This window comes from Rhododendron vialii, chromosome 10a, assembly GCF_030253575.1.
Source record: "Rhododendron vialii isolate Sample 1 chromosome 10a, ASM3025357v1".
NCBI lineage: Eukaryota > Viridiplantae > Streptophyta > Magnoliopsida > Ericales > Ericaceae > Rhododendron > Rhododendron vialii.
Genome location: NC_080566.1, coordinates 27192856 through 27264115, shown reverse-complemented (window position 1 = coordinate 27264115; position 71260 = coordinate 27192856). Strand labels below are relative to the sequence as shown.

Genomic DNA, 71260 nt, shown 5'->3' with positions numbered 1-71260 from the left:
TATAGGGATGCAAAAATAACCAATGTGGAGGTAAAGTTTGTTATGTTTGATTATGAACTAAATAGATAATCAAATTCTGACATGACATATTTTGGTTATTGATTTTGATTATTCCCATTGCGGATGCTCTAAGAGGCTAAGTTTGACTCCTGGATTTACGGAGGAATACTTCAAGGAGGGGGAAACGAACTGAAAAGTGAATCTAGTCTTATGACTTTACGAAAAGGCTCCGATGGGCTGTGCACATACGGTACACCGACCGGCACGCAGGGCTCGCTTCCAGATTTCGCATTGATGATCCGAGCCATTCAATAATTTTAAAATAATTTTTCAAGTGGCCTCGTAGAAAATCAGCTCAATACAATGCGTGCAGGTGTTTGATCCTGTAATCTGAATGAAAAAATGTAAGATTGATCAAGTACCTACAAGTGTTGTATTGAGCTGATTTTTAGCGGGTGCTTTTCAAAAAATTATTTTAAATTTATCGAACAACTGGGATTATCTGTGCAGGACCTGGAGTGAGCCCCGCGTGCTGATCTATGCACCGTATGTGCACAGCCCGTCTGTGTCCATAGAAGGTCATGATTTTATCTTTTCTCGTCAGCCATAATCCAAATAGGCCGTCAGGGATCCTTCAAGAGGCAGCCTATACAGAGATGCATACAACCGTTATTGTTTCGGGGTGTTTTTTTTATTTTATTTATTTTGGAGAAAGGCGAATTGTCGCATACCTTTGCCGGGTCCAGCTTTAGGTAAGTATGTTATATGAACCTCTGTTGTTGTCATGGATGCAGCAATCAGAAATTTTGATAAAGGTCATACAATTAAATATATAGTCACAATGGTAATCTGCCTTGCCATGGAGTTATGATTAATGGTGGCGCAAGATGGACCAGATGGTAACAAGATTATATGATCATTTTTGGGAAGACAAAGTCGTGGTTATGTCGCACGAATATGGAAAATAGAATTATAAATAGATCGCGGACATCAACTTATGTACAATTTCTCTGAAGTTCATTCCTCCATAATATACGCGAAAGAACCCAAACCGTGAGCTAGCGTGAAATCCAGTACAAACAACCATCACAGTTTACTCGGTATATATATAAGCTAGCCTTTTCAACATTTTATACACAGGTTTTCTCCCTCTAATTCATAGGCCTGTTAGAAGCAGCTGTAGAAGATTGAAAAGAAGATATATTATTTGCAGCAATGCTCCATGCAATAGAAGACTTATGTTACATGAACTTGGGATACAACAGAAGACCTCTGGTGAGAGAAAAAAATCGCAAGATGTGGACTTTATCGTCAGGTGACTTTAGCTTGTCGAAGCTGGTTATATTCTCTCGTAGTTGAGCCTGTCAGACTGCAAGTAAGGAAGAGAAATGTACCAACCATTATTTCTCTGAGTTATAGAGACAAAATTATCGTTCTAAACTTGCACAAGAATATCGATGAACATCTAAGATGCGTTTTAATCATGAATTTGAACAAGGAAAAGAAAATGAACGGGAAAAAGTATGCAAACACCTGCAGTTTTTTATGAGAATATGTTTTCTGTCTCCTGTTCTTTTCATTCCACATCACCTTTGTAAAACCCCATTACAAATTCAAAGTCCACAAAAAACATACTGAAAACGTTAAGCATACCTTGATAAGCATATCTGTTGGAAGCCAAGCTGGTGCAGTAGGAATCCCAACCCATGCAATCTGTGAGCAGTACAACATCGTGATCTCAATATGTATTGATGAGATGTATAGAACTGAAGCACATGTTTTTGTGCCATTACATTTGGACATGAATGGCTTTGTCTTGGTATTGAAGTTGATAGTTGAGAATCACAGGGCAAGAAACCCAGTTTTTTACACATGAGATAATAAGGGAACATCCTGAAGTGGTTTGCGGTTTCAAACTTCACCAAATCGCTAAGAGACAAAGAGGTATGAATCCATTTGAGTGCAATTCTTATGCAAACTATAGGCTGCCCAAACTTAAATTTCCTGCCCAGGTCCTGCTTACTGTTCGAGAGAGGTAATAGGTAGACAGCCTTATCCCGACCTCTCGTTCTTTCCTTCTTTTTTGTGTTTGTTTGCTTATGGAGAGGCTGATATCAGTGTACTAGGACGCAAAAATATTCACCATATACACTTTTACTGTTATGTTTTGGTACATAGAATTTCTGCTGACTAAAATACAAAGTCCGCTAATTTTACCGAGCTTACCACCAGCTAGCCACTAACACCTAGATAGATTGTTAGTTGGATTAGAAGACTGGATCTAGCTTCAGCCCAGTGACATATCTTGAAAGACTATAAGAGCAGACGAAAGCCCAACAACTCTATTACTAGAGTTAGGCAAGCTATAAATGTTGTTTGCTATTGGAATTTGTCCTACATCGGTTAATTATCACCTCAAAAACTAGTATTTGAGCCTGGGCGGCCTCTCCCCTTATTGCTAGTTGGTTTTGAGTTGGATGCTTTAACGTTTGCAATGCAACACATAAGGGGATAATTGCCAGTTGGTTTTGAGTTGGATGCTTTAACATTTGCAATGCAACATATATGGGGATAGTGAGGACAAGGGAACTTACAAGTGCATATTCTCCTGTCTCAAAGTTGCGGAGATCCAATACCTAATACCCGTGTGATGCAAGAACTGTCAGAAACTATGATACTTAACAATGTGTAATTGAACAGCATCACCTGAAGTTCTAGGTAAGAAAACTACCTCCCCACGGTCTTCATAAATGTAGTCCAGGCCTTTGTAATAAGTTGGATGTCCAACTGATAAGTACTGATATGCGAAGAAAACACGTGTTTAGTCGCAGCATTTCTCTGTATTACTGATGTCTAAGGTATGCCAGAAAGAAACTTTGAAGGCAAAGAGAAAAAACAAGAGATTATGCACGAGCTAAAGGTAAAATTTTCACTTATTGAAGAGGCCAAGTTAATGATTTCTTTGGCATACACTAAAATTAGATCAGGGTTAAGCAAGGGTGTCCCCTCTGTCCACCCTTGCTTAATTTGCTTTAAAATGTGTAAGTTTGGCTTGGTTATTATTCAAGAAACTCTCAAGCGAGCTTCAATTAAGCCAAACTTGAGTAGCTGTGTTTGGTGTTGTGTTCCTAGCATTTTTGTTTTCTCATCAAATTGCTACATACACAACAATCCAAACACAACCTCTCACATACATGTACGTGAAAGGTTGTGTTTGGTGTTGTGTTCCTAGTATTGTTTTCTTCTAATATCATACACAGCTCCGAGAATTAAAAGGCTTTAAAAGCTGTTCAAATATGGGACACTAAGCTTACTTCGGTTTTGGGTAGTTTGTTGATGCTAATTGGACATTCATGGAACTAGAAAAAAGCAAAGAAATTTACCTTGATGCTATTCAGCCTCCAGAGAAATAGAAACGTTAATAAATTTAAGAAAGATCAAAGTTGGACTCAGACTTATCCTATTCTTTGCTGGTACAAAAAATGAAAGCAGCAGTATGGTAAACGTCACCGCCAGGGAGTATTTCCCCATCACATCATACCACTAATTCCACCGCACCTACATCGGGGCCGAAACTAAAGTCTCAGCACGTGTGGGTCGTGTTAGGAATATGCTTAGCTCGAATAAGTGGCTAAGGGATTGGAAGCCTTGTCCAACCAAGTCCGAGTTTCCGCTGCTGAACCAACCCTCGTTGGTCAGACTTATGCCATGGAGACTTCACGGAAATAGAAAAGAAAATTGACTGAACATTAAAAGAGACAGGAATTTGTGAGAGAAACAAACATCACTCTAAGACTCACATTGATGCTATTGAGATACTTCTCCTTGTCTACTCTCACAATCTGGCCTTTCTTCACTGCACAAACATTACCCACAAAAATAAATAATCATTGAACAGATTTCATTTTCATTCTAAAATCAACAAATTCAACCCATTGCACAAAAAAGGACATTGTTCTTATGGAACTGAACTGGAGTAAACTGGTCTCCGCCGAATAACGGTGGGTTGAGGAGGAGGAGGTTGGGCTTTCGGGGGTTCCTCTTCAGTTTTCTTCTGTGCAGCAGCAGGCTTTTCATTATCGGCTGCTTCTGCGGATTGCATTACAGCTCTGAATAGGTGTAAACGAAGAGGTGGTTTTGTTGTTCTGTAGGTGTGCGAGAATGGTGATGAATACGGTAAGTTGGGGAAGAAGGTTTGTGAGAAAGTTGCAGAGAGAGCCATGAGAGGTGATGCTTTTTGGGGCTGGGTTGGAATTTCGCTAATATGGTGAAATCTCGGATAAGGAGGTGATCAAGTCTGCACCTCGAATATATGGCCACAATTCTCGCTCCCTCAATTCTCGTCATTCGCTCGTGCTTTAAATTTGAAATGTCTTGCGCTCGCACACTTATAGCTCTGGTGAATTTTAGTAGGTTCTGATGTGTTTCAAAGACGGCTTCAAGTTTGCGTTCACAATTCCGCTTCCGCTCACGCACGTGAATTACGTGACTTGAGGTAGGAGTAGATAGGTATGGCAACGAGGTAGGGCGCGACAAGTTTTGCCATACCCAACCCGAAAAGTACCACACGGTCCCTAACCCAACCGGTAATTCTTGGGTGCTACTGTCTCTGCTCTGGTTGGTGAACAGATTTACCCGCTCTCCGCCCACTCCCACCCGTAAGAAATGAGAAAAAAATTTAGCTTAAAAACAAAATGGAAGGAAATAATTATACACTCCTATATTGTACTATTTTGGTAGGACGGTGAAAATATAATTTTTTGGTCTAAAATTAATAATATTAGGGTAAAAATATAAAATTTCAAGTATAATGATAAATAGTATATTATGGCAGAAATATAATTGTATATATAAAAATACTTGGGAAAGGGTAACGGGTCTATCTCTATTATAAAACAGAAGGGTGTGGGGATAAATTGTTGGAACGGCTTAGATTCATTTGATCCAAAGGCTGTAGTGTATCCTCCCACTTCCCGGTTAAGTGCCCATGACTTTCACCTAAATCACACAACTGTCATCCCCTTTCAACCGGGATACGTAGTGTCGTAGGCACGAGTTAACACTAGTATAATAACAATTCGAATTACACCTAATTTGGATCGTGTTTTTGTATTTTTTTCCAAAATCGCCTTAGTAAACGAAAATTTGATCAGAACCGTCCGTCTCAATTAGGTGGAGCGGAGCGGAACAGAGGTGAGGTGGAGCGGGACGGGACGGGACGGGGTCAATTGCCAGCAGTAACTAAGGGCGAATGGAGTTGGTGAAAGTTGATAATGTCCCTAGTTAAATAAATAAATAGTCCCCCAAAATAGGTACCCAAAGAATCATCATAAATAATACTTGCCCCTTGTTATGAAATTCGTTAGAATCAATTTCAAAAGAAAAGAAACAAAAGGGGTAGAACCGTAGAAGAAAAAAAAAAGGCGAATGCCCAGATGAATCACTCTGCTCTTATCCCAACCTCAACACATCATCCCCTCCCTCCCCTCCACTCCACTGCACCCACAAGGTTCTCCCTCTCTCTCTCTCTCTCTCTCTCTCTCTCTCATTACATTCTTCGGATTTCCTATTTTACTTCGATGTTTTCTTTAGCTATGTGTTGTTCTACATGTGCAGGAATACTGCTTTTACTGAGAAATTTTCAATTGAAGGTCGCAATTTGAGTTACTCAATCCCCACGGTACAGGGGAGACATGTGCCCATTCTTAGGGACTGTTCGTTGCGCATTCCTTCGGGACAGTTTTGGATGCTTCTTGGGCCTAATGGTTGTGGAAAATCTACCCTTTTGAAAGTACATCATCTTCGTTCCTTTCCGCATACTTCGTTCTTATGTAGGAGTATTATTACTATTTTTGCATATATTTCTGGTTCAATTTGCTCAATCAATTTATTTGGCTGCATAAATATGATCCTTCTTTAAAATTGTAATGCAGATCTTGGCTGGTCTACTGAAACCGACTGGTGGATTTGTTTATGTGAAGAAACCCAAGAGCTTTGTTTTCCAAAACCCGGATCATCAGGTCATCTTCGGTTGTGTTTCATTGTTGCAATGATATTATTTTCCGAATTTATGGTCTCAAATTGTGTGTGTGTGTGTGTGTGATACGAGAATCTGATATGTGCTCTTGTCAAGATCTCCAACTTTGTTTAGTTAGAGAAATATACTAGTATTGTGTAATGAACTTAATTTTTTATTTTGATTAGTTATTAATCAAAGCAGTTATTTTAGTTTTACTGAGAATTATCATAGGCAATGCTGTGTTATATTATTCATTTTTTATATTATGCATGTGTATCTTTTGTTCTCATAGTAGATGATTTGGTAAGTAGAGTTAGGCTAACACTCAAAGAGTAGGTCACTAATTTATGTAGAGTATATAGATAGTATTGGACACACGATCGGTAGGACTAGCCATCTAGCACACTTTTTTAGTAGTTCTGTCTTGACTATGGAAAACGTTATAGTGTTTAACTCATTAAGCTATTGCACTCTGTGCGAATTCAAAAGGATTGGTTAGGAGTAGTTGTTTATCTGCTGACCACATGAGATGCTTTTTACCCCATAATATAATGAGTGCTTATGCTCTAAATCTGAAATTCGTTACTTGATGCATGCATTTAGCTCTGGTCAATTTGATTCGTGAAAGTGTAAGATCGTTTTATGGCTCAAGCTCGATGAATGGGGTGATCACATTATGTGTATATGATAATAATAATCTATGTTCTGGAATAGGACTGCTGATACACCTTAAGAAAGCTTAGAAGTTTTGATTACGTCAGACCCAACAAGTAGATTTTGTATCCCATGTACCAAATTGGTGAAAGGTCTTAGAACAATAGAAGGATGTTGATTGTATATAATTGTCAATAATGTATTTATGAGATGGGTATTCGTAATCTTAATTTGGGGAGACAAATTAGGATGGAAGGGCAATTATAAATGTCTAGTGGCATAAATTTTGACTTATGTGTCAAGAATTATAACTCAGGTTGAATTAAATTTTCTAATCTCGTGAGGTGTCCAATTCTTATCTACTTCTAATGGTCCTTACAGTGGTCTTTAAATATGCGCCATCGCTGCTCTCTCTACAATCACTTGAAAGAAAAGAGAGAGCAAATGCAGTTCACGTTTTTTAGCCCACGCTCTATTCAGGATCAGGTATTGGGGGAATACGGTAGAAGATTCAAGATTGTAAGGTGAACTCGAGTATTATCCATTTGTGCTGTTTGTGACCGTTTGTGTTCACTCAATCAGATGTATTGTTCAGAGTACTTGTGCTTTATTGTTAGTTATTAGTCAGGATCAAGCCAGAGAGATCTCGAAGTTATGACTGTAAGTCCGTCTTGTAGGGTTTGATAGATCAGGAAGAAATATCACAGCGTGTATTGTACACGATTCAGTTTGTTGGAATTCATTCCAGCAGTTAAGTACGAGAATGATGAGAGCTTTGGCTAAGAGAAATTTAGTTGATAAATACATATTCAATGCAGCATAATATGCTTGTTCTGCGGATACTGAACTCAACAGGAGTTTTTTCCTAATTACTTGGGTGAGCTTCATGGATCCGAATTCTCGCGAAGAAAATGGAATGAGATGTCCTTTTACATTTTGATTAGAATCTTACAGCTATGAAATATGATCATAAGCTCCCTTCCGCATAAAGCAAGGTTGGTTATATTGTAGTTGGAACTAGGCGCTTTTCATGCATCATAAGAACCGTCTGGTTCTCTCTGTGTCCAAAGGATTTAAAGCCACTTTTATATTTCCATCATGGTACTCTATGAGATTATAATCAGGCTGTGTATACGGAATAAGTGAATAGTCTGGTTTTATGTAAATTTCGTTTGTATACCTCTTTGTTAGAATAAAAATCTTCTGACAGTTATATAGGGTTTTCCAGATCAACAGAAAGATACAGTGGGATTCCATATGACGAAAAACAGTGACCATATATTTCTTCATAATCCTCATTTGCAAGCTTATAATTAGATTTTCTATTCTTGCATCAGTCCTAAAACAGGACACACTCGTTGTCAGGTGTAAATTAGTTTTTCAGTGACTTTTGAGTTTGTTGTTTAAATTTGGGAAACATTTTGCGCATCAGTTACAAAGGTAGAACCTATTCTACTTTGCAGGTGGTGATGCCCACAGTAGAAGCTGATGTGGCATTTGGCCTCGGTAAATTCAACCTAACTCAAGATGAAATTAAGTCCAGAGTAGCAACAGCTTTGGATGTTGTGGGCATGTTGGAGAACTTGCAAGTATGTTGTTAACAATATTTGAAGAATATCTTAAAAGCTGTTCCAATTCCATTGATATTCATCTTTCTGTGCACTTCTCAGAGACCTGTTCAAACTCTGAGCGGTGGTCAAAAACAACGGGTGGCCATTGCCGGTGCTTTGGTAGAAGCGTGCAAAGTACTTTTACTGGATGAGCTCACAACATTTCTGGATGAAAGTGATCAGGTATTATACTTCAAGGTGAATAGCCAAGTTTTATTCATCTACAAAAGCTTAACATGAGCTAATTTATGTATGCCAAACTACGAAATCGTGATTGACCATGTTAAGAGCAATTTTACATTGGTTTCACATTTTAACAGGATGTTAATCCGTCGGTAGAATTGAAATGTAACCGAAATTGAAGAAGAAAGTATGTTAGTGATTGAGAAAAAAGTCAGTGACGGAAAAACTGCTCCTTATTTCATAGGTTATACCCATAATGGGCTCCCTTCCTTTCCTCCACTTCAATCGTGACACCATTGAGAGGATCCTCACCAATTGTCTCACACCTCTGACACTTTAGATGCAAAAAGACAGAAATTTCCATCTTTCTCGTTCTCCTCTTTTTCTTATTCACGCGTATCAGTCATTCTGTCATCCCAAGTGGTGACTGACTGTCATTAATTTATTATTTGTAAACTTGTTCAGACACTTTTGAGCCATGTTTCAGATTCCTTTGCATTCAAAGCGTTGAATGTGCTGAGATTGTGACCTCACCCATTCTTGTCAGTTCGCTTTTGGGCATAAAACCTAGGTTTATCCTTATCCTTAGGACCTTGATCACCCTTGGAGAATGACCTCGCTTGGTTTTTGGAACGTTATCTTAATATTTTTGCTAACATGGCCATCTCCTCAAGGTCCAGACCCTCAAGTTTCAAGCTTGTGCAACATTGTTGGGGCTTGCAAAGACAATGCTCATCTGTTTTTGAGCTTTTGTTGGGATGACAATGCTTAGAAGTCAGAACTCTTGAAAGTCTCAGGCATAGGCTTTTAGTCTAGCCTTCGCAAACCCAACTACTTTGTTAATATTATGTAGATTGCGAAGGTGCACAGCAGCCATGCAGTCAGTTAAGAACACTGACAAGCAATCATCAGGACTTCAACTGCTTTATCCATCCAGAGAGCGAGCAAGTGCCATCAACTAGCAGGAATCGTGACGCATTGCACATATAGCAGCATATACTTTTGCAGCGAAGTTCTTTTCTTTTCGTTTCTTTATGAAATTATTATTATTATTATTATTATTATTATTATTTTTTTTTTTTATAGTTCTTTTGTTCCAATTGTCTTCAATTGTTAGATTGGGGTGATAAACGCAGTCAAGAACTCTCTGGATAATTCGAAAGATGTTACAGCACTATGGGTGACCCATCGGCTTGAGGAACTTGAATATGCGGATGGTGCTGTCTATATGGAAGATGGGAGAGTAGTCATGCATGGTGATGCTTTGAGCATAACGCGCTTTATCAGTGCCAGGCAACGATCTTACATTGATCAAATAAATTCTTGAAGACCCAGTCAATGTTACTAAACAAATGTCAAGGTGTACTATATCCATGTAATTACATTCTTTATGTACAGTTACTGCATTTTTTCTTGGCAAATCGTTTTCTCTATTTCTCTATGATCGTGGTTGAGTATTGGAGCCAGATGAATGTATAGTAGCTCGCAAGTGACCCATAATACGGTTAATACCTAGGACGTCACATATTGCAGGCATCTATTTATATTCACCTTTTGTTGTTTCTTTCTCGGTCCACAGGATTCAACATGGAATGTTCTGCCAACTTGTTGATTTTCATTATGTTATGGTGGACAATGGGTCAACTTGATATTGGGGTACTCCCGTGCTTGAGTGCTTCCCCATTTGTCCATCTGTGTATGTTCTCTTTGATGTGAGAAGAAATTGAAGAATGCATCTTGCATGATATATAACAAGAAGGTTACTTTTATAGTTGCTCTTGTACCACATCCTTTCGAAACTAGAATACTAGCCGGTAGCCTCTCGACTAATGGGTGAACTGGTATAACGTTGGATGTTATAACTTAGTTTGGTTGGATGCATTAATTTGGTATTATAATTTTCCTCTCACAGTTTTTTGGGCAGGACTTTATTCCTCCGGTGATTGAATCACCCTCTCCCAGAGGATTTGTTGCTTTTCTTTCTACACATGTTTCGGGGTTGCACAAACAGGATTTTGTTGCACGTACAGGATTTTGTGGATCGGGCAGTTTGTTATCGTCGTAATAACTAGTATAAGAGCCTCACAATCTCTCTTGCTTCCGTATAGTTCTCAAGTGCAGGAAGTTCGAAAGCATATATCAAGTGCAGGAAGTTTGAAAGCGTATATCACGGGAAAGTCTTAAGGCAGATTGTACAATATTTTACACAACATGTCAATGTGGCAATAACTTGATGGTAATTGTGTGATTTGCTATTTGTCAAGATGAGACAATGCTACTTAGCGTGGTATGTATAGCATTATACAAATTATTGTTTTGTATAATCACCTTTTGTCCAAACTTAGCTGAACTGACCTAGCCGCAAAATCATCACATGCCAAAGCATTCTAAGCTCAGTTGTAGGGATGTCAAATGGGCGGGTTTGGGCCAAATTGGGTAAGATGTAAGTGGGTTGGGTCTTTAATGGGTCATTGACTCATTTAGAACCCATTAGTTATGAATTCAATTACTCATATCCGACCCGACCCGTGTAATTAGAAGCAAACCGAACCCACCCATTAACCCAATTACATATTAAAATTTTAAAATGACTAAAATACCTATGGTGCTAAACTACCATATTACCCCTATACATCTAAATGACGAAAATATCCATGTACTCTAAAATTACCATATTACCCCTAATACTAAAATGACCAAAATGTCCATTTTCAATAGAGAACTCTGAAACGGAGGAGTTGGTGCTAACCTCCTGGCTCAGAGATTAGGATCCTACCTATGTTGTTTCCATTTACTGCTGGAAATATGTTTGGGAACATGTAATGTGAATGTATAGAACTCATTCTCAACACCACAACAGGCAAACAATAATTAATTTCTTACGTTAAATTAATCATTTTTATGGTAGTTGGGGTTTTTTTTTTTTTTTTTGTAGTGTTTGTCATTTTTAAATTTTTTTTTATCATGATTTTATGATTTGTAGATTTCGGTCGTGAACACCAATGACTAATTTAAAAAATTTAACATTAATTTGAATCGGAGCACTTGATTCAACGGTTTTTGTAGTGGTTCTGATTTCAATTATTGATGGCTTAATTGATAGCGTTTGAAGCTAAGTCACATAATGAGCGTGTGTGTGTGAGCACGAACATGAGCGTAAAATCGTTTTTCAAGGACATCCTAAACTTGTAATAAAATTTGCAAAAGTGAGAATTGAAAGCGCATACGTAAAACGCGGATCAAGAACGCAATTGAAGACACTGAAGAATTATGTGACTAAGGTTGGAGAGTGTATATATATTGACACCTATTTTGACACTTTTTTGTTTTTTTATAGTCCCAGCTAATGATCAGAGCTGTTCAACGTGTTTAAAACATATTTTTAAGAGCTCCACTTAAAAACAATTCATTTTGATATCGGTAAGGGCTTGATCGGTTCATTTAGTTGATTCGTTTCAAATTTGAAAGGATAAAATTGAATGAGCCGATCAAACACTTAGCAATATCATGTTTCTCAAAATTGAATCACAGCCGTCAAACGAGCCTACCTCGATCTAACGATCAAGATCTCCCAACAGAAAAAATTGCACAATTCGGTGACCCAAACAACGGAAATTCTAATCTCAAGGAAGATTTACAGGGAACCATACAATGTTATTTCACCTTTTTTAATCACGTGTCTCAAACAACGGTGTACTGGCATAGATACCAAACCTGTACTACTATTTTTTGTTAGGTTATGATGAGACTTATTGTGTAACGCCCCTCTATGTTCTAAAAATAAACTCCAAAATACACTGTATTTTAAACACTTCTAGGCCCCTATTTTTTTCATAAATTACATCACCAAAATAAACTTAAGCCGCCTTCTAAATAATCTTCTAGATGCTCCAAAATTATCAACTCCTCCAAGACCTCTCCAAATTAATCTTTATATGCTCCGATTCAATTTCCACTAATCCGGCTCCATACCTGAAAAAGAAATTATCCGGGAAGTATATGATACAACAGAATAACAAAGCTCATAAGTGGAATCAATAAACGATAATCGACCACCAAGTCGAAGTAACAATCACAAGGGGACCTCATACCATGTTATCCTCAATACATGACCAGTGACACTCCCCCAATACCTTTCTCACTGAGTCATCCTCGACCCATCCTGGATATTGGATAGGCTATTGGTGCATGAGTTCACTCGATCCCTGTACTAAACATTTCTATAGTACTCATCCAACAATCATCATATTCGATACCAATTATTCCACTTTCCAATGATATCCACAAGATTGAACAAATATCATGAAATAATCAGAAGGAGTACAAAGATCAGAGTGAAGAAAGGATTCCGGAAGTGGGAAGTATATCGTATACTCTCCGGATTACCTCAAATATGCCCGACCGTTTTGTGTACGAACCAACGCCTTAAACATTTTTCTACCTTCCGACTAAATACACCACTAGCCTACCAATCTAGAACATCACTTGCTATATATAAAATAAACTCTCAAGCTTTTTTTTTTCCCTTTTATCTCTCTCACTCTCTCTTTCTCTCTAAGCTAACAATTGGAATGAGAATTGAAGAGAAGTGAGGTGTGGTGTGGTGTGTGGAGGAGAGTGGAGGGATGGAGCCTATTTATACTCATGGAAGAAGAATCTAAATATCTAAAGATTTTTTTTAATGGCTAGCTCCTAGAGTTAAATTATAATAATACAATCACTTTAATAAATAATTTTTAGTAAAAGAATTATAATAAAACGTTTAATGAGCACATTGGCTCTCAATGGAGTTCTCGTCAGGGAGCATAGTGCCGGTGACTAGGCACGTTGGTTCTCAATTGAGATCACTCTGAATCGATTGAGTGGGTGCAGAATAAGCCCAGTTCGGGAGATAGGGTTGAGAGTATTAGATCAGAATCAAGGGGGAGCTGCAGAGAGAGGTTAAGGCCCAATGTTCGGTTAACACATGAGGGCGAGATTTGTTAGAACATATGTGAACGTTGAGTCCCACATCGGATAAACAAAAAATGAGTTGGACCTTAACATACAATTGGATCGCTCACCGCTTATAAGGCTTAGCCTTTTAAGTGGATATGGGTCATTCAATGTATATTGGGCCCAAGTAATGTGGTGGACTCTTTGCCGTTACTCCCACACAAATTGGGCCTTGAGCACGCAGTGGCAGGTCGATGCATCGGACGAACTCCCAACAAATGGTATCAGAGCCAATGGCTGACGATCTATGGGAAAACTCTCAACGCACCATTGAAGGGGCTTGCACAGAGAACACTCGTGGAGCGGTATAAAGTCCAAAGGTGACTCCCGATGAAGCAAGGTGGCTCGATGTTGGAGTGCTGTATTGGATGGCTCATTGTCGATGGAGTTGACTCGTTCTGAATGCAAAAGAGTTTGATACTCTTTACTTGCTCCACAGGTACAAGTTGGTATCTTTGTGTAAGATGCCAACTCATCCCACAATGTCTTCAATCCAGTGTAATAGGCACTCAGAGATTGTTGTTCCTGCTGAGATGTATTTATAGACCTCTTCAACTCGAAGATCCTTGTTCCATTTCCCTGCGAGAATCTATCTTCAAGATCCATCCACACCTCATGGGCAGATTTAGGATAACTAACGCTATTTGCGATATCCGGGTTTAAACTGTTGAGTAACCAAGAGATTACCATATTGCTACAGCGTTCCCAAGCCATTACGGTCGATGCAGGTGATTCGGGTTTATCCAAACTCCCATCAACAAAGCAAAGCTTGTTCTTTGCTGCAAGTGCTATTTTTACAGCACGTCTCCACATTGGAAACTTATCTCTGATTAGTTTTTGTGATATCGAAACCATACTAGGATGATTTGAGGGATGGAGATAATATGGGGAGGAGTAATTAATTGCATCAGAGGTTGCCACGTTCTTTTCCCTTGCGGACGAGCCATCTGTACCCATCATGATTATTCAAGGGGAAAAACAATCGTAAAAGAAAAGAGCAAAGAAGGCAATTAACTCTTGCAAATGCTAGAAGTAGTAACAAAATAACAGAGGTTGATGACGCTCTGATACCATGTTAAATTAATGAAAGCTAGAAAAGCATAAAATGTTATTGAATCTCAAAGTACGTATATGTACTAGTTACATGGGAGTACATTAGTTACAAAAGATAAGGATAAAAATCCTTGTATCAAAAAGATAAAGAAAAAAAGAATAAGTGTAAAACAAGATAAACTACAACTCGTAGGTATCCAACTGCTTGGATAAGTGAGGAGATCTAGGAATAGTTATCTAGTGCTTGACATGTGCTTTCCAACACACCCCTTCAAGCTGGAGAGTGCAGATCCGAAACTCCCAGTTTGGATAGCAAGAACAAAAATTGTTCTCGTCCAAGTGGCTTGGTGAATATGTCGGCAAGTTGGCGTCGAGATGGAACGTAAGCGGTAGAGATGAGACCGGATTGAATTTTTTCCCGAATGAGATGACAATCCAATTCAATATGCTTGGTACGTTCATGGAAAACAGGATTAGCAGCAATGTGGAGAGCAGTTTGGTTATCACAACGTAGTTCCATGGGCTTGGGATGATATACACCTAGATCAGTAAGAAGATACTTGAGCTAGGTTAACTCACATGAAGTAGTGGCCATTGACCGGTACTCGGCTTCAGCCGAAGAATGGGCAATAGTGGTCTGTTTCTTGGTACGCCATGAAATCGGGCTTGCACCAAGGAAGGTTATATAACCCGAGGTGGAGCGACGAGATGTGGGGCAACTTGCCCAATCTGAGTCACAATACGCTGAAAGTTGTAAATTGCATGTAGTAGGCAATAAAATCCCATGATTTGGAGTCCCTTTTAGATATCTTTAACACTCAATGGGCTGCATCAAGATGTGACTTACCAGGCTTATGCATGAATTGGCTTAGCACATGGATTGAATAGGTAAGATCAGGCCGTGTGATAGTTAAATAAATTAGTCTGCCCATGAGACGCCTATACGACGCAGAATTACTAAGAGGAACCTCATCATCAGCCACAAGGCAAATGTTTTGCTCCATTGGAAATGGTGCTGGTCTGGAATCAAGAAAGCTAGTGTCTTTGAGAATGTCTAAGAGATATTTCCTTTGGCTTAGGAATAAACCTATAGCAGATCGAGCGACTTCGATTCCGAGGAAATACTTGAGTAAATGATAAGCACCCATTATTGTAGATATTTGGTGCTTCTAGTCTTGTTTTATGTCATTTGCTTTATGTTTATTTGTTGTTTTAAGTAATTTTGCGTGTAAGGTTTCTCGTTGAGCGTTTCAGGTGATACGTGAATAAGAGGCTTTATTTTGATGCCTTGTACAACCCTTGAGGGAATCCGAGTGGCGAGGCCCTGAAGAATACAACCGTCGGGCTATGAAATGATAAAACGGAAGGCCCGAGCAAGCCAAGGACCATCGGGTGTCAAGACAGGGTTTGGGAGGTGTGATTTACCCAGAAGACTGCTCGGTATCGATACGGTTCATGGCGTATCGATACTTCATTAAAACAAAAAGCATTGAGAAATTCAGCTTTCACCGCATCGATATGTTGTTAACCATATCGATACGGTTCTTAGAGTATCGATACGGTCCTTCTACGGGGAAACTTGGAAATCAGAGCAAGGCTGCTCGGTATCGATACGGTTAGGGAGTATCGATACGAATAACTCACCGACATGCTTTTTGATAGATTTTAACTTTCCATTTGTGGCATGTTTCCACTTTCTGGATATTTTCTGATATTTTTGAGGAGAGAGAATGTCATTTTTGTATAAATAGCCATCACTTTCTCTCCCTCCATCATCATCTAGACAATTACTTTCTTAGCTTGTACTCCATTAATGTCTTCTTAAGCTTTTCTTAAGCTTTTCAAGTTTAATTTCCATAGAACTCAAGTAAGTCTTTATTGTTTGTTAATTTTCTATTTATTAAAGTTGTAGCCACGAACTAGATCTTTCTCAATATCAAGTTTATTTTCATTTTCTGCGGTTAAATATCATGTCTTGTTTTTATGCATTGGTCTATGCTTTAGCTATGAGTGAGTAGTTACTTGGTTGAGTCTCGGGATACTCTTTCCCGAGGACTTAGGTCGTTATTTGGTTCTCAAACCACCAGGCTTAAAAGCATGATTTTTGGAATAGAGCTTAACTTGCATTTTTGGTCTAAACAAGGGGTGTTAACTCCTTGGTAAGGTGTTTAGTCAAGCGGTCTTGGCAAGCAACTTACCGAGGGCTCGTGGCCTCCTATGTGTTCGATAAATGTTAAAAACAAGTTGGTTCGCCTCCGTTTAATCACATCTTTCAATAAACGTAGTCTTTAAAGCTAAATTCTCTAGGCGTGAGCACGCGGTCGTGATTCTCGCCTGAGTTATAATGAGAATCAGTAACGGCCTTAGTCAAGGGTTAGACGATCCCTAGACTTGCCTCTTTAGTTTATAAAGCTCATTTCTAGTTTTCGCTTTATCTTTTCCACTCTTTAAAGGAAAACCAAGTTGGCCATCTTAAATGCCGAAACCACTATATAAAACCTACAATCCGATTAAGTTATATTCGAATTCTGTGTGGTATGATCCCGGTCTTACCGGTTTATTATACTACCGACGATCTAGCCCTACGCTTGGGGTTTTTCTCAACCTTATTTGAAGGCGAGGTTGGAGGCTAAGCATTTTTGGCGCCGTTGCCGGGGATTTCTTATTATAAGCTTATTTGGAGGATCGACAAACCATTGTAAGTACTCCATTTAATTTTCCTTTTGTGTGTATTGAACTCAACTTAGCAGATACCTCTAACTGAGCCACCAATTCGACTTGAGGTTTAACGAAGCTAATTTGAGCATCAATTTTTGCTTTTATATAGCCGTGGTGGTGGCATAACCCCACGAAACTGTTTGAGAACGAGGCGGCGGCATAGCCCCTTTAGTCTGTTTGAACTAACGTGTGCAGGTTATATGCCCAATATCTATCGTAGCCCTTTTTCCAATCGGCTGCATAGGTCTGCTTCTCCTCCACGGACTCGTAGTATTATTCAATCGTATTCTCCCCCACGTGAGCTATCACCTCTGTCAAGGCCAATGGCAGAACAACCGGCTCGTACTTTGCGTGATTACCTAACTTTGGAGAGAGGTCCACACGTTTCACCGATAGCTGTTCCAAATTGCACTGCTGCTAATGCGTTCGCTTTCAAGGCAGAATATCACCGAGTTATACCAGAATTTTGGGGGGGGCGTGAACTTGAGGATCCTTATGCTCACATTCAGGAATTTAAGACCATTGTTAGCACTTTTGTGACAGGGCCGGGACAACTAGATCAAGCTCGCCTTAAGTTATTCCCTTTCTCGCTCAAAGATAAGGCCAAGCAATGGTTTCATTCTTTGAAGCCTCGATCCCTGCTAACTTGGGCTGACGTCCAGGATGTTTTCACCACCAAGTTCTTCCAGGCCAGCCGAACCAAGCTTCTCATGGATCTAATTCAGAATTTCAAGCAAAAAGATGGGGAGGTCTTCTATAAGTATTAGGAGCGTTACAAGGATTTACTCGCAGCTGTCCCACACCATAATTTTCCCATGTACCTTGTGATTAACTACTTCTATTTGGGTTGTGATCGAGAGTCCAAACAGCTTCTTGATACTATGGGGAGCGGCGACTTTATGGGGAAGGATCCCGATGCCGCTTGGGAGTTCTTAGATGCTTTAGCGGAAAGGGCTCAAACTTGGCAATACATTGATCCGGGCGACCAAGCGATGAGAAATCAAGGCTCGGGAGGCTCCGGTAAGTTTTCGGTGAACGAGCATAACGGTCTTGACACCCGGTTGGATGAATTATCTTTAAAGTTGGACAAAATGAAACTAGACTCGGTCCAGGTGAAAGAAGTGAAAGAGGTGAAAGAAGTTTGACAAGTAGAGGAAGTGTGTGTCATTTGTGAGACTGTGGGCCATTCAACTGACAATTGCCATTCCATTCCCGCCCTCCGACACCATTATAGTCAACTTCCCACGGAAGAAGTATGCGCTTTGAATCACCGTTGGGATCCATATTCTAATACTTACAATCCAGGGTTGCGGTCTAATCCGGCGTTCCGTTGGGGGTAATCAAAATGAAGCAGGCACCTCGTCAACTTCTCAAATTTCACCTCCTAATCAAAATCAGACTTGGCGGCAATCGCAATTTCAAGAACCACCACGGTTCCCTGCACCTTAAGGCCCACCAGGATTTTTACCACCGGGTCAATTTCAAGGGCAGCACCAGTTTCAGCCACAGCAAGCACCGCCTCTGCGGAGATCTTTGGAGGACACCATGAACGCTTTTTGTCAAATGCAATCTACCACCAACGAGCAAACCGCTCAAGCTTTGAATGATATAAGGAATCAAATGGGCAAGTTGACTACGTCAATTGTCATTTTGCAACAAGAGAAAGGGAAACTTCCTACTCAACCTTTGGCAAACCCTTAAGGTCAAAATGTGCTTGGTAGCTCTTCGGTGACTTTTCCCGAGCAAGCCAAGGCCATTATTTCTTTGAGGAGTGGGAAGACCGTGGATAATGCTCAAGTGGAGCCGCCGGTGACGCCAAGTTTACTACCGTTTCCGGCACCATTGAAGCCAACAACGCCAAATGGGGAATCTCCCAAACCAGCTCCTACGGAAGAAGAGAAGGGAAAAGCCAAGGAAGTTGGTGTTCCATCAGCTTTCACCGTTCCCACTCCATATCCTAACCGACTAAAGACGCCGGCTAAGCCAAATCTGAATACTGATATTTATGATGTGCTCAAGCAAGTGATCGTCAATCTTCCATTGCTTGATGCTATCAAACAGATTTCGTCCTATGCTAAATTTTTGAAGGACTTGTGTACCCATAAACGCAAGCTCCAAGTACAAAAGAAGGTAACTGAGCAAGTGAGCTCACTCTTTTAGTCAACCCTTCCTCCCAAGTATAATGATCCGAGGTGTCCGACGATATCCATCACCATCGGAGGTAGAGTTGTTAAAAAAGCTCTTCTTGATTTGGGCGCGAGTGTCAATCTATTGCCGTTTTTGGTATATGAACAACTTGGGTTGGGAGAAATGAAGCCAACTCGGGTGACTTTACAATTGGCGGATAGGAGTATCTGAGTGCCTAAGGGGATGGTCGAAGATGTGCTTGTTCAAGTTGATCAATTTGTGTACCCGGTTGACTTCGTGGTTCTAGACACATGTCCGGTACCGGCGGCTCAGGCCTCCGTTCCAATTATTCTCGGGCGATCGTTCTTAGCAACTTCAGATGCCATGATCCATTGCCGGGATGGCCGACTTAATATGAGTTTTGGTAATATGAAGATGCAAGCCAACATGTTCCACATTGGTATCCAAATGGGGGATGATGATGATGTATGCGGAGTTAGCATGATTGACTCACTTGTTCAAGATCATGTTGATGAATTTATTTGCAAAGATGAGTTGGAGCTAGCACTTATTTCCTCTGAGGCCGATTTTCTTGCTGCCCCCAAGGTCGCGTATCTGTGCTCTTTATTAAATGAGGAAGAAGTGTGTGGTATCAATCCATGGATCCCAAAATTTGACGAGTTGCCTCTTATTGTAAAGCGGGCCATTCCGTCTAGTGTGGAACCTCCGACACTTGATCTTAAACCACTACCGGACACTCTCAAGTATGCTTACCTTGGTGATAGCCAAACATACCCGGTGGTGATCTCCTCTGCCCTCACCGAACTTCAAGAGTTTTAATTACTCGCTAAGTTGAGGAAGCATTCAAAGGTCATTGGGTGGTCCATAGCCGATATCAAAGGAATAGATGCATCCCTTTGCTCCCACCACATCTATCTTGAAGATGATGTCAAGCCATCTCGCCAACCTCAATGGCGGTTGAACCCGATCATGAAGGATGCCATGCGAGCGGAAGTGCTCAAGTTATTGGACGTAGGCATCATTTACCCGATTGCGGATTCTTAGTGGGTTAGCTCAATTCAAGTGGTACCTAAGAAGTCCGGGGTGACGGTTGTGCGAAATGACAAGGATGAATTAATCCCAACGCGTGTTCAAACCGGTTGGAGGGTGTGCGTTGACTATCGGAAGTTGAATGCTAGCACCAGAAAGGATCATTTTCCTCTTCCCTTCATTGATCAAATTTTGGAAAGGGGGGCCGGTCACCAGTTCTATTATTTCCTAGACAGGTACTCAGGCTACAACCAAATTGAGGTGGCTTTGGAAGATCAAGAGAAGACAACGTTCACGTGCCCATTCGGGAGCTTTGCTTATCGTCGTATGCCGTTCGGGCTTTGCAACGCCCCCGGTACTTTCTCTCGGTGTATTATGGGACTTTTCAGTGACATGGTGGAGAAGATTATGGAGGTGTTCATGGATGACTTTTCAGTGTTCAGCGATTCTTTTGAGGCTTGTCTTACCAATTTGGGGTTAGTGTTAGCCCGGTGTGAGGAAAAGAACTTAGTGCTCAATTGGGAAAAATGTCACTTTATGGTGAGCGAAGGCATTGTTCTTGGCCACATTGTATCCTCCAAGGGCATTGAGGTCGATAGAGCTAAGATCGATTTGATTGGTAATCTACCTACTCCAAAGTGCTTGAAGGACATTCGTTCCTTTTTGGGGCATGCCGGTTTCTATCGGCGATTCATAAAGGATTTCAGTGCCATTGCTCGGCCGTTGTGCCATTTGCTCGCCAAGGATGTGCCGTTTGAGTGGACATCGGCGTGTGAAGCCGTCTTCACCAAGTTAAAGTCCAGTCTTACCTCACCACCTATCGTGCGGTCTCCGGATTGGGAGTTACCATTTGAGCTTATGTGTGACGCCAGTGATTACGCCGTCGGGGCCGTTTTGGGCCAACGCAAAGGGAAAGAGCCATATGTTATTTATTATGCGAGCAAGACACTTAATGAGGCCCAAATGAACTATTCAACTACGGAGAAGGAGTTACTTTCCATAGTCTATGCATTAGATAAGTTTCGGTCTTACTTAGTGGGAGATCCAATCACTGTTTACACCAATCATTCCGCCCTCAAATACCTTTTCACAAAGCAAGATGCCAAGGCAAGGTTGATTCGATGGATTTTACTCTTACAAGAGTTTGACCTTACAATTAAAGATAAGAAGGGTGTCGAGAATGTGGTGGTCGACCATTTGTCTAGATTGGAGTTCGAAGATCACACTTCTCACATTCCGATTGGTGACGCCTTCCCTAATGAGCAACTATTTGCAATCTCCTCTGTTCCTCGGTACGCCGATATTGTGAATTACTTGGTTACCGGCTTGATGCCCGCTCATTGGAATATGCAAGAGAAACGTCGGTTTTTGGAGGAGGTGAAACGGTTCTCCTTTGACGACCCGTACCTTTTCAAGTATTATGTCGACCAACTCGTCCAACGGTGTGTGCCCAACTCTGAACAACAGAGTGTGATCAAATTTTGCCATACGGAAGCTTGCAGCGGCCACTTCTCGTTTAAAAAGACCGCCGCGAAGATTTTACAAAGCGGGTTTTATTGGCCAAATTTGTACAAGGACACATTTGCCTTTTGCCGGGGTTGTGCTCGGTGCCAACTTTTGGGGTGTGTGACACAACGCAATGAAATGCCGCCTACACCCATTTTAATCATTGAAGTCTTCGATTGTTGGGGCATCGACTTTATGGGGCTATTTCCATCGTCCTTTGGGTACCTCTACATCTTGTTGGCGGTCGACTACGTTTCCAAATAGGTAGAGGCAATTCCTACGTGCACGAACGATCATTCTATTGTGGTCGAATTTATGAGGGACAACATTTTATCAAGATTTGGGATGCCGAGGGCTATAATCAGCGATCAAGGGTCTCACTTTTGCAACCGGTCAATTTCAGCACTTATGAAGAAGTACTCCATCGTGCACAAAGTTTCAACGGCTTACCATCCGCAAACCAATGGCCAAGCAGAGTTGGCAAATCGGGAGATAAAGAACATCTTGGAGAAGACGGTTAATCCTACCTGTAAGGACACGTTTGATCGATGCCTTGTGGGCTTTCCGTACTGCTTACAAGACAATTTTGGAGATGTCACCTTACCGGCTTGTCTATGGGAAAGCATGCCACTTGCCGGTGGAGTTTGAGCATAAGGCATACTGGGCGATCAAGAAGTTCAATTTCAATATAGCTAAAGCCGGTGCCCGCCGAAAGCTTCAATTGACGGAACTCGAGGAGATGAGGTACAATGCTTATGACCATTCTAGTGCTTACAAATCTAAAATCAAAGCCAAGCATGATAAGAACATTGTGATTAAAAACTTTGAGCCCGGTTAGAAAGTACTGTTGTATAATTCTCGGTTGCATTTGCATCCCGGTAAATTGCGGTCACGTTGGGCCAGTCCTTATGTTGTCAAATTGTTTTCCCTCACTGGGCGATAGAAGTAGAAAGCATGAATAATGGTTCCTCTTTTAAGGTGAATGGCCAAAGGCTTAAGCCTTTCCTTGGCAGTTTCGAAGTTGGAGAGCCCGATGAAGTTTTGGCCGATCCCGTTTACACGGATGGCCCTTCGGTATAGTTTTGTGTTCCAGTAATTTGCACGGGGAGCGAAAGCATAACCGCTGAACTTAATTGTTTGTCGGACCCGGCCCCCGGGTAGGGGGTACCCTCCATTGACTTGGGTATATGTAGCTCCGCACGCCGCTACTTAAAAAAGGATCGTGTGCCCAGCTCCGGTTAGTAAGGGCAATTTTAATATCAGTGACATAGGGCTTTCATTAGCTTTTCTGATAGGAGCAATTCACAGTGCACCACTCACGTCTTCCAGATTAGCCCCAACGGGGGCGGTATAGATCTTAGGTTAGGCCTTGATATTCCCGTGCTCCATTACCGCACTTGGCTCTATCTTGTGCCTGCCTAGTTACGATCTTAGGGGACGCTGGACTTCATTGTTTGGCGGAGTCCAGCTGTGACTTGGACGCTCCGAGTTCTGATATTAAATCTTTGTACATTTGTACATTTGTAAATATTGTTTTTCTATTTTGTGTTTGTTTCTTTATGTTTTAGGTTTCTCTCATCAGAAGATTTCACTAATGCATCATTGTATCGGGCTTTTATTAGTCCTTTGTCGTAGTTTGCCGTTAACGATCCATGCTCCCCAGCTATGTCCCTATCGGGGGCGATTTAGGTCTTTGGGTGCGGTTTGATATTCCCGTGCTTTGGCACTAGGCTCTGTCTTATCTCACTTTGTTTCGATCATAGGGAATGCTGGGCTTAATTGCTTGGCGAGGTCAAGCGGTGAATTTTACTTCGGGCATGATGTAACAAACTTGATGGTCTAGTATAGCCAACCGTGTCTTATCTTTCCGGTGAGAATCGGGAAGAAAAGTATGACTCGTGAGATTGCATGAAAATCGGGAGGTGTTCTTTGTTGTTTTTCTTTTTATATGTGTTTCTTGACGCCCGGATAACATGCGCCAGGCAGTTCTAATGTCATTTGGCTCTTAGTAGGTAGTTCAAGCTTAAGTCTTTTGCAGGGTGTACGTGCTACAACACCAGCCTTGGTGGTTTGGATCTACCATCGGAGTGATTGAGGCATTCAGGAGCCCTAAGCATGGGTGTGATTACGTGTCGCGGTTGTTAGCCCAATAAAGCTTTGGCCATGATCCTGTGTGACTAGCTGTGGTTCCGTTGGAAGAGCCGAATGAGTCGACCTTGGAAGCCGTTCGGATGACGAAAAGAGCCGGTGACACAAAAATCTCCAACTTAGTCGAGGTATAAGGGGGTTGACATTCCCCTGTTGGTACGATTTTTGTTCCCTTTCTCCTTATTGTTGTTCTCCATGCTCTGAGGGCATAGCATTTGTTAAGTTGGGGGGAGGGATATAATATATATATATATATGTATATATATATATATGTTTTAGTTTTATGAGTTTTATGCTTTTCGTAAATTTTTTCGTTTTTAGTAGATCAATTCTTCCGTTATTACAAAATTAGTGGATTAAAACAATTTGGCACATGCTCATGAAGTGTTATTCGCAAGAGTTCGTTAACGCAAATTTTGTATTTCGCAACTTGCATGAATGGACTAAGGTGGAATTCACGACGTTTGTGTATGTTTTGGTCAAGTTTTTCCCATATTCCGTATTTGTTCTCCTTATGTTCGCAGGTAGATCATCTCATGTTCATACCTAAGTGTGTTTATTGTTTATTTTGAATCAATTTGGAATCTATGGCGCACTTAGGATATGATACAGGGCATTTTTGTATGATAAAACCACATATGAGTCTCATTGTCCTTATTAAAAAGCCAAGTCCGAGTCGTTCCTACTCTTAACCTTAGGAAGCCGGATGTTTGGTTGGATCGTATTGCTTCTCAACAGCTGATTGGCAAGTTCTCAAGGCTCCGGGTGATGTTTTGGATGTGTGTGAGGTGTATATGGGTATTGGCATTGGCAAAAAGGGTTGGAAATGGAGGAATGCAGGGGAAACAGACCCGTATTGATACGGTTCATGGCGTATCGATACTTCATTAAAACAATGGGTTTCGCATTTGCAGGCTTCAGCGTATTGATACAAATTTCAGGAGTATCGATACGGGTAACTTACAGAGTTCAAGGGAAACGGCCTCGGTATCGATACGGTAACTGCGTATCGATATGGTTTGGAAATCTGGGTTTTTTAAAAACAGATTGAGGTTTGACCTTTCACTTCCAAACACCCCTGCATCCTTTTTCTCCTCCATAACTGCCCACCTTCATTAAACCCTACTCTCCAAAACCTCCAATCCATCACCAAATCTCATAAATCCTTTACCAAATCCGCTTCAAATCACTTTCTTTTCAAGTTTCAACCATCAATCCGTGGATTTACACTCCATATCTCAAAAAATCAAGGTATCTCTTCCTCTCTTTCTCTCTTCATTTTTCTTGTTTCCCCTACCAAGAACCCATAAAATCTTCATTTTTCTTCCATATAATCATTCCCAAACCTATCCCCAACATCAATTTCACTCCCACTTACCAAAAATACGAACCCCAACTTTACCCCTTTCCATATCTTGAAAAAATCAAGAAATTTTCTCAAAATTCGAGAATGCCTTGACTTAAGCGTGCTGCAAACAAACCCTCGAGGGTTCGGGGTCAGAATGTGGCTTCTTCCTCACGTTAACCCGAAATTGAAGAGGGGGACGAGGTTCTTCGGGACATTGAGGAAGAAGAAGAAATGATGGAAAATCCGGAACAAGCGGCCCATGTTGGTTCTAGGTGGAAACGGACTTTGGAAGAGGTTAAAGCTGATAAACAGGCTAGGTGGGAGAAGAGTTTTATGAAGAGGGGAGTTAAAAACGAACGCCATGTCGACGTGGAGAGCATTGGGCCAAACCACATTTGTGTCCAGCGAATCGTTGCTCAAGATTTGGCTTATTTTTTTCGCGAAAATCCTGGGTGTATTAAGGGTTTAGTGGCTGATTTTTATAAAAACATGAAAGTTCCCGAGTTGGGGAAAATAGAGGAAAATGAGGCAAGAATTACTTCAAAAATTGGTCGGGTCAATGTTGTGGTAGACCCCGATGTGATTGCTCGGGCTTTGAACTATGAGCGACCCCCTGCTGCGTCTGTTAATGTGCCAAGAGAAAATTTTGCCTCGAGAGATGAGGTTAATCAGGCTTTATATACGAATCCGGCAGAAGCTAAGCATCCTCATATTCCGAGAAAATTCAAGGATGAGTACCGTTTAATTAATCAATTTGTGCATCATAACTTGAACCCGAGGGGTACTGAGAATAAGCCAGCAAGGATTGAGGGTGAAATGCTATTTTTTTTCATGGAACCAGGGAATGTTTTTGATTGGGCTAAATATATTTTCCGTCAAATGGTTGAGTTTAAAGTTAATGTACCAACTTATACAAGGATGCCATATCCATGCATGGTTACCAAAATTTGCTTGGAGAAAGGTGTTCCGAGAGATGCATACGGGGAGTGGGGTAAACTCGAGTCAGGAATTCTTAATAGTAGCATCCTAACTAGGAGTGCTTCACAGTCTCGAGGGGCTTTGAGAGATGAGGGAGTTCGCGGTGGTAGCTATCTAACTACAATGCCGCCTAAACGTGCTAAGCAATACGTGTGGCAAAAGCTACTTTTCTGCTAGGGCGTGGCTACTATGAACAGCCACCGCAAGCTTAAAAAGGGAGACTCAAGAGAATGCTAGGAGGCAGGAGAGGATCGATCACAAGTTGGACTATGTGTTGAGGAGGCAAGAGGGGTGTACAAGTGAGCCTTATGCCCCGTTGCCCGTTCACGAAGCCGAGGACAGTGATGACTTTGCCGGAGAGGAGCCAGAGTCGGGTGATGAGGAGTAGTCGGTGGTTTAGTTTGAAATCCCTATACTTGGTCGGGGTGCTTGGTGGTTGACAGTCCACCTATCCTATCTTGTTTTACTTTCATTAGTGAACTCGTAACTTGTAGTTTAAGAGGTTTTTGTTTTGGCCGGCATGTGGCCATTGACTTGGTAGTTTAGTATTGGTGGCGGCCAAGGGTAGATAAACCGAGCCAGTATATAGCAGCCACCCTTTTTGCTAACCGTTCTTTGATAACCAAGGTCAATTTAAGCATAATGAAGTCCTTAGTTGATCTGTTGTGCGCATTTATTCCGTTTTGATTCATTTGTTGATGATGTGCATATTTAATTATGGCATGCTTTCTCTTGGTACTTTAGTCTATGGCTTGTAGCTCATATTTCTGTTTAAAGGTGCTCTCCTCATATATGGCATGGTTTTTGTTTTTTTGCATTGCCTAGTTTCGATCCCTTTTCCTTGGGATATGGTTTGTAGCGTGCAATTGCATTTGTTTTGCCTATATCCTCCTTCTCGTTAAGGGTACAGATTTTTGTACTTGACTTGGAATGTGCTCAATGCTAGGTGAACCATTTCAGTTTTCACCTGTTAGTTGCGAGTGTGGAATAAAATTTGTTTTTAGAACTCTTGCTAGATGTTTTTGGTAAGCGTGTGTGCTAAGTTGTTTTAGCGGAAGGATTGCTTAGTTAGTTTAGCAGTATGTTTTTGTTCCTCGGGACTAGCAACGTTCAAGTTGGGGGGTGTGATAAGCACCCATTATTGTAGATATTTGGTGCTTCTAGTCATGTTTTATGTCATTTGCTTTATGTTTATTTGTTGTTTTAAGTAATTTTGCGTGTAAGGTTTCTCGTTGAGCGTTTTAGGTGATACGTGAATAAGAGGCTTTATTTTGATGCCTCGTACAACCCTTGAGGGAATCCGAGTGGCAAGGCCCTAAAGAATACAACAGTCGGGCTATGGAATGATCAAACGGAAGGCCCGAGCAAGCCAAGGACCATCGGGTGTCAAGACAGGGTTTGGGAGGTGTGATTTGCCCAGAAGACTGCTTAGTATCGATACGGTTCATGGCGTATCGATACTTCATTAAAACAGAAAGCATTGAGAAATTCAGCTTTCACCGTATCGATACGTTGTTAACCGTATCAATACGGTTCTTAGAGTATCGATACGGTCCTTCTACGGGGAAACTTGGAAATCAGAGCAAGGCTGCTCGGTATCGATATGGTTAGGGAGTATCGATACGGATAACTCACCGACATGCTTTTTGACAGATTTTAACTTTCCATTTGTGGCATGTTTCCACTTTCTAGATATTTTCTGATATTTTTGAGGAGAGAGAATGTCATTTTTGTATAAATAGCCATCACTTTCTCTCCCTCCATCATCATCTAGACAATTACTTTCTTAGCTTGTACTCCATTAATGTCTTCTTAAGCTTTTCTTAAGCTTTTCAAGTTTAATTTCCATAGAACTCAAGTAAGTCTTTATTGTTTGTTAATTTCCTATTTATTAAAGTTGTAGCCACGAACTAGATCTTTCTCAATATCAAGTTTATTTTCATTTTCTGCGGTTAAATATCATGTCTTGTTTTTATGCGTTGGTCTATGCTTTAGCTATGAGTGAGTAGTTACTTGGTTGAGTCTCGGGATACTCTTTCCTGAGGACTTCGGTCGTTATTTGGTTCTCAAACCACCGGGCTTAAAAGCATGATTTTTGGAATAGAGGTTAACTTGCATTTTTGGTCTAAACAAGGGGTGTTAACTCCTTGGTAAGGTGTTTAGTCAAGCGGTCTTGGCAAGCAACTTACCGAGGGCTCGTGGCCTCCTATGTGTTCGATAAATGTTAAAAACAAGTTGGTTCGCCTCCGTTTAATCACATCTTTCAATAAACGTAGTCTTTAAAGCCAAATTCTCCAGGCGTGGCACGCGGTCGTGATTCTCTCCTGAGTTATAATGAGAACCGGTAACGGCCTTAGTCAAGGGTTAGACGATCCCTAGACTTGCCTCTTTTAGTTTATAAAGCTCATTTCTAGTTTTCACTTTATCTTTTCCACCGTTTAAAGGAAAACCAAGTTGGCCGTGTTAAATGCCGAAACCACCATATAAAACCTACAATCCGATTAAATTATATTCAAATTCCCTTTGGTACGATCCCGGTCTTACCGGTTTATTATGCTACCGACGATCTAGCCCTACGCTTGGGGTTTTTCTCAACCTTATTTGAAGGCGAGGTTGGAGGCTAGGCAGTAAACCCAAGTGCTTGATGCGAAACTTAGAATGTAAGAATGATTTGAGATGATTGATGGTTGCATTAACATTCCCCATGATAATCACATCATCCACATACACAAGAACCGCAGTGAAACGATAACCATTGGAAAAAGTAAACAACGAGTAATCTGCAACCGATTGCATAAAACCAGCTTCTTTGAGTGTTGTGGAAAATTTATCAAACCATTGTCGCGAGGCTTGCTTCATAAAATCCAATGTAATCTTATCCTAGATTTTTGGGATTATGAAGTAGAGCTAGGGTTCTATAATAGTTGGGTACACGGATATCATGGGTCAAGATATGAAAAAAAATCCTATGATATCAAAAGGTTTTTTTTAATGGCTAGCTCCTAGAGTTAAATTATAATAATACAATCACTTTAATAAATAATTTTTAGTAAAAGAATTATAATAAAACGTTTAATTTTAAAAAAAATGCGACGTAAAAATTCGGGTCGTTACATATTGGGTCATTTTAGTTAACCCAATTAAAACTCAAACAATAATGGGTGAGATAGATTGGACTCATTCTGACCCAATTAATGAATGGATTGGATTGAGTCTATTTTTAAGTGGGTGGATTTGGATTTAATTTGCCATCCCTACTCAATTGGAACTCTTATAAATAACATTCACTTGTGTTGGGCGGTGAAGGAAGATCGTGACAATATAACACCCTCCAATCATTGCTACGCAACCAAGGATCCTTCATATTCGACCGTTCGATCCCATAGGAAGAATATGCTGTTGGGAAAAAGAAGCGATAGGAATTTTCTAGTAGAATAGTAATTCTGAATAATAATTAGCGTTGAAATTCAGCAATATAAATAAATAGAGAAATGAATAGAATAGCCTGTGGGGTGGTCGAGACACGTGGTAGCGCTTTCCTAAGGAACAATATACCCCCTCTTGCACAGGGTTCCTTCCCTAAGATACATCGACCTTCAAGTTCTTTTCTGTGCAGTGAATTAAACTTACGAACCATATAGTTTCCCGACACTTGAAATAATCAAAGAAAAACAATCTTAAACATCGAGTACAAGAAATAGCTGAAGCTTTCGTTTTTCCAATATAGAGCACTAATTTGATGAGAAAAAGGATAAAGGATTTTGCTGTATACTTTGGAAACTAGAGTGGAGTAGGGTAACGAGTATTTTGTTATACGTGTATATATTTTTCTTGCAAAGGTATATGACTATATATATATAGAAAATATACAGTCAAAAGTTTTTTAGGGATAAGATCATACTCCTCTAATTCTTAGGAGAGAGATATTAGGAAATTAGAAGACCAAGTCTAATGAGATTTTAACAACCCCTTAATAATCTCCTTTATAATCTCTAACAGTATATCCCTTTGATATTCCATCCATCAAAATAACATTTGACTAAAAATATTTGAGTAAAATATTAAATTAGAACAACATATGTATTTATGGTTGGACCATTTGTGAAATATTCTTTCTCAAGTAATCAAAGTGAAACACATTATGCAATATCCAAGTCATTCGATACGCACTACTACACGACTCATAGATATCAATTTATCTGTATAATGTTTTAGGAAGCAGAAACAACAATAAGATTAAAAAAACAAAAAAACGAGTGCAAAGTTTAATTAAAAAAAAAAAACATAATACAAGAAAAAGCCACTAAACAATAAATAAACCGTGGTTTCTCATAGTAGTTGTATGAAGACCACATCTGCATTAAGCTGAAGCTGGAGTCCATCCTCGTCGTCGCAATCTGCAGGCAACTTGGACTTTAAGGAATTCTTGTTAGTTCAAACCTAAGATGGTCTGGTAAGCATCCACTATGGGAGTATCAAGGATTGCTGTTGCACTAGAGTGAGTGGTCATTGTTTTAAGCTTTTTCCTCTTTTCTTCTGAAGTTTGGTATGTATCAATTGCCAGGTCTTTCACCCCACAAAATCACGCACCAAAACTTGAAAACGCTCTCAACATTCTTTACAGATAACATCAACCGTACTAGTTGAGAAAACCACTTTCGCACAAGTTTAAGTCTCTATTACTTATAGGGTCTCGAAGAGAAAGTTTGGATTCAGATAGCTATCCTCAAATATAAATCCAAGGTTAGTATTTGGAATTTTAACCCTTAAACTAATGGCCTCGTTAGTTTCAAAAATAGAAAAACTAATGCCTCATGGCTGCAAAGGCGGAATTACTTTGGTGTTAGTGGGGGCACCAACGCACTCAATTTTTTCTCACACTATTTTGATACCCTTTTATGTAAGTGTGATACGCCTTGTAAAATTATCAGGGTGCTAACCTAAATTTAAACTAAAAAGTACGTATATGAGTATTAATTTGGGTCTTCATTTTGTTTTCCATAGAATGAAATTTTTTCACCCCGCCCAAACGTATTCTTTTTCTGTCTATTACAAGGTGAAATTTAAAACTATTATCACCTGTATGTATGATAATGCTAATAAACTATAAATACTGAGGTATGTCATATTCGTCGAGAAATTTCGTTATGAAAGCACAATAGGGCTTGCTGCCCTTAGGAGCACAACGACTCTCGAAACGACTTCCATATCGCCCTGAGCCCGAACACAATATTTTCCAGAGCCCGGAAACTTGATCCGAAATGTTTGCTTAAAAGATCTCATCACGTACTATGGCCTTGCAAAAAACCAAGTCGATCAAACATCGATAACCTTGTGAACAAATCACTTTTTTGACTGAATTTTTGGCTAAATATTTTAGACATTGCTAACAGCACTTAAAACAGATGATTTGTTCACTAAGTTATCGATGTTTGATTGACTTGATTTTTAACAAGGCTATAGTAAGCGTTGAGATCTTTCAAGTGAACATTTCGGATCAAGTTTCCGGGCTCGGGATGATATCGTTTTTCCCGGGACAGCAGGCTGCTGTCCCTCAAGGCACAGGAGCCCCCAACTCCCTTTTTTTTGGCCCTAATAACTGCACTCCCTTCTTATTCTATTGTGATGTGAACTTATACATTTAACCTTTCGTTTGCACAATCTTTCACACTTTGAAGGAAAAAGTTGTAAATTCATATCACAAAAGACAAAAAAAAGAAGTGCAATTATTAAAAAAAGGAGTGTGAAAATCACTAAAATAATTTTGCAAAATCTCAAGGGTTATAAGGGTGCGTTCCAGAACTCAAAATAAACCCTTATTTTTTAAGAAGGCAATTTCAAGTTCAAAAATGGGGGGCTTATTGAAATCTAAAAATATGCACTATGGATCTTGTTTAAAAGATCTGAGATCTTTTATACGATATAAAAAAAATTGAAAAATTATTTTTCATTTACATTATTTTTGAGTTTAAAAATGTGAAATAAGCTGTTTATTTTTTAAGAAAGTTTCTGGAACGAGGCCTAATCATCTTGTTTGGTTTGAATTTTTGAAAGTTATTTTTAATATAATAAATGATAATAAGTAGAGAGATATAGAGAGAAAAAAATATTGAAAACCGTATAGAGGAAAATGAGATGAGTTGAGATGTAAGGTGAATATAAGTGGACATAAGTCTCAGGGCAGGGGAGGTACCCAAATAAAATTAGAAACAAGGTACTAATAATTAGAGTAATAATTAGTCAAATCAATAAATTTTCAAATCTAAACAGAGTTGAACACTTCTGGTTTTACAGTCGTTTCTTTCCATATTCGTCATCTGTTCTTCGTCTTCATTCACAATCCAAAAAACTCGTCTGGGCCTGTTTTGATATTCATTTCTTGGCAATCCAAAAACCTTGTTCTCCAATCATCTCTCTCTCTCTCTCTCCACAATCCAGAAAAACTCATTTGGGTCTGTTTTGATGTTCATTTGGGTCTGTTTTGATATTCACTTGGATTTTCTTGGCAATCCAAAAAAACCTTGCCGTCCAATCAGCTTTCTCTCTTGTTTTATCAGTTTCCTCCGGCCTTTCTTTTGTGTTCCCCAAATCGCAAAAAGGGTGTCCACTTTTTTTTTTTTCCTCTGCCCAACCCTTGCTGATTCTCCTTGTGGGGTTCGGTGAGATTCAAATGCATCTATACATATATACACATGTGGGTACTCTTCATATGCGAAGAATTGACAATCTTTCGGCCTAACTGGTTCAAGGTAAAAACCTGATTCTCTCTCTTCAGATGTTTATGTCTATTCTCACTTGGTTCTGATTGAGCCTTATTTAACCAAATTCATATGTAGTTATCTGATTCTTTATATTGCCCTTTGTGGTTTTCACACACACACACACACACATATGTAGTTTGTACAATAAACTCGTGGTACCCACAAAATCATAAATTCTCCTTCCTAGATTGAAGAAGATTCTCTTCGAAAATCAACTGCTCTTTTAGTTTGGGGTCCTATTTCTGGTTCATTTTTGTTTACTAATTATCCAGTTGAGCTATCCACTACGCCAAGGGAAAGGAATTCCAGTGACCTTTTATTAGTGTTAAACTTTAACTTCTGCTTGCTTAATGTGGCATAAACATGGAAAATTCAATTTGTTTTATTCGCAGGACACTGGCTGATAAACAACAGGTTCAAATATAGCAGTGGTTAATCTGCAGAGAATTTGAACTAGAAAAGTGCTGCCACCTTGTAGTTATCTCTCTCTCTCTCTGTGCTGGAAGTGGGAATTGGAAGACGAAAGGTGCTAGCACGATCTGTGATTCAGTTATTTTGTTTGATTAAGATATTGTAGGGTTCATTGCATGTGTCATCTCAATTTTTATCACCTGTCTGGATGGTGTAGTTAATAGTTTTCCTCTAATTATGGGTGTTAAATTTGATACTTATCCTTTCGAAATGAAATGAAAAAGTTGTTGGATGAGAAAGTCCTCTTGGAACTTGTCTAAAAGTTGGTTGGTTGCTACTTATAATACAATCCTGTAAACTTTAGTTTTTAGTGTTAGATTTCTTGGAGGGTTCCAACCTAAAACCAATTGGCAATAGGTGGAGTAACCTCTAGAATTTATTAACCAAGCTTGGATGACTTAGAGGAGCGATGTGGGACAAGTCTAACACTCCCCCTCACGTGCAGCCTGGATGCACGTGGAGGTGACAGACCAAGAGCTGACTGACTGACTCGGGCGACAGAGATGACAGAGACTTTCCCACGCGAGGTGAGGCCACCCAAGACCTAGCTCTGATACCATTGATGTAGGACAGAGTTGGAATAGGGCTACGTATGATCGAAGATGAGGGAAAGGGGCTGTTTTTAGGGCTGTGAATAGTAGACGTGAACAGTATTTTTAAAGAGGGAAGACTGAAGAGTAAGAGAAGGATAGATCTAGGCCTCACACCTAGGTTACCAAAGGCATCACACCTAAGGCCTCTTTAGCATCACACCAAAGAATGAGATTGCATCACACAATCATAAAAGCTTAAAGCTAAATTTTCATTCAATCAATCATAATTCAAGCTCTTGAGATTACATGACTTATATAGACTCCATAATACTTGAATGCAAATAACTACTCCTATTTCCTAGATGGCTGGATGCAAATAACTATTCATATTCCCTAGATGGCTGGATAGGATGAATGCATACATAAAGGTTGAATGCATTAAATATGTGGTCAAACTTCCCTAAATGAAAAGACACAAGGCTCATGAAAAGTCACAGCCTTTAATGTTCCAGCCAATGCCTAATTAATATCCCAGGAAGGGCCCGCATCATCCAGCATATGCCAAATTAAGGCTTGGGCCTTAGAACCATCCAATCCACGTTTTTTATAGCCTTTTATCGGGTGCTGCCATTTTCCATCAACTCTCCCCGGCTTGAGAGAACTCTACCCCGACGAGTTAAAAGCATGGAACTGTTCATGAAGGTCCGGGTTGAGGCGGTGAAATTCCTCTTCAGTAATCCAAGTACAATCTAAAAGTGAACGCCCCTTCCACTTAATGAGATACTTTTGATAACCTCCATGTCAAGTCGAAATAATTTGATGATCCACCACATCTTCAATTTCATCCTTGAAACATTTGGATGCCAGGAGAGATGCCACAGGGTCAGCCCGGTTACTATCCTCAACATGCCCAGAATATCGAGTCAAATCCTCAATATTGAACACGTTACTTATGCCCATATCATCAGGTAATTCAAGCACGTAGGCGTTAGAGCTGATTTTCTTGAGAACTTTAAATGGACCAGCACTCTTTGAATGAAGTTTCTTATAAACCCCTTTAGGATACCGTTCTGGTTTGACTCGAACCATAACCATGTCACCTTCATCAAATTCAGCAAACCTCCGCCTCAAATCAGCATGTTGTTTGTAGCTCTCATTGCTGATGGCAATCTTTCGCCGCACATCATCGTGGATATCACGGATGTGTTGACTAAAAGCTTCAGCTTCAGCACTTGGGCGAGCCTGAATAGGTAGAGGAACCAAATCTATTGGTTTCCTAGGAAGCAAACCTGTGACAATTTCGAAAGGGCTGCGTCCTGTAGATCTATTAACGGAGCTGTTGTATGCAAATTCAGCCATGGGAAGCACCTGATCCCAGCTGCCAACATGATCACCCACAAGGCAGCGAAGTAGATTACCCAAACTGCAGTTAACAACCTCCGTTTGACCATCAGTTTGTGGATGAAAAGCCGAAGAAAATTTCAGCTTCGTATTCAGCAACTTCCATAGCGTTCGCCAGAAGTAACTCACAAACTTTGAATCACAGTCAGAGATCATGGTCTTTGGCAATCCATGAAGTCTAACAACTTCTTGAAAGAAGAGCTTAGCAATGTGGACAACATCCGATGTCTTTGAACAAGGAATGAAGTGTGCCATTTTGGAGAAGCGATCCATAAGCACAAAGATAGAGTCATGTTCCCGAAGGGTTTTTGGTAATCCAAGGACAAAATCCATACTTAAATCCTGCCAAGGCTCATGGGGCACAGGTAGCGGAGTGTATAAACCTGTATTCTTCTTTCTTCCCTTTGAAAGTTGGCAAGTACAGCATTGCGAAACAACCCTGCCCACATCTCGCTTCAGCTTTGGCCAATAAAAGTGATCTTCGGCCATTGCAATTGTCTTATCTCTTCCAAAATGACCTGCTGCCCCTCCGGAATGCAATTCCCAAATCATTTCTTCACGGAGTGATGTGTTGGGTAAGCAAAGTCGGGTTCCCTTGAAGAGGAAACCATCATGCAAAGAAAAATCACCATATCCTCCCTGCTGTCCAGCCAGCAGCTGAGCATGTATAGAGCTGAAATCCTTACAAGAAGGATAGTCTCTCTTGAGCAAATCAAAACCCACCACTTGTATAGCCATGGAAGAGAGAACATACACCACACGGCTAAGGGCATCAGCAACCTTATTCTCTGAACCAGCCTTATGTTTGATAAAAACAGAATATTCCTGCAGAAATGAAACCCATTTGCCATGTCGATGATTCAGCTTCTTTTGAGAGTTGATGTACTTGAGTGCTTCATGGTCGGAAAATAACACAAACTCCTTAAAAAGAAGATAGTGTCGCCAATGGCGAAGTGCTTGAATCACTGCATAAAATTCTTTGTCATAGGTGGAATACTTCTGCTTGGCTTCATTGAGTTTTTCACTAAAATAAGCAACCGGGTGCCCTTTTTGACTAAGAACTCCTCCAATCCAACATGTGATGCATCGCACGCCACTTCAAATACCTTTGAGAAGTCAGGAAGACGTAGAACAGGAGCCTCAGACATCATTTTTTTTATGTCTTCGAAAGCTTTTGTTGCTGCCTTGGTCCAAACAAACTGTCCTCCTTTCATACAGTTAGTGATAGGTGCCATTACCGTGCTGAAATTCCTAATAAATCGGCGATAAAAAGTTGCCAACCCGTGAAAACTGCGTACATCATGCAAGGTTTTGGGAACTGGCCACTCTAGAATAGCTTTCACTTTACTTGGATCGACCTCCACACCTTTAGAGGACACAATGAAACCCAAAAATACAATCCTTGGACTCATGAAAGAACACTTCTTTAAGTTCATGTAGAGTTTCTCTTGACGGAGAAGCCTCAAAACTTGTTGAAGATGAAAGATATGTTCCTCCTTGGTCTTGCTATATATTAGAATATCATCAAAATAAACAACCAGGAAGTGACCAATGAAAGGCTGTAATACCTGTGTCATAAAGCGCATGAATGTACTTGGGGCATTTGTAAGACCAAATGGCATGACTAGCCACTCATAGAGGCCATCCTTGGTCTTGAAAGCGTCTTCCATTCATCTCCTGGCCTTATGCGTAGTTGATGGTAGCCACTTTTCAAATCAATCTCTGAGAATATACAAGAACCAGCCAGCATGTCCAACATATCATCAAGCCTTGGGATAGGGAACCGGTACTTGATTGTAATCTTGTTTATAGCACGGCTATCTATGCACATGCGCCAACTGCCATCTTTCTTTGGCGTGAGCAAAGCTGGAACAGCACAAGGGCTTAAACTCTCACGAATAAACCCCTTGGACAGAAGCTCATCTACCTGTTTTTTAAGCTCTGCGTGTTCACTTGGATTCATGCGATAGGCCGGAAGATTAGGCAATTGCGATCCTGGAATGAGATCTATTGCATGCTGGATATTGCGCATGGGAGGTAATTCATTTGGGAGTTCTTTAGGTGCAACATCAGAAAAATGGGACAGCAACTCAGCCACTTCTGATGGAAATTCAGAGGCTGTTGCAGCAGCTGATTCTGATACTTCTTTTACCACCACGGCATATATAACTCCCAGTTCCATACTCTCTATTTGAAAACACTTCTTGGTGAGAATGTGGAGAGATTTAGGCTTATTTTCTGCAACACCCTTTGGCTTCTTTTCCTTGTATTTTTCCATTTCAGCTGTATTCATTGGCTTCAAAACGATCTCCTTGTTTTTGAATGAGAAAGCATACGTGTTCTCTTTCCCACAATGCTGCACATCTCTATCATAAAGCCATGGTCTCCCAAGAAGAATATGTGTGACATTCATGGGAATTACGTCACACCAAATGGAATCACTATAAGAACCATAAGAGAAAGAAACTAGGCAGCGCTGAGTTACTGGAATGGAAGTGTTGTCGATCCAAGCTACCTTATACAGATGAGGATGTGGTTGAACAGGAAGTTTAAGACGCTCCACTGTGGCACCAGATACAACATTCATACAACTCCCACTGTCAATAATAAGCTTTCGGGCTTGGTTTCCACAGCGGACCAGCATCTGAAAGATAGAAGTACGCCTCCAGTCCTCCTTTTCAACTTTAGGTGCTGTAAGGATACGTCTAACAACAAAGATCAACGAATTGTCCACCTCTTCTTCTTCTAAGTCATCTGTAGTTAGAACCCCAACGTCAAAAGAATCATCATTGTCATCATTATGTTGTTGGTCAAATTGAGCTTCTTGTTCCATTCCCATGTGTAAGTTCCTCTTCGGGCATTGATAGGCCATATGACCAGTTTCACCACATTTAAAGCACCTGTTGTCCTTTCCTCCCCCTTTGTTGGTTGCGTGATTCTTGCCTTTTGGATCAGCCATATTGTCTGAAGTTTGCTTAGAAACACTAGGCCGGAAACGACTTGCATCATTGTACCCTTTAGCTGCAGTTTCCCCAACTTGAGACCCAAACTTTTTAGGAATTGGGTATTTCAAATACTCCTCCATATCCAAAGCAACCTGGAAGGCATGTTCGAGACTGTACAAGGGTTGGCGAAGCAGCTCCCTCCTTATGTCTGGCCTCAAACCAGCCTTGAATCGGGCAAGAGTTTGACTTGAATCTTCTGTCACTTGACTCCTCATCTTCAGCTCATCAAATTTCTGCATATATTCAGCCACTGACATGTTGTTTTGCTTTAACTCGATGAGTTGTTCACACAACTTCTCATGGTAATTTGATGGCATGTACTTTTCCCTCAACTTAGCCTTCATCTCTTGCCAAGTACCAATCGGTGGTTGCCCCAACCTTCGAATATCACCTTCAACACCTATCCACCAGATTTTTGCTAATCCCACAAGCTTCATCTTAGCAAATCTCACTCACCGATCGTCAGCCATATCATACCAGTCAAAGTACTCCTCAATAGAAGCAAGCCAATCATGAAACAAAGTAGGATTGACCTTACCTTCAAAATCTGGAACCTCCATTTTAATCTTCTTAGTGATATCTCCGGCTGTATCATAGGTCTCATGTTGGTTCCTCTGTAACAAATCATGGGTCCATTCAGACATGGAATTTTGTTGCATTCCTTGACCTTGGCCAGCCCTAAATTGCTGACTTCGAAGGGAATCTGCACGCTGTTCTTTTGTGCGCTCACCTTGGTTCTCACCATTTTCATTAGGATTGTTATTCCCGGAGTTTTCGCCTTGTTCGCCTCCTTGTTCACCATCATTAAGTTGAGTTCTTTGGCCTTCCAAAGTGCTGATGCGCAGATTATTATTATCCAATTGCTCCACAAGTTTTAATAGAATCTCATCACGCTGGAAATTAGTTAATCTTCCTCTAAACGGCCTTCCGGATCGTGTAGACATGATACTGCACTCGCTCTGATACCAAAATTGATGTAGGACAGAGTTGGAATAGGGCTAAGTATGATCGAAGATGAGGGAAAGGGGCTGTTTTTAGGGCTGTGAATAGTAGACATGAACAGTATTTTTAAGGAGGGAAGAGTAAGAGAAGGATAGATCTAGGCCTCGCACCTAGGTTACCAAAGGCATCACACCTAAGGCCTCTTTAGCATCACACCAAAGAATGAGATTGCATCACACAATCATAAAAGCTTAAAGCTAAATTTTCATTCAATCAATCATAATTCAAGCTCTTGAGATTACATGACTTATATAGACTCCATAATACTTGAATGCAAATAACTACTCCTATTTCCTAGATGGCTGGATGCAAATAACTATTCATATTCCCTAGATGGCTGGATAGGATGAATGCATACATAAAGGTTGAATGCATTAAATATGTGGTCAAACTTCCCTAAATGAAAAGACACAAGGCTCATGAAATGTCACAGCCTTTAATGTTCCAGCCAATGCCTAATTAATATCCCAGGTAGGGCCCACATCATCCAGCATATGCCAAATTAAGGCTTGGGCCTTAGAACCATCCAATCCACGTTTTTTATAGCCTTTTATCGGGTGCTGCCATTTTCCATCAACCATGTTAGATTTCTTGGAGGGTTCCAACCTAAAACCAATTGGCAATAGGTGGAGTAACCTCTAGAATTTATTAACCAAGCTTGGATGACTTAGAGGAGCGATGTGGGACAAGTCTAACATTTAGCTCCAGCAGAAATGGGTCTGGTTGGATAGGATGGTAACAAAAATTTATTTCCTAGTAGGAAGTTACGAAATGTTAACTTTAGATTAGGTAGACCTAGGAGTGTTTAGTTGCCCAAGGACTGGGTCAGATGATGCACAAGTGTACTATGTTCGCGGGAGGGATATGCCGTATGCGTGGCGCTAAGCTCTGTTGTTGCATTTATTCCGCTGTGTGATATCCCTCCAGATTTTGTTGATGTTGTTTTTGAGGATTTGTTTCGGAGAGGAGACAGACATGATACTTGATAAAAAGATGGTTTGCTTGATGAGAGTTTCCATTCATCTTTTGCCAACATAATTGCTCTTCATCTTGTATTCCTCCTTTCTTTTGGTGATGTTGAAGCCGTTTATTTTGAACTTTAAATACCTCTTGCAATACAAAACCTCTACCAAATGGATTAGTATTTATACTTCCAGTGTTCTAATAGTCAGCCGCCTTGGCCGACTGGTCCTTACTTACATTCCCGTAATGAACATACATGTCTTAACTTATTATATCCTGAATCTTGCTTGTCATCACTTTAGCTTTATCTAGAACTGGTTTGAAAGCCAAGAAGATATTACTACTTTATTATGCAGTTCCATTATATCTGACTTGGAAGAAGCCATAAATGGTAGTGTACTTTGAAAAAACATAACGAAGTTGAAACGAGACTACTTGTTGCAATCAAATTTGATACTGGCCAATCTTCTCCAAGTTCCCCCTCCCCCACTTTTGTGTATTCAAAGCAGTAAGCTTCTCATTCTGTAAAATGCTGTAAAATGTGTAGTATATTTATAAACACATGGGTGTATGCATATATTTTTCTTTCCCTACCTTTCTCTGATTTAAAAGCCGTGTGCAATGGAATTTATATAAGTTACCACATGGTTTCGTTTCTGTTCGTATAGGTCAGCTGTTGCAATGAAGACTCTTAATGATGATGAGATTGATGTTTTGGAAGGTGGTAAATTGGAAAGAGACAGAGAGAAGACCATCCGAAGTAACAAGACAGTAAAAATACGTAACCAGGCCTTGTTATCTGGCTTTGCATATTGCATTTCATCTTGTAGCATGATACTTGTTAACAAGTATGTCCTTTCCAGCTATGATTTTAATGCCGGGATATCTTTGATGCTCTACCAGGTTATTTTCCCCGCTTACCTTTGTTACTTGGATGGTTCTATGAGTCAGACTCTGGAATTTCACTGTTATTAAATTGTATCGACTTGAAGAATTCATTTGGAAGTAACTAGTTTTTCTGTGTTCGGTGGTGCAGAACCTTGTCTCAGTGGTTATTGTGTCGCTGTTGAGTGTTTTTGGTTTAATAACGACAGAACCTCTCACGTGGAGATTGATTAAGGTCTGGTTTCCTGTGAACGTTATATTCGTCGGGATGCTAGTCACAAGCATGTTTAGGTTAGAAGTCTTTCTTTCGTTTTCTGCATTCAGATGTTATCCTGGTTTAGTCTACTTTCTGCTAACTTAATGTTGTTAACTTTTTGTTATACACATCTTAATTATGATTAACCTGTATCTGCATCTAATAGATTGTTCTGTTAATATCTGTATATATGTGCTTACGCACCTACAGATGTTACACCGTTCTGTTTCCTAAAAGACTGACCAAATACTCTGAAATGGAATTGTAAAGATTTGAGAGCCGCTAAATGGAGTGTTTAAGATGATTATATGCAGTCTCATTATGCTTAACTAGGTTGGCTTTTGATATTGTTTCCTCGTGAATTCAAATATATGTGTAACTAGTTTGTTCTCTTCCTGCTTGGGAATTAAGTAACTTGCTTACAATTATGATGGGTAACTAGCATTTCTCATGTATTATGGTTTTCACTATTGCATTCTAGAGTATTCTCAATTCTTCTGATCGCATTTTGAAATGTTGCATAATGACGAGGAATTTGTTTTCATTGAAAGTAAAATTCCTCTAACTAGATGGTGAGGATTTAGTTTCTAATGGATGTATTGTATCCTTTGTGTGCCATCTGTTTACGTTTACCAAGTTTCATAATCTTCGTAACAAGGATGTGACGTGTGTAGGGTTTTGAACCACCATAGAGAAGCACCCTACGATTACACGCACACAACAAAGAGGAAAACACAGAAACTTCTTGATTTTGCAAACCACCAACTTATCTAGCTGGCACATAAACCCGAACCCATGTAACATAGCTGCTCACTGGTATTCTTTGCTCCCTTGTATCTCTGCAAACCCTCTCACTGATCCTCAGAATTTCGATCTGCACTTTATCGGTAGAGCGTGGCTTGATCTGCAATTTATCAGTTGATCTGCACATTTCACCTGCCTATCCTAGGTTAGGCAGGTGGAAGATGGCCTTCTTAATGAGCTGTGTCTCTTTAACTTTTTTTTTGGATAAGCACTCTACTTTTATGAAAGCTCAAACTCATGTACAAACTCTAAGGGGCATTCCCCCGAAAAACCAAAGCACCTGAGACAAGCCTCGGCATACTACAAGAGACATTTAAGAAAAAAGAACCAAACAACTCTATACAAAGTACTCCTATACTAAACAGTGTGGATCAAAAAACTCTAGTTGAAAGGCCCCAACTACAACACAACTCTATGTTCTTATGGGATTTCTTAACACCCCTTTTCAAGTTCAGCAAATCCCGAATTGCAGTTACAGTCTTGAGGATGACCTGATCCTGAGAAGAAACCTCGTGTTGAAAAATCCTCTGATTCCGCTCCATCCAAAGGTTATAGACACAAGCAGCAAACACACTTTTCAAAAGCCAACTCTTAAGCCCAGACCCTTTAACTGTCTGAATATACCATGCAACCACATCCGGTAAAGAGAAAGGGATTTGATCAGTCAAGCATTTGTGCAAAACAGCCCTCCAAACTGATTGGGAGAATGCACATTGGAAAAACAAGTGTATATGTGACTCCTGGGCATTATTACAGAACACACAACCATCCTCCACACGCATACCCCAGCTCAATAACCTGTCCCTTGTGCTTAATTTCTATTGCACAGCTAACCACAACACAAAAGACCATCGAGGAACATTTCTATTGTACCAAACAACACTAGACCAAAGCTGAATAGGTAGTTTAAGCCTGATAGCCTCCCAAGCAGAAAACACGGTAAAACCTGCAGGATTAGGAAGCCACACGACTGAATCTAGCGTATCACAAATTGGTTTAAAATCAAGAGGGGTATGATCCATGATAAACTGAGTGACCCTATTCCTTTGTCTAGGCCACCTCCACTCCCCATCATGGATAATCGAGGAAACCTTAGAATTCAAAGATCTACCAAGATTATAAACAACTCTCTCACCAAATTTATGAAAAAGAGGGCCAAGAGGATGCTAGTTTTCAAGCCATAGAAAAGTACCTTGTCCATTACCAATCAAGTATTTTATCAGAGATTGACCTACACTTCTTAGGTTTCAATAGCTTCCTCATAGTCCATGAAGCCTCATTCGGGATGTCCGTGGACCACAAACATTGGCCCTTGATAAAGTATGTATGAATCCACTTCACCCAAAGGGTATCTGCTTTATTGCAAAGGGCCCAGAGATGCTTAAGCATTGTTGCTTTATTCCATTCCTTAAGCCTTCTGAATCCCAGCCCTCCTTCCTCCTTTGGACTGCATACATGATCCCATCTAACCTTGGCAGCAGAATGTTTCATCTCAGATCCTGACCAAAGGAATGCCATCAATGTACTCTCAATCTCTTTAATTATTTTGCTAGGAATGACAAAAATTGAGCTCCAATAGACCTGTATACTAAAAAGAACAGACTGGATCAGCTGTGCGCTTCCCCCATATGCCAATTTCCTAGCAGACAAACTTTGAATTCTCATCAAAATTTTCTCTTTCACGACCAAACAATCAGCAGCCTTCAACCTGGTAGAAATAAGGGGCACCCCCAGGTATTGGACAGGAAGATGGGCCTCAGGAATAGGAAGGATACCTCCCAAAACAGCCTTATCACCCTCTGACACTCCAGCATAGAAAACAGAGCACTTGTTCATATTAGGCTTGAGACCAGAGTAGGAGTAAAAGTCATCCAATAAATGTTTGATAAGGTGAAAAGAATCATTTGATGCTCCACATAGAATGAATAAGTCATCTGCGAATATCAAATGGGTGAGATTAATGCTCCTGCACTTTGGGTGGTAGCAAAAAGGACCTTGATCCACTCGATAATGCAGTAAAGCAGTAAAAGCCTCCATAACTATAAGAAACAAATAGGGGGAAATAGGATCCCCTTGTCTCAAACCCCTCATGCCCTGGAAATACCCCTCCAAAGAACCATTAATAACAACTGAAAATTTGGCTGAACAAACACATTTCCGAACCCAATTGATGAACCTAGAAGGGAAACCCATGGCATTCATAGTGTCAAAAAGGAAAAACCAATCCACGGAATCATAGGCCTTCATTAGATCTATCTTGATAGCACGTCTAGGATCCTTATCATTCTTATGGTATCCTCTTACTAGTTCTTGCATTAAGAGCACATTGTCAACAATTGAACGCCCCTTAATAAAAGCAGACTGAGCCTGGTTGATTAAGCAAGGCAAAATGGGTTGCAATCTGTTTGCTAATACCTTAGTGATGCATTTGTAGACCACGTTACAACACGAGATAGGCCTATAGTCACGAATAGACATAGGAGAATTGACCTTAGGCACTAAAGAGATGGCCGTAGCATTCCACTCTTGAAGCAAAAACCCAGACACAAAAAAGGACTTTACTGCAGAAAGAAGGTCCTGACCCACCACTTGCCAATTCTTTTGGATAAAAAGGGAGTTGTAGCCATCAGGGCCTGGAGCCTTGTCTCCATTAATAGCCCACAGAGCCTTCTTAATTTCTCCATCAGAAATAGGAGCCACCAAACCACGAGATTGAGATTCAGAAACATGAGAAATAATAGCCTGTTGAAGTTGAGACCTTGCATCCACTCTACTAGAAAAAGAGGTACCCAGCAGCCCTTGATAATATTGGAGAATCTCAGCCCTAATTTCCCCAGGAGTTTCAAGAATGTGACCATATTCTGAAGACTCAAAATGGTATTCCGAGCTCTATGTACACACAGCTTTTGGTGGAAAAATTTAGTATTTTGGTCACCCAATGCTAGCCATTTCACCCTAGACCTTTGCTTCATAAAAGATTCTTCAGCAGCCCTCAACTCCACATATTTACAAACCAAATCCTTTTCTTGAGTACACAAAGCCTCATCAGAAGGGGAAGTAAACAATCTTTCTTGCAAACTACTCAGTTCAGCCTTGGCTTCCATAACCCTTTTACTAATATTAGAGTAACATTGTAGATTCATCTGTTTCAGCACACACTTCAATCTTTTCAATTTTTGAGACAACACAAACATAGGCCTCCCTTCCAAAAGCTCATTCCATGAACTAGTCAAAGTCTGGCCAAATTCAGGGTGTTGGAGCCAAAAATTAAAAAACTTAAAGGGTTTTCGTCGTCCATTAGGGGGAACCATAGCTACTGAAATAATGCAATGGTCTGAGACACCTGGAGCAAGAAAGGAGGTTTCAGCATTAGGAAACATGTCCAACCAAGCTACATTTGTTTAAACTCTATCCAGTTTACTCTTATTACTACCATCTCCCTCTTGTTGGTCCAAGTAAACCAAAAGCCTTTAAAGGGCATGTCATCTTGAACAATATCCAACAAACAGTCATTAAAGTCAGCCGCAGCACCACCATCAAACTCAACCAACCTTTCTGTTGAAGTTCTGACCACATTAAAATCCCCAAGCTGGATCCAAGGCTTAGAAGAATCCAAACTATACACAGACCTCATATCATTCCAAAGAGCTCTTCTATCCCCAACTCGATTATGACCATACACCACAGACAGGAAAAAATTACGTTTATTCTCCAAGAACAGCACATCCACAACAATGAGTTGATCAGAGATACAAGTTGTAGAAACTTCAAACACAGAACTATCCCAACCCAGGATAATCCTAGCAACAGGCCCAGCAAGATAGTTATGAATAGCTTTCCAAGAACTAGGGAAACAAACACTCATAGTAGATGGAATATTATCTAAACGAACTTTAGTCTCCACTATACCCATAGGACTAAATTTATTTGCTAAAATAACAGATCTAACTTATTTTTGTTTAAGAGGATCATTCAACCCTATAATATTCCAAGTGCCTACTTTGATCATTTAGAAAGTTGTTTCTTGTTCCTACCTCGACCCTTGCCTTTTTGCATTGGAGGAACATCAATAATATCCACATTCTACCTTAAGACTACCAGAGGGAGCATCTTGGCAAGGCCTATGCCCAAAAACCTTACACTTATCACACTTCAAAGGTTTCCAAGGATACCAGACTTTTATGGGAAATGTATCACCATTAGCCAACACTACATCAAAACTATCAAGTAACTCAGAATTTACATCAATTTCAACACACATTTTTGCATAAGTCAACCTTTTACATGTTTCAGTCATACGGTCAGCATAAAGGGCCTACCCAGAGCACTTGCCACATAGCTCAGCCCTGGAGCAGTCCATAACTCCAGAGGCACATTATAAAACTGAGCCCAAAAGGGAATTTTGTTAACCTGTTCCTTCTCAAGACACATATGAGGATGCCATTGCTTAAGAACCAACAACCTCCCCCAAAAGTGCCATGGGCCAGACTCAATCACTTCCCTAAAGGCCCCAACTTTATAGCAGATCAATAAGCCCAAATTTAGCCCAAATTTTCTCAGCAATAGACTTAACAGTCGTGAATGGAAGTTTCCGATCAATGAAGTATCCCACTACACAATCCTTCCACTTCTCATTACCTAGAGTTACAAACTCCTCAGGAGGCTGCACCACAATTTTCTCATTAACTATAGCAGGGGGAAAGAACTGTAAATCCATACGAGGAGCAGACACCTTCAACAACTTTATCTTTCCAAGAGACAGGAGGCAAAACAGTAGCAGGAGGAAGAGATGTACCTGTTAAAGCCACAGCAGGTTGCTTCGAAGCCAAGAGCGTCTCCTGTTCCTCCAAGAGCCTTTGTAATTTGATCACCTCCGCATTAAGTTCCTTAATCTGTTTCGCAGCTGGGCCATCAGTAGCGTCCACCTTCAAGTGCTCAAATGTAGGGACCGATGCCTTCTCAAGCATACCAATAATATCAATTTTTGGAGAAACCCTAGAATTTGATGAGTCCGAAACCCTAAGACGAGGAGGATTGGAACTAAGCAAATCTGGAAAATGTTGCCCGAGATCCCCAGCCATGATGGCCAGGGAGGAGAAAACCCTCAATCCCCAACAAGCAGAGACGGACAAGATCCAAGAACGAGTGCCCTGTCAAAATCGCCTCTAGAAGAATGATGTACCTTTTGTTGTTATTTTTCAGGCAGGCAGGCAGGCAGGCACAGGTTATTGCTTGGCCGTTGTCTCTTAACTTTATCTGTAGAGCGTGGCTTGATAGATCGGATCAAGAGTGAATTCTTCCTGCTATCTACTTCTTCAAATTCCTTTCAATTGAGTGTTCTATGTTTAAGAATTACAACTCCTAATCCCCTTCCAATTTGAAATGCCATCACCAAATAAAAGGAATCTGAATGCATGTTGGAGATCCCCTAATGGATTTCGAGCTCTCAATCTGACTGAACACATGCACATACCCATTAACTGTACGGGCCTGCAAAAATATCGGCCTTTCATGCACGTGATGATCCCCACTTTGGCTTGAATTTTGCGTGCTATCTTGAAGACCTAGTCTCAATGTCAATCCTCTTGTTTTTATGTTCTGTTACACTCAAAACAGAAATGGCCAGCCCTTTCACTCAGAGAGTCCGCTCACTCAGCTGTGGCTACTTTGTGGCTCTATCTCTTCTCTTGAGCAAGCTCATTTTACTAGATCTTACCAACTGAACAAAAGAGTGAAATTGGACTTGCTTTGTCCTACATGCATATCTTTTTACTATGTCTACCATCTCAATCTTTCCAATAGAAGCCTTTCTTTCTTTCCATCTATCTTCCAAGCAGACGTAGAAACTCCTTTCTAACGTGAATGAGATCAAGATATCAAGAACGCAAGATCTAACCACGGCTCTGCAAAATCAACTATGATACCACTTCTTGGTTACAGAACCAAGCTCTTATGCCATATGCTAGGATTAAAGCCACACACAATGCAAGTACAAGGAATTTACATGGTTTAGCCAAATCTTTCGTCATTAATTACTTGTAGCAATAGATATTCACCACAGATCATAAAGATTATAAAGAAACTAAAAATACCTCAAACCGTGACAGCAATTCTCCAGCCCTAAAACAAATAATGTTTGCCCACTCTATGGTAGCTAAATGTGAAACAATTCCATGCTTCCCTGCCACTCCTAGTGTCTCTGAGTCCTAAAGCTACACTAGTTTCATTGATCTCTAGTATTTGTTTTGTCCTCTACATCACTATACACCTCTCACGAGCTTCCTGTCTAATTGGGAAATTCTAGAAATCCTAGATGCCAGACATTAGGCTTCTGTTTGGAAGGCTTTACTTGCCCCAACTATTTGTTCAAGCCCACTAAATCTATGGGTCCACACAATACAAGAATACACTGCACATTCTTTCAGCTTGGCTTATCATTTGGAAGATTACGAGCATCGATATTGATTTTTGTTGCTTCCTATTAATCCCTTGCACTCAATCTAGCATGGACCATTCCTCCGCACTAGGCCACCCTCAACCACTCACCTAGGGTTTCTTTCCTCTTGCTTGAGCTCCAACCATTTGATCTTTGTATATACTTGTGAACTTTCAACGGTTGTTGCTCTCTTCTAGGTGGAATTACACACATAAACCATTCTTTCACTTCTGCTTGCCTATGTTGTTTCTGGAGAATCTGGACACCCATGTACCAATTTTTGCGTTTTTACCATGCCTTGCTTGCTTACGTCATATGCATGTACTACTTTTCTACTATTTAACTGAAGGTCCACCCTTCACAACAAGCCCCAACAGCTCATTCAAGAAGCCAGCCATCTTTTTGGTTCGTTGATGACTTTTAGTCTGCCGCTAACAACCAGCACCAACTAGAGATTGTTTTCTCATCTATATTAAATGACAATAACCCCTATTTCTCTTTTGCTCCAATACCGATTGTGGGGTTGAGTCCTAAAAGCTTTGATGCTAAATACTTTTTGGTTTCAAACCTACAAACGCTTGGAAGCACCCCCAGAATCACAAGAACAATATAAAATATTAGAACACTGTGATTAAGTGCTTGGTTTTCATAAAAATGAGACAACCCAAAACATTTACGCATACCCAAGCACTAACATAATCTCTGTTTTGTTCCCGTAAGTGTAACTAAGCCCTAAAACTATTCAGGCCTCCACTTTGTCCCAATGTTCCTGAGCATCGAAGCCACGCCTACATTCGCTATGGTGTCTGCATCTTTCTTTTTATTTTGACCTTGCCCCTCCAATCCACTGGTTGTGAGGCCTGGATTTTGATAGGGCCAAGTGCGTTTTTCCAAATCTGATGAAGGAGATGCGAATTTTAATGTCTGCAGTTTATGAGAACCACAATATGTGACATTTTCAAGTATTTTTTTGCTGTTATTTTTATCATATCTGCGTTACAGTTAGCCAGAGCAAGTGGAATACTCTCGTTTGACAGCTTTAGTTATTATGATTGGTTTCGTTTGCAGTCTGAAATATATAAACGTTGCCATGGTCACAGTCCTGAAGAACGTTACAAATGTGATAACTGCAGTTGGGGAAATGTATCTTTTCAGTAAGCACCATGACAACAGAGTTTGGGCTGCTCTATTTTTAATGGTAAGTTGAATGATAAAGAATTCTTTTGGGACTTGGTTTATTATTACTTGTAGATATTTGGGATTTTTTTTTAATCTCAAAACTGTTATCCTGATGTATTTTATTTGCATTGTACCATACCAATTTTGAGAAAATATGGCATATTTTTTCTACGATCCCTTGCAAATGACAACTGGGGAAGTAAATCTCCAAATTACCAAAGCTTAGGTCCCTAGGATGATGACATAAGGTTTTTTAATCCGTCTCTGGTGGTCTAGTGGATCCCTTAGGAATATATGTATTCGGATATGAAGTATGGGGTTCACGGGTATCAAGCTCTTTGAAGTACGTCCAGTAGTGTTAGTTGTGTAACTATCCCACATAAGATGCTTTACTTAGTGATGAACTTGAATATAAATTAGATTCTCGGGAAAGGGGTTTTCTACCTGCTCCACATGGAGGGGCTAGAAATTATTCTTCGCTAGAAAATGTGATTGTCAATCACATATAGAAGAACAGCGTATAAGTAATCATGCTTGAATATCCATCATTTAAGTCTTCAACAGCCATCTTCTATATGTGATTGACATATTGTGATGAACTTGTGAGGAAGCATTCATGATGGTTGAAGAGGCAACGCATTCCCTTTTGCAGATTATATCTGCTGTCTCTGGAGGGATTACAGATCTATCTTTCCATGCAGTTGGCTATGCATGGCAGATAACTAATTGCTTCTTGACAGCATCATATTCTGTGAGTATCTCGGTTGCATTCACTGGTTTCTGTTTGTTGCTTCCGTAGTCAACCTCCTTTTATTGGTTACTGATCATATCGTTTACTTTTTTATGTCTTCATTTACCCAGTTGCTGATCATATCGTTTACATTTTTATGTCTTCATTTACCCAGTTGCTTTTAGATATCCTTTGTTTATTTATTTTACTCTAAATTTGATCTCTTTTCACATTCTTATTTCCAAAGAAATTTCTGTATATTATCAGGCATTTCTTTAATCATGTAATACTGAAATAAGTTTAATAACATCACTTCATGCACTTGGTTTAAGAAAATAAGAGACTATGTCTGCAATTGTCATTAGACCGATCCTTAGTGAGCAACTTTAGGGTCTTTGAGTCTATGACTCTATATGCTAGTTTTGTATTCACCTCAATTATAACACACTTTGTAGACTGGGTATAGCTGCAGTTCTTGTATTACTAGGGTTGTGTCCCTAAATGTTAGTTAATGGATGGAACCTTTAGCTTATGTCTCGGCCAAGTTACTTGAATATGTAGTCAACTTTGTTGCTGAAGGACTTTCTATGTTTCAAATCTTTGCGCTGCAGCTAACACTACGCAGGGTCATGGACACAGCAAAGCAAGTTACAAGATCTGGGAACTTGAGCGAGTTTTCAATGGTCTTGCTCAATAACACGCTCTCGTTGCCCTTAGGGGTTATACTAATCTTCATTTTTAATGAGGTCGACTATCTTTCTAGAACGTGAGTTCTTTTCTTTCTTTTCTGTTCTTATCTTTTATGACTTGGAAAAGTAAGCTGATGCATCAAAGTCTCCTAGATCTGTCTATCGTTGTTTTGCTGAACCTATTGTTTCAACTTTCCGGTAATGATGTGCTGGTTTATTGTGGTTTCGTTGGCCAAAGTTCGATGTTGAATAACTTGAATGTACTTAATAAGAGTTATATAAATTTTACTCATGGAAACAAATTGTAAAAAATGTTTAACATATACTGCATATTCTCCGTTTTATGATAACAAAGTTGGAAGAGAATTTATATTTTTCTTTATTATTATTTACTTTGTCCTGCTTGTCAACTGATACTTATAGCTGGGTTTGTGGAGATTGAAATCCCATCGCTCATTGACATTAGGTTTTCAACCTTTTGTTATATTTGTGTAAGCAGACTTTTGTCAACATATACTAGTGAACAAGTTTAACTTGCAAGAATGGCTGTACAAAAAAAAAAAAAAAAACTTGCAACAATGGTATTTGCTTGCACCTCTTGCAATTCTTTGCTTCTATTTGGTCTGTTTTACAGCATAACCTTGGTCAATACATGCATAACTCCTGTTTTCAGGAGGAGGATACTTCTTTTGTGGTCACCCTCCTTTGGTACTAAGATAACTCGTTGAGTCCACCACTGGGTGGTACCCGTATCTTCATGCTTTTGCTGTATATCTCTATAGAAGCGGGAATTTCTCTAACTTGTGGTTTACTCTATTTTGTTTGTTTTTTCTTTGATTGTATTTCACGTTGGATAAGAGCCCTTTTAGCCCTCAAGTGTAGGACTTTCTCTTTTTAAGTTTTAATGGAAAAAATCAAATTCTGAAATGAAAAACTCAATGACTCTAGCAGACTTATCGCTTGAGTTAGTTGCTTCAAGATTTTTCCATTTAGTGCGTTGCTGCTTTGCTTACTGTCATTGGAAATTTCCGGACTTTGAACAAGTGATGTGTTATGCACAAGTTTTGGCTTCCACATATTACATCTTTTTTTCCTTGAATTTCTATTCTCTTATAGTCGTTTGATCTGTCCTTTGTTTGGTATTCTTTGATACTCGTATTTCATCTCTTCATTTCTTGCTGTAACCTTAGATCTCTGCATCATGAGTTTAGCTATGTTCTACTGACTTTTCGTCGCGACATATTTAGTTGCTGCTTAAAGTTTCCCTTTCTTCTGCTTTGCCATGTTCAAGTCTTCTGCTTATCTTATGGACGCTTATGTGTTTTTCAATAAATGGCAGACCACTTCTAAGAATGCCTACCTTCTGGTTGGTGATGACATTAAGTGGATTTTTGGGTCTAGCAATCAGCTTCACTTCAATGTGGTTTCTTCATCAAACAGGGGCCACTACATACAGGTAAGTTTGAAAGACATGCTGAAGAATTTTGAGACGTGGGTTACGTTGCTTGTTTTGAAGCTGGCTACTTGTGCAATGGTAGTTAGATCGTTATCCCTTGCTTTGTAGGTTTGCCATTGCACTGGATTGGTTGGATGGTTAGATTTGGGTTAGGGTTCAGATATTTGGTCAGGAATTTGTGGAATAAAATACTCCCTCCGTCCAGGTAATTGGTCAGCAATTCGTGGAATAAAATACTCCCTCCGTCCCATTGTTTGTCCATTTTAGGAAGGGTTATTTCCAAAGACACCCCTTCAACTATCAGGTTTTGTCAACATGACCCCCTCATGTTTAAAAGTCATCAACCTAGATTTCAACCCAAATTTTTCGGACAAAATCATCCAATTTCTTTGAAAAATTAGTGTTCTAATAACAGTAAAAAGCTAACTAATTTACATTCACAAAGCCACAATACAATAATCACAAAACAAACCACCTGTCACAACCTCAACCACTGTATGAGCATATGAATTTTTTGAAATACAAAATGGAAGTAGTACAAAATAATCTCTGAAGACACCAAACCAGCCACCGCGCCCAGGCATTAGATACCTCATCTCCTCCTCCTTTTCAAATACAACAGAAACTACTTGTTTTGGGAAGAAATTAACGAAGGGGAGTTTTGCTATAAACACATAGACAAGGTCAGAGATAACCCAGATTTACCAATGTAAAAATTGAACATGATCGGGGTCTCTTGGTGTACAATGAGCTCTCCTCCACGGGACAACAATGGCGACGCAACAAACGTTGACGAAGCCGCCGACCTTCTCTTGTGTGATCTACCATCGCAGCCGTCATCCCGAGGCGGCGACACGTTACCTGTGTATTGGTGTACCGTCTGCCCCAAACCCATGCCATTTTCCCTACACCTTATAACCCTAAAAATCTATTAACCGCCAGTTCTGAAACCTTTGCGTTGAGCCTTTACCGCTCTCTCCCCTCTTCCCCCCCACCCCCCACTCTCTCTCTCTCGGGTTTATTACTCATTCTACAACACAACTCGAAGAAACGCAGAGCCGACGAGAACTACACCGCATTATTCACCCACTTCAAAATCGACACCGCTCCTACTGCCCCACCAAACCCTAACCGCACCCTCGATGACGCCCGCAAGATCATCTCGCCCTTCACGCAGCCCCAGCTCCTCGACATCCTCCAGCCCACCCTTCTCCCCCACCCCGCCGTCCGCTCCCTCGCAGACGCCGACCTCACCACGGCGGTGGGCCTATATTCGACGAGAGAGATCTGGGTTGAATTTCTTTCAAGTCCAAAAATTTTAACATGGAGGGGTAACTTAGTATTTTTCTTCGTTTCTGTCCAAATTTTTAATGGAAGTGAGCGGAGGGGGTGGAGTTAATGGAAAATGAAAGTTAAGGGGGTGAGGTTGATGAGTTTTGAACATGAGGGGGTCATGTTGATCAAAATTGATAGTTGAAGGGGTGTCTTTGGAAATAACCCTTTTAGGAATTCCAACTAATTAAGGGGACATCATCTTTAACAAATTGCAAACTTCACTTTTCATATTATACTCCTACATTTTTGTGTTTCCAAGAAGATATTTAACACTTTAATACAAATGAGGAAAATAAAAAAATTTAGTACTTTTGACTTTTGGAATGGACAAACATTTTGGGGCAACAAAAAGGGGAATATTGGGACAAACAAAGTGGGACGGAGGGAATACTTGAAAGTAGAGACAAACAAGAATATCACATTACGTTGTTCACCCAGTTTGGGCCATGCCCACAAATCACTGTGGTTATTTCACTATTGTTGAGAAGAATACAATACCTCAAAGTGGTCTTACGCTATAATAACAATAGTTAGAGTTACAAGTCCGTGGAAAGTACTAAGAGTAACGTTATGTAACAGATGCCAAGCATGGCTAGGTGAGCGATACCACATTCCACAACATACTTGATCCAGCACGTTATTATGCCGTAGGCTTTTCCGTATGTCACATGTTCAACTCACATTGATCGAGTTTTTGAGGCAGTAGAGTGTCTCATGTTGGCGCCCAAAACCTAGGTTGGGTTCATGTCAAACCTGGAGGCTGTAACAATGATGCGTATGTGTTGTAGTGTCAGATACTGTTTTTATTTTCTCAATGGTCAATAGGGTTTCTTTTTAAGGAAAGGATCTAGTTCTAAATGCTTGTGTTGATTGGCAATTGTCTGCAGCCTTGTGGGATCACTTAACAAAATACCCCTCTCTGTTGCTGGTATCTTTCTGTTCAATGTCCCTACGAGTCTAGAGAATTCTGCAAGCATATTATTTGGTAAGCTTTCTTGCTGACAAAAGACTCCCTTGCTTTTGTAAAATCTATTTAGCCCTTTCAGTTTTCCCAAGAAAGTTTCTTTCTTCCGGAGACCATAATGTCCCAATGCATTTTTGCAGGTCTGGTGGCAGGCGTGTTTTTCGCTCGAGCAAAAATGCGGGAAAAGTCTCAGTCTTAACAAGTTATGAACTGCTAGGTGTCTGTAGACTAGTTGTGTTGTATCTCTATCAGATTGCTTATATATTTCACGTCAGGAATGTCAGAAACATTCAGAGCACTTCTCTCCGACAGGCGACTGGAGTGAGGACTCTCACTCCATTGGGAAGTTGTTAAAATTCCCCTATTACCTCAGAACAGAGCTCTAAAAGGCGGCCGCCTAGGCCGATTAGTCCCCGCCTAGGCACTAGGCGGTGGTCCGACGCCTAGATTAGACATTCGACTAGTCGGGCGCCTAGTCCCCACCTAGGTGCTAGGCGGCTGACTAGTCGGCGCCTAGGTGCTAGGCACCCCTTTTCCGCCCGACTAGCACCTAGCAATTTTTAGAACATTGCCTCGGAACTGATTCTTGATCTGTATTTGGAGTGGGAGATAATTTCCTCTAACCTTTGTAATTTGTTAGATGCACCTGACTGTACTTTAGAATTAATTACTTGTGTATTGAAGTGTAGTCAAATTAGCTCAGAAGAGGAAAATTGAAATGAGAACTTAGTTGGTGGAATCTGATGATACATTCCTTTTGAGGCTAGGAAAGTAGTTTTGTTTGCTGCAGTATTTCATTCTAAACCATTGCTTGTGGAGACCATCCAAATGTTCCCGTTCGTATTTGGGCATGATTAGTGGCAAGTCCCTTGATATGGCAACGTTTGGCCGTTTGGGTATCAGTTGGAGCTTAAAATCAATTATATTTTGTAGATTACTAGTGTGAAGGTTGCGGTCAAAGGCCCGTGGCCAAATGCCCACTATTTGTAAGTTTCGAAAAGATATAAGAAGTGAAATTAAAATTGTAGATGTAGTTGGTGTACCTCATTAGTAGATTGGCATCATTTGTATTTATTGTTGCAAACTTGAAACATCAAGGGTAGCCTCCTTACTAGCCCAGTTCAGAAAATCTCATTGCCAGGTTGTAGGGTGCTTAATAGATATGGCATATTTGGCAACAACATGAGCCATCCTATTACATATCGGAGAAATAAACTTAAAAGAACAAGAATTAGTAAACTAACTAGATTAAAAGGAGATAGCCTCTATCTCTGCGCAGTCCCAAGATCGTCCCTGATGACAACACCAACACCAACTCCATCCCTTCCCATTGTGGCATTATACGCACCATCTATTGTTTTCATCTTCCCCGGCACGTCAAACTATGCAAACGAACCATGACACAAATGCAAAGGCGTTGCGCCGATTTCAATGTTAATCTTTAGCGAACCATAATTTGGTGGTACCCAACGTTGCAGATCCGATGCTTGGGTTCGGAGAACAGGAGTTGGCTTCAAATTTGCTTGGTAGAACTCATCAAACTCCGCCAGCATATGCTACCAAATGGCCTACCGTCTCCAAAACCATGCCTTTGACATGTCCTTACCATCCTCCACAGATGAAGCCCTTTTCCTCACCATAAACGCACCTCACCAAGCTTTTTGTGTCCATGTACCCCGACAAATTTCCCGTCCTGAGCTTCTCAAGCTTCTCCCAGAATCTTGGGTTACTATATCCTACTTTTTTTCCCCAGATATTGAGTCTCATGTTGTCTTACTACAAATTTTTCATTCCCTAGTCCAAACCCATGGCATCATGCTTTCAGAGAAAAAGATGTTTCTTGCTCAACCAGAAATTGATTTTTTAGGGATGCACATCTCTAAAGGTCAATATACCCTCCAGCCTCATATAGCCTCCCAACTTGACCATTTTTAAGATGAAAATCTACCAACTTATAGACTCCTCCACCGATACCTGTTTGAATACTCATTCATTCCGTGCTTTCCCAATGTTCCAACAAATCACCGTAAAATGGCCCAACATCTTCCCATTTGTCTCCACCATGATCTCTAAGTCTCTAACTAATCAAAATCAATCATCGTACCTGTTAGTAACATTTAAATTTGCTAATTGTGTCAACTTGATTGATTCAAATGTATTAATCAATTGGTTAAATAATCAAACAAATTAGCTCGTCCACTTTGGTCAATTGTATGAATCCTCATTGATCACTGTCAACCAACAGAATTGTTAACTATCACATTTGCTAATGATGTCATATTGATCAATTGGAATTGTTCGATCAGTTGGTTGGACTCTTAATTAGATTAATCAATTCACTTTAGTCAATTATATCGATGCTCTATGATCGCTATCAATCAAACACTACTAGTTTTTACATTGCAAATTATGTCATTCGATCTGGTTTGATCGATAAATTAAGCTCTTAATCAATTTCGTGTAATGTAGTTAATTATAACAAAAGTTTAATCGTCACTCTGACATTGGTCGACTAATCTTTGTTAACACAACCAACGGACAGACTAATCTTTGTTTTCATTAAATACGCTACATTAATTCAATTGAAGGTCAACTAAATTAAAAAAGCCCGTCCCCTTTTGTCAAATTTTTTTTTTTATTTTCTTTGATTTGACGAAAATTTTCATTCAATAAAATGCCTTCCCACACTTACAAAAGCCCAGAGGCAAGCAAAAATTTCATCACAAAATATAAGAATGAACCAAAACTATCAAAATCTAAAACACGAGCATAAGCACTAATAGACTGAGAGGCTCTACGATGCATACTGCCAAAGCATACCAACACAAGGTGTCGGCATAGGGTCCGTCCAATATTTAGTAGTAGAGAATCCCCAAGGAAAACCCATTTCAAACCATAATCATATAACACAGATGAAATCATCGACAGGAATCTGCTATCCAAAAAGGCCAAAACGCCAGCCGACTCACTAGAGAGAAGACAAAATGCCAACGAAAAGCCGGCGAGCCTTTGCTGCCACAAGCATGAACGCCAGTCCAAAATTTGTCATCTTGGCTACATGCATAAATATAGTAGTATACTCTTCAAGAGAATCCAAGTTAATTGGTACACATTTAGCAAGCATGGATTTAGTGATACGACCGTTCTTTATACAAAGTAATGATGATATCAACTACCTGTATCCAGGCACTTCATATTCGCCTGGATTACGCTCTAAGAGGACAACTACAACAATCTATTTTGCACCCTTATTAGCGAAAAACTAAATACAAAGATTTAACGACTCAATTCGATTCTTCAACAACTTATACTCCCCTCACTGGAATGTATCAGTAGTTTTTGAGGCCTAAAGGTTCCTGCATGAGGTACATGATACATTGGAACAGGCATCTTCATAGGCAGATCAGGCATTGCAGCCTCAAACTGAAGTACTTGAATTGCTTGCCTTATTGATGGCCTAAGGCGATGGTCAGGGAAAGCACACCACAACCCAACAATCATCAAGCACTCTATTTCCTCCGTTTTGAAATTCGATCGCAGTTCCTCATCAAGAGCAGAAAGGATTTGCCCCCTTCCGTAGAGATCCCAAACCAACTCCACCAGCCCCGTTTCTGTTTGTCCGTCCATCGGATCAGAGGATCTTCTCCCGGTAGCAATTTCCAGCACTACTACCCCGAAACTGAAAACGTCTGCCTCTTTACTTGCCTTGCCAGTGCGTATGCATTCTGGTGCCAAGTAACCTAACGTTCCCGCTATGCCAGTTGTTTGAGGTCCGAGCTCGTGGTCCATGAGTCGGGCTAGCCCAAAGTCTCCGAGCTTGACATTGAATCCCGAGTCTAGCATAATATTGCTCGACTTGATGTCCCGATGCACCACACATTGTTCCCCCTCTTCGTGTAGATAGAGCAACGCCGAGGCCAAACCAAGAGCAATTTTGTACCTAACAGCCCAAGTGAGAGGAGTCTTCTTGCCAAATAGGTGAGTGTTGAGGCTTCCGTTGGGCATAAACTCGTAGACAAGAAGGAACTCTCCTTGATCGTGGCACCAACCGATGAGTTGCACTAAATTCCGGTGCCTCAACGGGCTTATAATCTTCACCTCCGTTATGTACTCGTTTTTCCCCTGTTTAGACCCCCTTGAAATTTTCTTCACGGCTACCGCCATATCTAAATCGTTTGAGTACCCTTTGTAAACACATCCAAATCCTCCTTCGCCCAACTTTCTTTCTTCCGAGAAGTTGCTAGTAGCCGCGACTAGATGTCCGTAGGAGAACCTCCTTGGTCCGGCGCCTCTTTCTAGATCATCATTGATCGACGTCAAGCTAGTTTTCTCCGTTTCTTCCCGACGCCTCCTTTTCCTTAAAATAGCAGATCCTATCAACACCACCACTCCAAAAATCACAACACCCATTGACACTGGTAGAGCAACTATCAGTATCTTATCTTTCTCGTGCATCGCACTAGTCGTTTTCATGTCTAAAGACTCTAAACTCGAGCTAAACTACCACGATTGAAGCTTGTTTTTCTCCACAAACTCCCCCGTAGAGGCTGAAATTCCAACCATGACCCATTCCGGTAGAATCTCCATCAGGTCAATTGTGTAAGACAGACTGGAATTGCCTTGGGAACTAGAGTTTCCCTCGTAAGACCAAAACACACTCAAATTCTTTGTACTGCCATTGTATGATATCGAAGCATTACATGTTAATCCGCTGTGCGCGTTCCATGGAGTTGTAATGATTGAAACAATCGAGTTGGTGTTGATACCGATATGCTCGTAAGGAGGATCCCATTCAGGATTTGAAAAGGAGTCGAACTCAACCGCCACGATTTGGTTTTTTACTGAACCATCACTAGTGGTGTTGAAAAGGCCTAGCATCCCACCAGCTGAGTTAGGGGGGATTTGAAAGCCAACCGGAGCCAGGAAGAACGCGAGCCCTTGGCCGTATGTAGATGGCCCTAAGGTGTCAATAGTGAAAGAGAAATTGGTGGTTAAGTCAGACAGGGTTCCTGATGCAGAGTCCCACAACCGAACCCTCTCAGCATATGTCACCCTACCGACGCGACATGGGTACGTGACTATATCGAGTTCTACGGCTCCAACCGATGCCACTGCATCTCCTTCATACAGTACGTTGGTTGCGGTTGTAGCCGGATAAAAGTTAGGGAATTGGAAATACAGTGAACTGGCAATGGGAAGAAGAAGTAAGATAAATGCAGTGAAGAGAATAATTTGAGCATGTAGTGATGGAAGTGAAATTGGAGTGCAATTAGAGGTACATTTAGCCATTTTCTAGAGCTGGTGCAGAATATTGGCACTGGTACTTTTATAAACCATCTGATGATGAAACTTTGAACTAGTCTATTTAGTAGTATTTACTGGTTTAAAATACCCCTTTTTGTTTAATACAATACATGATAGAAGATTTAGTGAAAGGAAGGAATATATTGCTGATAACATAGAAGATTTGTTTAAAGATTTAGGGTGTGCATGGACTACGTCATTTTTTCCTAAAGACATGGGTATCGTTGATATTTAGTGATCTTTTATATAGCTTTTTTCGTCAAAATTATGGGGTTAATATTCGTTTTGATGAAAGGAATCAAAAAAGTATACAAATATGACCAAAAGTTCAAAAAAGTCTGTAAAAAACCAACAAAAAGATGGTGAAACCTTTTCAAACTCTTTTCGTCTCTGGTGAATTTTTGTTTTTTGGGTAACTTAAAATTTCATTATCCAAAACAAAGCTTGCAGTAGCACGAGGCATTCCCCAACCAAGGAGAAGAGACCGTAAGAGCATGTACATCAAAGGAGGTAAAAGAGCTTTTTCTCTAATTTGGAGAGGAAAAACACAAAAACATGCTTGCACCAGATGAGGTAAAATGGGAGGTTAAATACATTTGTGAAAATTCCTCTCCAGTTTTATCGATCAACTGTAGCAAAGGTATACAATAAAAAGGTATTGTTTATCTCTCATCCTCTCTCTTCCATTTCACTTCCCCCAAACCCTCACCACTACTCCCTACTGCAAATGAGTATTTTATTTTGTTTAATGGAAATAAAGAAAGTAGAAAAGAGTCTGCTGCAGAATGAGAGGAAAATACAGGTAGGTAAAGTAGAAAATGTACTTTTTAGCTAGATATTTCACCTATTCTTGGTGTACATGCTCTAAGCAGAGGAAAACACCAAAGCTAAAAGCTAGAGTCTCAAAGGCATAATTAATGCACGCCCGTTGTTGTTGTGCTGCGCTTCGCGACAAGGCTCTTGGGCCTGTGTCGGTTGGGCTGGCTCCCACATCGGGAGTTTGGATTTGTGTGCGTGTGTTTAAAGAGTTTACTCTACCTCTCCCTAGTCAGCAATTGCCTAGGTGAGTTTGGTAGGTGAAATTACCCTCTTGCCCTCTCTCAAAAAAAATTAATCCAGGCCTGTCAAGCACAACTAAAAACAACACTTATGCTGAGTCAAAGATTCTAACTTAGAGTAAAGCCTCATATTTATAGATGTATCCTAAGGCCTTCTCCAAGCACTCCACCCAGGGGCGGATCCAATGTAGGCTCAGATGGGTTACGTGACCCAGCTGAAAATAAGGCCCCAAAAGAGGGCCCCCAAGACTAGGTAAGTAATATATATAAAAAAATGCCGAAAATTAATAAAGTTGTTCACTTATTCCAGTGGTAGAGAGCTGCGTACCTTGATGAATGAGATCGGTTCAACTCTTGATGCTGGCATTTTTGTCTCTTTTTGTGTCGATGGTTGAAAAAACACTTCTCCCCTTGAATTTTGTCTGGGTTGGGGGACTTGAACAAACCCTTAAACTGAATTTATGTAGCATATTGATATTACAAAGTCATTTACAATGTTATCATTAATTTAATTGCACAAAAATAAAAAAACACTTATTTTCTTTAATGTATTTTGTATTTTGTTTATTTCTATTTTTTACAAGCACAAAATTAACTAAACACTAAAAAGAAAAATACATGATACATGTGTATACTTATTTTTTAATTGAATCAGGAAAATTAACGTGAGTTTGTCTGCGACTTTCACATGTATAGGACTGGTCAAAAATGAGTAACCCATCTGTAAAAATTTCCTGGATCCGCCACTGACTCCACCTTGTGAATATCATTGCTAAATTGCTGAAAAATTCAACTTTATTGAAATTCTTTGTCATCATGTTATATATATATATGAGTTAGGTTCCGGTGAGGGATTCCTCATTTTATTAAAATGCGGGACTCCCCTTCCCGATTGAATTTCGATGATCCGAGCCGCTCAAAGTGATCAGAACGTGATTTGAAGGGTCTCCATGTGAAATCAGCAAAAAAAATGACCGGGAAGGGCTTCATCCGAGCAGTTTTCATTGAACGGTTCAAAAAAAACTGCTCGGATGACGTTCTTCCCGGTCATTTTTTTTGCTGATTTTTCGCGGGGACCCTTAAAATTACGTTCTGCACACATTGAACGGTTCGGATTTTCAAAATTTGATCGGGAAATGAAAGTCCCTCATTTTAACAAAATGAGGGATCCCTCACTTGAAAATTCCTCATATATATATATATATATATATATATATATATTGATTCGGCCCTCTCTTCTAGACGAATGATTAATCCAAAAAAATTCGACACGAATTTGATAAAAAAATTGAGAATATTTTGATGAGCACCCAATATTGTAGATATCTAGTGCGACTAGTCCCGTTTTATGTTATTTTAACTTGCATTTATCTAGCTTTTATTTGATATTGCACGTAAGGTGTATTTTTAGTGTTTTCAGGTAAAACGTGCAAATAAGGCGCATTTCAATGCCATGCATGGCCCAAGTGCTTCCAAGTACCCGAAGACCCTGTCGGCGCCTTAAAGAAAAAATGATTTTCAGAAAAAGTATCGATTCTCGAGATTAAAAATGGCGGTAATTGATCCTTGAATTTTTCTAAGAGTAACTACAAAGTTGCAAGGTTTTATTTGAAGAACAAGGTCATGTTTTGAGCCATTTCCTCCTGTGAAAAATGTGCATTTTTCTGTTTTGTACTAAAAGTGAGGGGTTAACATTTTGATTTAATTAGAATCTTGAAATTCTGGCAATGCCATTGTTTCCAAATGGGGGGGTATTTTCTTATTTTCATTCAATAAAATAAAATAAACAAAAGGTAAAAGAAAGGTTTAAAATGTAGTTTTTATTTAAGTTTAGATAAAATAAAATAAACAAAAGGTAAAAGAAAGGTTTAAAATGTAGTTTTTACTTAAGTTTAGAGAATGAAAATAATGTGCTGTGGAGCTATGGAAGTTGCTGGGAGCTGTCTGCTGAAGCTGAAGGCAGAACTGGAGATAATCTCCCTATATCAATACAGCCTTATTCTGTATCGATACGCTTTGGCTTACTGAGAAGACAGTGAATGTTGTATCGATACGAATTAAGGCCGTATCGATACCAGAGCGCTACGGGGAAATTGGCCATTTCAGCTTAGCTATGTGGTATCGATACACTCCATAATAAGTATCGATACTACGAGCTTTCGGCCAGATATTTGCTATTTTTGGACCTTCCATTTATGGAATAGTTGCTACTTTTGGTATGTTTTTAGGATATTTTGTAGAGAGGGATTTGTTTGTATAAATAGGTTGGAAGTCTTTCTCTCTCATATACGTAATTTTAGGCTTAAGTTTCTAGTTTTCTCTCTAGGATTTTTCATTGTTAGTCTTTCAAATTTTTCAAGTTATTTCCTTAAGAACTCAAGTAAGTATTTGTCTTATGTTAATTTCTCGTTTATTAATGTTGTAGCTACTAGTTGGATCTTCATATAAATCAAGTTTATTTCCGTTGTTATCGGTTAAACATATTTTCAATATTTAGCATGATTTCTAGTCTTTTCAATATATGTGAGTAGTTTTTTAGCTAAGTCTTGGGATACTCTTTTCCGATGACTTAGGTTGTTATTTGGTTCTCAAACTTTCGGGCTTAAAATCATGATTTTCGGAATGAAACTAACTTAGCCATTTTGGTCTAAGCGAGGGGTGCTAACTCCTTAATATGTCATTTAGTCAAGCGGTCTTGGCAAGCGACATACCGAGGGCTCGTGGCCTCCTACGTGTTAGATACATTAGCAAAAAAAGGTTAGTTTCGTTCCGTTTAATCACATCTTTTGTTAAACGTAGTCTTTTAAAGCTAAATCTTCCGGGTGTGAGCACGCGGTCGTGACTCTCGCTTGAGTTATAATTGAGAACTGGTAACATCCTAAGTCAAGGGATGGATGATCCCTAGGCTTGCCTCTTTTAAGTTAATTAAACTCTTTTCTAGTCTTTTGCCTTAGTATTTCCTCTTTCAAAGTAAAACCGAAAGTTGGCCGTCTTAAACGCTGAAATCCTTACAAACTACAATCCGATTAAACTATATTCGATTCTCTGTGGGTACGATCCTGGTCTTGCCGATTTATTATGCTACCTATGACCTAGCCCTACGCTTGGGGTTTTCTCAACCTTATATTTGAAGGCTAGGTTGTGACAGTAAGCATATTTCTGGTTATTATCTCACAGTACATCACCTTTAATTCAAAAAATAAGTACTTATTTGAAAAATAAATACTTATTTTAGTTAGTGGAATACACCGTGTCAGAACACACTTCATTCTGTTTGGTTCTCGATTTAATATTTCAGGAAATGGACATAGTCTAAGAACTGGCCTTTCAATACTTCTTTATGGACATAGTATTAGAGCTGGTCTTTCAAATAGCCACCACTAAGGGGGCAAACAAAACTACACAAGCAACCAGAAACAAATAGCCACCACTAAGGGGGCTCACAGCCTCCCCTCCAACTACAAAAACCCAAATGAATCAACCAAAAACATTACAAGAAATGTTCTAAGACAAACAACGGATCTGATGCGTAGCTGATTTCTTCAAATTTCGCCAAGAATTCATGCATCCTCTCAAATCAGTAATAATTTTCAGAATAACACCATCAGATGGGCTCCCTCCATAGGTGTACAAAGCTATAGGATCTTTGTTTGGAGGAAAGGGTCAGTTATTTATTTATTTTTTATTTTTACCAGGCGTATCAGATTTGATTATATTTTCAAAGATCCCGCATGGCCGATGTTTGGTTAGAATTCAACAAACCAATATTTAATATTAATTGGATATACGATTTCACAAAGAGTATCATATAGAATACTACGGTTGTTTATATACTTATTAAAATTTTTGGGAGGTCCACTATAGCACTTTCATGACCCTTCTAGTCCACTTCTTAAGTTCCTAACCCCTCTCATCCACTAACCTAATAAAATAATTCCTATAACAAAAATACTCATCTTATATAACCACTCATAAAGAGAACAGTAAATTGGTCTAAACTCCAAAAGTGGTGGTCTATTGGGCCATTTAGCCCAAGCTATATTTTTATAAGGTTCAGAGCCCATTAAATTAGAAGTGTTATTGTCTAAAGTCCTTTGATGGACAAAAATACCCTATAATACAATGCACCACCGTCGCACCATACCCCAGCGTGCACGCCAAACACCACATCACCGGGAAACCACCCAATCAGTCACTCTTTGCCAGAATCCGTCTCTCCGCAACATCCGACGTCCCCCGCATCCACGTCCCCCGCATCCACAAACTCATTGACAAAATGGGCGTCTTCGAGCGCCTCACCCAGTTCTTCTCTGCCACCAAATCCTTCTCCTTCGCTGATCCAAAACCAAACCTCTTCCATTTGGCTGAAAGCAACGCTGTCTTGGCCGGCTTTATGTTGTTTTTCCCGAATTATTGCACATTTTTTGCGAAATGGGGGTTTTATATGGAGGATTTGTTCATGAAGGATTAATTGTTACAGGAGGAAAAGGTTTGGAAAAATGCAGCCATCAGCTGGTGGCGGTGAAGATGGGAGGGTGGAGTCGGTTCTTGTTTTCATTCATTGAGGCAAGAGCCTAATTCCATTTAAATTGGAATAGACAAGTGTATGGCATAAAGGATCAACATCAAGGAGGGATGAGTAGACAAGTTTGTGTGATTTGAAAACAAGCCCTTCCACTTTTTTTTTTTAATAAATAACAAAAACTCTCATTCTTTTTCAACAGAAAATTGGCCTAAAATAAAATATGAAACACATATGTTGGTTTACACAAATAATTACATTTGTTGATTTTATTAGAATTAAAGAGTACATATTTTGCAATGATAACCTTATCTGCCGATCTTTTGGGAATAATATAGCATATAAATTTGGATAAATGATTGTTGGAGAAAAATGGTGCACATTCAAGTGAGTTTTAGTTTAGTACGACACGTATAAGGTTGTGTGTCACGCATATAATGTTATCTGTGTATGTTTATTGTGCTATTAGGATTACAAAGTAACACATACAAGGTTATTTGTTTGTTTTGTGTTACACAGATAACGTTATTTATTGTGTAACAAAGAAACACATATTGTAGTATTTGTGTGTTTTGTATATCACACATGTAGGTTATCTGTGTTCGTTTATTTGTGTTATTAGGATGACAAAGTAAAACACATACTATAAGGTTATTTGTTTATTTTGTGTCACACAAATGATGTTAGCTGTGTTTATTTATTTCTGTGACAAAAAAACATATGAAAAGTTATCTATTGATTTTTCTAAAAACATAGTATATATATGGAGAAATAACTTTAACACATTTAGCTCATTCAACTACGGAAAAAATTAGCATACAAGAAGTAAAAATGGGTCATTCGTATAGTATTTTCTTTTCCAATATAAATACATTTCTCTAATGATTCCTTTCATTTTCTAGTCAGATAAAACAACAAAGAAATTTTTTTTTAAAAATTGTCCAAAAGTACGGGTATTTTTTCTTATTTCGTTTAAGCTAATCTCTCTCTCTCTCTTTCTCTCTCTCTAACCATCCTCGAATATTCTTTCCACGATCGGCCTATACACGTTGGGAAACTTCCTTTCACCGGTTTCAGATCCGACGTCGCATCGTTCTGGCATTTCATCACTGTGGCATCAATCAGATTTCATCTCCAATAAAGAATTTCGTCAAGTAAATTCCACAATTGGAGAATTTATCGATGTGTTCGACTGTGGAAGTGAGCGTTGGGAGAGAATTGAGGATTTTCTACTTCGGGCCATTGTTCGCCGACGGCGGAGGAGATGATCATCTGCTTGAACTCATCGGCCTCGACGTAATTGGCGCCGTTGCCATTGTCAAACACCCTTTGCGCCGGTGCGTCGTCGAAATATATTGGTTTGTGTTCATGCGCTACTGTTTTCCTTGGGTCCCCTCTCTCTTGTTTTGTTGAGGGTAATTTTGGAGAGTGGGTGCCAGATGTCCTGGCGCCTGAATGGAAAATATACATGTCCTAATTCCATTATTAACCCATATACTATGTCCTTCCCACCAAAGCTCCCGGTTGATCGTGCCGGTACCACCGGGTTTTTCGTGGGACGCCGGACCTCAGACGAAGAGACGGTGCTACAGATCCGGAAGAGAGAGAGAGAGAGAGAGAGAGAGAGAGAGAGAGAGAGAGAGAGGTGGTGTTACATATTTGTTCCTAGGGTTTCTCTTTAGGGAGCTTTGGTGGGAAGGACATAAAGTGCAAAGACAAGAAGTGCACTTGCCGCCCTTCATATCGGAAATCCAAACACTTTCAGAAATGGAAATTCCAATCTCCTGGCAAGTTTCCAAAGTTTTCAAAATCTGGCAAGTTCCCACACCAGAAAAAATGAAAAATTTTCAAGAAGAAGAAGTTCAGAGGGCAGCGAAAGTCTGATCACTGCTACATATGCAAAAAGAAAGGGTACTATGCCAAACAGTGTCCAAATAAAGTAGCAAAAGACAAAATGGTGAACTCTTTGGCTCACATTGATGATGATCTTAAAGATGCTGATGTTGAATTATTATTTTCCATTGATGATGAAGCAATAGCTGAAGCAGTCCTTGCATTTACTTTTGATGACTCTTCATCAGAATCAGATGATTCTTCTGATGATCTTGACTCATTCCTCTATGAAATCCAAACATTTGATTTCTCAAACATCATGCTGGCTCAACCCTTAGCCAAGGTTAAAATCTTGCTTGGAAAATATGAGAAACCCATACCAGTTATCGCCTTCATTGATACTGGTGCAGCAGCCTCCATCCTTAACCCAGCAATCCTCCCCAGGTCCTACTGGCAGTCATGTTTCAGACCCTTTACAACAGCCAATGGAAAAACTTTTGTCATCACTCTAATCAGTAAGCCTATTACAATCCAACTTTTTCCTGGATACACCATAAAACACCAAGTCTATGGTTCTGATCTCCCAGGAAAAGATTTATTGTTAGACTTTGATATTCTCCAAAATCTCAGCAAAGTCTCCTGGCTCAAAAAATGCTTAAAATACAAAAACTACCTATTACCTTGGACCACTCAACGAAATCTCTTTTCCATAGAAAATTTCTCCTCCATCAAAGAAGCCATAATCAAAATTTCTTGTGCCGAATCCCATTCCCAGTTCCCTACCAAATGCTCCAACCCACAATGGAAAAACCCAGAATTCTTCATTTCTCTTCCTTTAAAGAAAAATGAAGATATCAACCCCACCAAAGCCACCCATCATGGAATGAACCCAGAACACTATCAGCTTGCTCTTCAAGAGCTCCAACAACTCCAATCAGAAGGTTTGATCGAGCCCACAACCTCTCAGTGGGATGTGAACCATTTTATGTAAACAAAATGACAGAGCAGATAAGAGGAAAACTTTGCTTGGTTATCAATTACTAGTCTCTTAATCATTTTCTGTAGGATAAGAAATTCCCTCTTCCTCGGCGAGTGTTCTTTTTGCAAACTTGTCTAAAGCTCAAATTTTCTCAAAGTTTGACTTGAGAGCAAGTTTCTAGTAACTGGACATCCATCTAGATGATCGTCCAAAATTGGTTTTTGCATTCCAGATCACCACTTTCAATGGTCAATCATGCCTTTTGTATTAAAAACAGCTCCATCCTTGTTTCAAAAAGCCATGATTTGGGTATTTGTCCCTATTCTATCCTTACCACTCGTCTATATTGATGATATTCTACTCTTTTCTCCAGATATTGAGTCTCATGTTGTTTTACTACAAACTTTTCATTCCTTGGTTCAAACCCATGGTATTATGCTCTCAGAAGGAAAGATGTTTCTAGCCCAACCAGAAATGATTTTTTAGGGATGCATATCTCTAAAGGTCAATATACCATCCAGCCTCATACAGCCTCTCAGCTTGACCATTTTCCAAATGAAAATTTCACATCAAACAAGTTCAACAGTTCCTCAGAATTGTTAACTATATGGCTAATTTCATTCCCAACCTTGCCCATTACCGTACTCCTCTCTCAGCCCTACTGAAGAAAAACTCTCCTCCTTGGTCAGCCCGTTGTACCAAGGCTGTCAAAGACCTCAAAGCCATTGCCAAAACCCTTCCTCCATTAACCATATCTTCAGATGGGAAAAGAGTTCTTCAGACAGATGCCTTTGATCTTTATTGGGGAGCAGTTCTTTAGGAAGAAAATTTAGAGCAAAAGCGCAGAATTTGTGGATACAAAAGTGGTGAATTCTTTGCAACAGAATTTCATTACCACTCTACTTACAAAGAAATTCTAGCAATTAAAAGGAGCATTGAGAAGTTTGAATTTCATCTAATTGGTCATCATTTCCTAATTGAGACCGATATGATGAGTTTTTCGAGCATGCTCAAGTTCAAACAGAAGCACCTTCCAAAGGCGTAGTTACTCAGATGGGCAAATTGGTTTTCCAATTGGAGTTTTGATGCTGTTCACATAAAAGGAAAAACAAATGTCCTCCCAGATTTTCTGTCAAGGCTCAAAAAAGAAATCAACTAGTTTTCAAAAACAAAACCACATTCATTTGTTCTTGGTTATTTTCCAATGATTTTCTGTTTTCATCCAGTTAATATTCCTGTCCACATTCAATGTCATATTTTGGAGTTAACCCTTCTTTTGACGTGTGTCCAAATGTGTCAAAACCTTCAACATCTCTGCATTTTCAAGTACAGTCTTGATGAAAGTCCCATAAGAGGTTTACATTTTCATCCTGTCTACCCCTTTCTCCAGTTTGAAATATATGACCGCAATGTCTTTTATTTCAAAAAGGAAGCTTACCTCCTCTTATGGTATTTAGTAGATGTTTATACCATAAGTGTCTGTTTACTTGGCACATGCAACATTCAATCAGGTCCATCCTCTAGAAGATTTCTTTTTAAAATTCCTCTTGCTCTTCGGAAGTATACCCTTTTGGCAACAAAAGTTCAGAAGTATTTCTAACAGCACATGCGGGAATCTCCAATTTGCTTTTTGGACAAGTCGCAACAACAGGAGTCATCTTAATCCAGATGGTTCTATCACTTGGCGAAAGGAGTGTCACACTATATTCCTCTCGGCATATCCAGAGTCTCAAAGAATCCAAATTAACAGTGGAAATTATCTTGTCATGACTCAAACACTGTGTTCACTCAATGGATTGACACCTGCAGAAGTTCCCTCATCTCTCCTCCATTATGAAACTACAAATTGGAAATTCAATGATACTTATCCGGAAGAGTTGTGCCAGAACATTCGCTATCTTTTGGACCAGTATCACTTGACCGATAGAACTGAAGACTATTCTGGAAAAAGTGATTCAGATAATCAATAGTGACAATCATGTGCTCATACCAGCTGTGTGGTGTATATTTATGATAAAGTGTGAAGTGAAATAAAGTAAAAGTAGTGCTCATGTCATCCTTTTCGGGAGGTGGTGAAATTATTGATTTGTACTATTGAAAGTAGTATTATTGGTTTGTACTGTTAATGGGTGCAATGTGAAATTAGTACTAGTGTCTAGTAGTGTAAATTATTGCTACATACTGTTACAAGTATGTAAAGTAAAGTGTGGCAGGCAAGTACTATTGGAGTGATGTAATCAGTGATGAAAGCAATAGTGTTTGCAATAACTCCTCATGCCTATAAAAGGAGGACCTCCCCGTTGTA

The 71260-nt window shown here is 39.9% G+C and overlaps 3 protein-coding genes and 1 pseudogene across 12 annotated transcripts; 2 read left to right on the top strand and 2 right to left on the bottom strand.

Moving 5' to 3' along the window:
• Positions 1–1054: 1054 nt before the first annotated feature.
• On the bottom strand, positions 1055–4355 carry LOC131304279 (NAD(P)H-quinone oxidoreductase subunit O, chloroplastic). Its single transcript, XM_058331461.1, has 6 exons — positions 3973–4355; positions 3801–3856; positions 2732–2797; positions 2595–2636; positions 1654–1713; positions 1055–1369 (listed from the first exon to the last, which is right to left on the bottom strand). The coding sequence occupies exons 1-6, from the start codon at positions 4220–4222 to the stop codon at positions 1340–1342; spliced, it is 504 nt and encodes a 167-aa protein (XP_058187444.1). The 5' UTR covers positions 4223–4355; the 3' UTR covers positions 1055–1339.
• A 996-nt stretch (positions 4356–5351) lies between these two features.
• Positions 5352–10354, top strand: LOC131304349 (ABC transporter I family member 10). 3 transcript variants are annotated; one of them, XM_058331565.1, is made up of 7 exons: positions 5352–5509; positions 5617–5791; positions 5934–6020; positions 8137–8262; positions 8344–8481; positions 9584–9826; positions 10046–10354. In XM_058331565.1, exons 1-6 carry the CDS (start codon positions 5436–5438, stop codon positions 9791–9793), a joined length of 810 nt encoding a protein of 269 aa, XP_058187548.1. In that variant the 5' UTR covers positions 5352–5435; the 3' UTR covers positions 9794–9826; positions 10046–10354. The 3 variants fall into 3 exon arrangements, with proteins under 3 accessions (XP_058187548.1, XP_058187549.1, XP_058187547.1); XM_058331566.1 differs by lacking the exon at positions 10046–10354 and having other exon boundaries at positions 8344–8466; positions 9584–10030; XM_058331564.1 differs by lacking the exon at positions 10046–10354 and having other exon boundaries at positions 9584–10030.
• Positions 10355–32615: 22261 nt separating this feature from the next.
• Positions 32616–56023, top strand: LOC131303230 (GDP-mannose transporter GONST1). Of its 8 annotated transcripts, none has more exons than XM_058329997.1 (10): positions 32628–33138; positions 33543–33624; positions 41194–41428; positions 41562–41701; positions 49975–50104; positions 50738–50836; positions 51427–51581; positions 52844–52960; positions 55183–55280; positions 55400–56023. In XM_058329997.1, the coding sequence occupies exons 3-10, from the start codon at positions 41207–41209 to the stop codon at positions 55456–55458; spliced, it is 1020 nt and encodes a 339-aa protein (XP_058185980.1). In that variant the 5' UTR covers positions 32628–33138; positions 33543–33624; positions 41194–41206; the 3' UTR covers positions 55459–56023. The 8 variants fall into 8 exon arrangements, 5 of the variants coding, with proteins under 5 accessions (XP_058185980.1, XP_058185979.1, XP_058185978.1 ...); XM_058329996.1 differs by having other exon boundaries at positions 33543–33627; XR_009191918.1 differs by lacking the exons at positions 33543–33624; positions 55400–56023 and adding an exon at positions 53069–53165 and having other exon boundaries at positions 32616–33138; positions 51427–51561; positions 55183–55227.
• A 2366-nt stretch (positions 56024–58389) lies between these two features.
• LOC131303229 (L-type lectin-domain containing receptor kinase IX.1-like) lies at positions 58390–60565 on the bottom strand (annotated as a pseudogene).
• Between the last annotated feature and the right edge of the window lie 10695 nt (positions 60566–71260).

What these genes read in the sequence shown, in the direction of transcription:
- LOC131304279 (XM_058331461.1), bottom strand. Translation starts at nt 4,222, where the DNA reads ATGGCTCTCTCTGCAACTTTCTCACAAACCTTCTTCCCCAACTTACCG. An exon ending in AGTATCTCAATAGCATCAAT is followed by an intron (nt 2,798 to 3,800) that starts GTGAGTCTTAGA and finishes TTCGCATATCAG; the next exon opens with TACTTATCAGTTGGACATCC. An exon ending in CAACAGATATGCTTATCAAG is followed by an intron (nt 1,370 to 1,653) that starts GTATGCTTAACG and finishes CCTTACTTGCAG; the next exon opens with TCTGACAGGCTCAACTACGA.
- LOC131304349 (XM_058331565.1), top strand. Translation starts at nt 5,436, where the DNA reads ATGAATCACTCTGCTCTTATCCCAACCTCAACACATCATCCCCTCCCT. An exon ending in CACTCCACTGCACCCACAAG is followed by an intron (nt 5,510 to 5,616) that starts GTTCTCCCTCTC and finishes CTACATGTGCAG; the next exon opens with GAATACTGCTTTTACTGAGA. An exon ending in TCCAAAACCCGGATCATCAG is followed by an intron (nt 6,021 to 8,136) that starts GTCATCTTCGGT and finishes TCTACTTTGCAG; the next exon opens with GTGGTGATGCCCACAGTAGA.
- LOC131303230 (XM_058329997.1), top strand. Translation starts at nt 41,207, where the DNA reads ATGAAGACTCTTAATGATGATGAGATTGATGTTTTGGAAGGTGGTAAA. An exon ending in TATCTTTGATGCTCTACCAG is followed by an intron (nt 41,429 to 41,561) that starts GTTATTTTCCCC and finishes TCGGTGGTGCAG; the next exon opens with AACCTTGTCTCAGTGGTTAT. An exon ending in GGGCTGCTCTATTTTTAATG is followed by an intron (nt 50,105 to 50,737) that starts GTAAGTTGAATG and finishes TCCCTTTTGCAG; the next exon opens with ATTATATCTGCTGTCTCTGG.